Here is a 65,875-nt window from a genome sequence, read left to right on the forward strand (position 1 = left end):
TGAGGTGCCACCTCACACCTATTAGTATGACTACTACCAAAAAACAGAAAACAACAAGTGTCGGCAAGGATGTGGAGAAACTGGGACACTTGTACAGCATTGGTGGGAATGTAAAATAGTATAGCTGCTGGGGAAAAGAGTATGACATTTCCTCAAAAACTTAAAAATAGAATTACCATATGATTCAGCAAATCTACTTTTGGATATATACCCAAAAGAATTGGAGGCAGGGTCTCTAAGAGATATTTGTATACCTATGTTCATAGCAGCCGTATTCACAACATCTAAAACGTGGAAGCAACAACCCAAGTGTCCATCAACAGAAGAAAGGAGAAGCAAAATGTGGTATATACAGACAGTGGAGTATTATTCAGCCTTAAAAAGGAAGGAAATTCTGCATAAATGAGAATTTATCATATACAGTTGACCCTTGAACAACATGGGTTTGAACTGTGTGGGTGTACTTACACGTGGATTCTTTTCAATAATAAACACTGTGGTACTACACGATCTGTGGTTGGTTGACTCTGAGGATATGGAACCATGGATATGGAGGAACCAAACAGACAGAGGACTAACTATAAGGTATCTGCAGATTTTCAACTGTGTGGAGGATCAGCACCTTTAGCCCCTTCATGGTTCAAGGATCAACTGTACTATTCTTTATTTTATATCTGTCCTAAGGTAATAAAGGAATAAAGAAATGACACCTAGACAGATATGTGAAAAAAAAGTTTAAAGTGAGTTTTCAAAAATATTTGTATATAAAAATTTTTCTTTAATGAAAGTTAGCTTTTCTACAATGCTCCCAAATTCCATGTTTGTGAAAAAGCTTGAAAAAATTATCATTTTTTTCTGTGTTGCCAGCAGGATAAAAATCAGTGTAAGCAGTAAAAATTGTTATTGCTCTGATATTTTATAGTTTCACATATTTTACCAAATTTCTCTAATTTAAAATTTCATAAAAGAATCTTCTCCTTCTTGGACATTTATAGGCTCATTTATTTTGAGTTGAAGACAGCTCTACTTACATAAACTTATTGCTTAATAAATTATGTAACCTTACAAATAGAAACATTAGAATTCACGAAATAGAGAAAGCCAAAAAGAGAAACTAATATCCATTTTAGTGAAATACACATAGTAAATTATGGAATAAAGCACCTAGAATAGCAGTTTTTAGAAGCTGGATGTCAGGAAGAAGGCTATTCTCTTCAACAATCCTTAGTGACACAATTTATAAGTTGTCTCCTTGATTTTATGTTATCTTCTTAATTTTTCTTCCTCCAAATGTAAACCTCTCAGCCTATATATAACATTATGGATATTGAAAATATTTATAGCTGTGAATAGCTGCAAATGACATAGGCTACCAGAAAATATATGTAATTTTTGGATCTCTGGAATAATATGTAGAAAATACTTCAGAGTAGTAAAAAAAGCTTACACGACTATTTCCAATTCAAAATACTTTACAGTTTTTAACCTTGTATTCCTTGTATTACGCAGTGTAGAAAAAAATGTGAAGTTCTGAGTGTTGACTTTATTTTTCAGGGCCCAGAAATGAATGTTTATGTGAAACAAGTACATAATAATAATGAATTATGCCATCAAACTGGAAAACCTAACATCAAATTTTAATCAGGTTATACATGGAAACCCTGATGCTGGTGAAAAAAAATTTTTTTTTTCTCTATGTAAGTAAATAATACAACTATTCTTTAAACATTGCCTAAGCGTTTTGGTAAAGATTATTTTTATACTCTTCATGGTATTTTACTTTTTGAAAAAAACTTATGATTTAATTTCTATGTTTTCAGTGGGTTTTTTCTATGTTAAAATGACTATATTTTTAAAAATCCACTATTACTTATTAGCAATATAAATAATTTTGTGCTTTTCGAAGACACCAATGTCGTGTTCCAGCTGCTTCATCTTTTCTTCCAGCTTCTGCTTGCGAATCTTCTTTGATATGGAGTCGATGAAGACCGGGAGGGACTGAAACTCCTTATGTACTTCTTCCCAGTTCTTTTTCAGCCCCTGCAAATGGTAAAGAAAACTGTACATAGCAAAGTAAACTGCAGAAGCAGAGTAAATAGCAAAGAAAATTGCACTGGGAAGGAAAAATGTAAACAGGTAAAGAAAGCTGACAAAAATAACTAAAAAATGATATGTGTTTATCAAGTTCTTGGCCACAGTAACAAAAAATACTGTACAGAGGCCAAACCCTGTCCTTGATTGTGTGCTCAATTCCCACTGGGAATATTTATTTTCTTTGTTTTTAATGTTACTGTACTTGTTTTTACCATCAAATACGTGTATGCAGAGTTATGAGTAGTATGAAACTAAGCTCATAGCAAATGCTATGGTAAAAACAACTTAGAGTTGATGTCCCAAGCAAAAAAAACAATTTTGAACAGGAAATTATTTCTTATAAAAATTTTCATTTTTTCTTTAGAAAAAAAAATATTATCCTCATTCTTCAACAGAGAAATCACATCAAAACACTTGATTCTGACTTACATGGCCATGTTTTCTTATATCTGACTAAATGGAATTGTATAAAATGCCAAAATTCAATTTTTTTTTTTTTTTGCGTTACGTGGGCCTCTCACTGTTGTGGCCTCTCCCGTTGTGGAGCACAGTCTCTGGACGCGCAGGCTCAGCGGCCATGGCTCAGGGGCCTAGCCACTCCGCGGCATGTGGGATCCTCCCGGACCGGGGCACGAACCTGTGTCCCCTGCATCAGCAGGCGGACTCTCAACCACTGTGCCACCAGGGAAGCCCCAAAATTCAATTTAACAAAAGATGATCTTTTATGTGTTTTCAATATTAGAAAGAATTCTTCCTCCATATAGTTAATGGATCTATACTTTCCATTAATTTATTCTAGAAATGACTGAAATATCATTACATGTAACACATATGCTAATTCAATAATGTAAGTTAACGTTTTATGTTCTCAGAAACCAACAAATTCAAAATTAGGAATCTCTTAGGAGCAATAAAGCTTATTTCCATCTCTGCACAGTTATCATTTCTTATCACAAGGCACTAGAGGCTCCACTGACAAAATGGTCTTAAACTAATTGAACTCATGCAATGAAATTTTATAAATTGACACTTTCTGTTATTCACTATGGGTGCACAAATCATTTTATTTACACAAAAATGAAAAGTAAAACTGAAAGTAAAATTTAAAATATTGCCTGGGGCTTCCCTGGTGGCGCAGTGGTTGAGAGTCCACCTGCCGATGCAGGGGACACGGGCTTGTACCCCAGTCTGGGAAGATCCCACATGCCACGGAGTGGCTGGGCCCCGTGAGCCATGGCCGTTGAGCCTGCGCGTCCGGAGCCTTGCTCCACAACGGGAGAGGCCACAGCAGTGAGAGGCCCACATACCGCAAAAAAAATATATTAATAATAAAAAATAAAATAAAATATTGCCTGGAAATTATGATCCCTGACACACAGATGGAAAAACATATCCTATGCAAATGAAGACCAAAAGAAAGCTGGGGTAGCTATACTTATGACAGAAAAAACTGACTTTGAAACAAAGACTGTAATAAGGGACAAAGGGCATGACATAATGATAAAGGGTTTGGTACAACAAGAGGATATAACATTTATAAATATTTACGTACCCAACATAGGAGCATCAAAATATGAATGCAAATATTAACAAATTGAAAGAAAAAACCAGACAGCAATACTATAATAGTAGGGAACTTTAATATTCCACTTACATCAATGGATAGATCATCCAGACAGAAAATCAGTAAGGAAACATCAACTTTAAATGACAGGTTAGATCAGATGGACTTCACAGATATATATAAAATTTTCCATCCAAAAGCAACAAATACACATTCTTCTCAAGTGTACACAGAACATTCTCCAGCACAGATCATATGTTAGGCTACAAATCAAGTCTTAATAAATTTAAGAGGATTGAAATCATATCAAACATATTTTCTGACCACAATGGTATGAAACTTGAAATAGACCATAGTCTATTAAGTATGCAATAGCATTATGTTTAAAAAAACAAATACCTTAATAAAAAAAATACTTTACTGCTAAAAAATGCTAACCATCATCTGGCAGTGCAGGGTTTCCACAAATCTTCAATTTGTAAAAATCTCAGTCTGTGAAGCACAGTAAAATGAAGTGCAATAAAACAAGGTATGCCTGTACCCTAATCAAGTGGGATTTATTCCAGGGAGGCAAGGCTGGTTCAACATTCACAAATCAGTCAATGTGATACACTACATTAATAAAATAAAGGATAAAAATCATATGATCACCTCAACTGATACAAAAAAGCATGATAAAATTCAACCTCCATTTATGATAAAAAAAAAAAAACTTTCAACAAAGTGCATACAGAGGGAACATACCTCAACATAATGAAGGCCAAATACAAGCTCACAGCTAACATCATACTCAATGGTGAAAAGCTAAAAGCTTTTCCTCTAAGATGAGGAACAAGACAAAGATGCCCACTTTTGCCACTTTTATTCAACATAGTATTAGAAGTCCTAGCCAGAGCTCAGGAGTAGCATAATTTAAAATTATTGATTAAAAAAAAAAGAAAGAAGATATGGTCCTTGAAAATCATGGCCATACATTTAGATTTATGAGAGAATTAGAAGTGTCTCATATAACAATACCTTCATAATAAGCCCTCACAGTACAAATTTAATCTTGTAAACTTTTCGGGGAGAAAATGGTTTATTTCCACCCTCAGGTAAAAATGACTACAAGTTTGGACACACTTTATAGAAAAGATTTGTTGAGAAAAAAAGGCCACAATGTTGAACATTTCTTGAGTGAGATTATATCAAGGATTTGGGAAAGGGAAAAGGTAGAAGCGTCTTCCACATTTTAAAAAGAGGGGGATGGGTTAACACAGTTCTTAATAGTGTATGAGAAGTATTCCAATAAGAAGTCCTTGGGCCTCCCTGGTGGCGCAAGTGGTTGAGAGTCCGCCTGCCGATGCAGGGGATACGGGTTCGTGCCCTGGTCTGGGAGGATCCCATATGCCGCGGAGCGGCTGGGCCCGTGAGCCATGGCCGCTGAGCCTGCGCGTCCGGAGCCTGCGCGTCCGGAGCCTGTGCTCCGCAACGGGGGAGGCCACAACAGTGAGAGGCCCGCATACCGCAAAAAAAAAAAAAAAAAAAGAAGTCCTCAAAAGAATTCTGTTTTTCTATAGCCTTTCATTATGAAATGGGAATATGTTTCCATAGTGCTCCGCAGGGTTGCCTATTGCAGAGAAGAAATCTATGTATTTATACACTTTGAAATATCAAAGGTTTTTCATAGCTCCTTGGGTGATCTTTCCCTATTCCTTGTGGTCACAGCAGCTACACGTTTTGCAGTATTTCTTTTTAAAGTATAGTTTTCTTTATCTTCCAGTGTGTACAATAACATTTGGATCAAAGTCCACCTCTAGGGATGGGAACTAAATGTGATTGATATTTCATATTATACCGAAATAGCCTCTTAGCGGTTTTGTGGTTATTTCATCTAAAAAAAATCTTTTATCCACTGCAGCGATACTGATTTCCCCTTATCTTTATTTCTTCATTTTTCTCTCTTCTAGTTTAATACTGAAATAATACTGTTAATTTTGGAAAAATGTCACATAGGGAGAAGCGGTCATAAAATAATAGGAAGTGTGTTCAGGTCCACGCTCCTCTGCTGCCACCCCCATCCATTCTCCACCTCTGGTTCTGCGCTGTGGCTAGGGGCTGGGCGGGGCTGGGGCTGAGGTATTTATTCCTATGGGCTGCTCCTCCCCCAGCGCTGCTCCCTCCAGCCTCTGCCTGAATTCAGCCAAGGAAGGCACCGGTGGGAGGAGAGCGAGCTTGGGGCATTTCTTCCCCCACCCTGGACATCATCTGGATACGACTGGCCCTTGCATCTGTGACTACAGTGCCTGTCGGGGCCCCTCTTCCAGGCTCCAGCTCCCAACCGGCTCTGGTAATGCTGTTTCCTGCCCCTGCCCTTCCAGCCCAGGGTGGTGGTGATTCCCACTGTCCCTAGTCCTCAGTGTTCCCTGTTGGTCCCCTTAGCCCTGCTTCACCTCTGTAAATAGTTCCTTTGTAAATTCTCTTCAGAATCCCAGCCTAGTAGGTCTTCTATCCCCTGCTGGATCCCGGGTGGGAAGAGCTTCCTTCTGTCACCTCTGATGCACGTGCTTATCATGTGGTAGGAAAACACGGGCCTGGGAACTGGTCGATGTGAGTTTTAGTCCCTCTTCAGCTACTTGATAATGTTGTGACCAGGGGCAAATGTAAACCAACCTCCAAGTTCACTGACAGGAAGGACCACGTCTGTTTTGCTCACAACAGTATATCCCCCAGGCTGGGTACAGTGAGTGGAACATGGTAGATTAGATGTTCAGTAGATGAATGAAGGGATGAATGAACAAATGTGCCCACTTAATACTGATATATTTGCATTTTATATGCTCATCTGTGAAATGAGAAGTCTGGAATAATTAGACCAGATGATCCCTTCCTGGATAATGAGACTGTTATTTTATGAAGAATGAGCAGAATGTGCCCTACTCAGGGACATATGACCATACTGTCATAGAACTACATGCAACTCTTTACCAGGGAAGGGAGCAGGGCTCAGGGCTTGTCAGGAACAGAGCTCACGCGGCTTCGTTACCATGGCAGCTACACTACCCAGCTAATAAGGCATCCAAGGGAGGGTCAGCTATTGTCTATCAAAGTGTCTACAAAGAAACTCTGTAGTGACCACATCAGGAAGCTGAGGGCTGCTGACCCACTAAGGACGTGCCCGAGGGAAGAGCCTTTGCCTTCCCAGGGAAGTTCTTCCTTTCTTTTCCTATTTTTCTTAGATATAAAAACCTGGCTTTCACAAAAGCATGTATGTTTTAAGAACGGCAGAATCTGATGGAGGGAGGGAAGGAGGGAGGGAGAGAAGGAGGGAGGGAACCAAAGAGCAGTGCTTTTCCTGAAAATGACGGGCCGAGTTCCACTTCCACGTGGGCCAGCCTTCTTGCCTGTCTGTCTTCCTTCCTTCTCTCCAGCGCACCATTATTAATCACCTGTGTTTACACTGGGCACTAGGTTAGGCATTGCAGAGATTGCTGGCAACAAAGAGACAGGGTCCCTGCCCTCGGGCCACTCCTGCTGTCTGGGATATCCTCTTACTCTGCAGTTTAAGGCACAGCTAAAGACCTACCTACATCCTGCACTGGATGTTCATGCCTGCGAACCTTATAAAACATATGATCTGTACACACACACCTTTCTATATGTACATATATACACAGCACCTCTCATCAATTAAATTACAATATTATCCATAGCAGAAATTTCATTTTATGCCCCTTGGGGCTTAGCATGATACTCTATGCAGAACAGACATTTAATAAATGTTTATTGATGATTGGGATGACAATGATAAAATGCTAAGATTTTATAACAGCATATGAATACATTTTTCAATAGAAATTAATGTTGTAAAAATAGGGTTTTTTTCTGTTTTGAAAAGGTCACTAGAAATGACTTTGTAGAAAGCTTTCAAAGTAACAAAACAAAGAATAAAGTACTATTTTTACCTCTGTAAGAGAACACAACTATAGAACAGTGTCAGTAGGTGCTTAATAAATACTCTCTAAAGATGATGGAGCAACGGTGCTCACATCCCCCAATATTTTAAATGCTTCAGATAGAAGTCTTGCATTAAAAACTCCAGTGTAAGTGTCTTTAAGTCTGTTTTACTCCAAATAAAGAAAACATATGTAAAGCCTAACACCTGGTTATTTTAAAATCTGGACACTTGCTTATAAGAAAAAAAAAGTTGGTCTAGGGACAGTTTCAATTATTCTAGAGCTCCACCTAGTGAAAAATATCTACCTTATGGATATTATTTTTGAAAAATTCAGGGGCATGGGGATGAAAATCAAAATGCTTTTTTACTTTATTTAGGCACGTCCGTTGAAGGAGAAGCTTAGCTTGCTTATGACGCTACTTCAGGAAGAAACAGAAGCTCACCTAGCTGGAAACAAATTATGATTCAACAATCCCTATATCACAACTTTTTGCTCTCCCCAGAGAGCCAGCTTTGTAGCATGCAGTTGTCACTATAAGCAAAAGAGAGTGTTCTGATTTCAAAATCAAAGTGCTGGCCTTAATAATCACTGATGGTGGACCTTGCTTTCAGAGATGTTTTAAAGAGCTACACATGAAGGTAAACTACAGACGCTTACCTGCAGAACTGCCTCCCTTTCTTCATCAGATAGCCTCTTCATAGCTGCTTCCCTGAGGTTTTCCTGGATATAGTTAGAGTCTTCCTGGGCTTTCTTCACTTCTTCATTTCGCTTACGTATATATTCAGGCGTGACACCATAACCCTGGTGAGGATTTTTCAGGAAAAAAAAAATCAACATCCTGAAAGTAATCTTATATATGTGTACATACCAACCAATGATTAGGAGCAAAAGAAAAGTTACAGACTTAAAGCCTTTGCGCAAAACACTGCAAGTTAACAAAAGTCAGTGATTTTTTTTTTTCCTATTTGGAACTAGTTGATTCTGGTCATTTAGAACCATCTGTGCTGTTATCATGGCTGTTTGTTTTCCCTCTTTTGAATGTTCCCGGTGCCTGTTCTTGGCTGATGACTTGGCCCTTACTTTACCCCGAAGAACTGGATTTTCTTTATTTCTTTTAGGTGCTTCAGATTTTACCTTGAACTATCTCAAATATCTTAAGGTCTCTTGTGCATGATCTCGTTAAAAAAAAAAAAAAAGGAAGATAAATGCTTCCAATGCATTTTAAGAACAAACTCTTAAAGATGCTAGGCACATCTGCTTTAAGAAAAAATTGACGTGGGCCCCTAAGGTTGTTTTTGGAGCTACAAAATACAATCTTAGGCTCCTGGGCTGCTTACAAGGACTGACAGTGAAGCAATCAGCTATGATTCTTTCAAGTTAGTGAATGTGTCGATACCACTGTGTAGAGAAACAGAACTACTCCCTGTTCATTCTTCAAATAATTATTTGAGGATGTACTTGGTGCTAGCTACACTAGTGAATAAGAAAGGCAAAGTTTCTGTCCTCATGGAATGTGCATTCTGTAGTGAGAGGAAACTCACCAAAAATAAAGTATAAAATAATATATATTAAGTGCTCCACAGTAAATACAGTAAGAAAAAAGAAAGTCATGAGAGCTATTTGAGATAAATAAAGATGTCAGAGAAGACCAGAGGGCAGACAGCAGAAGCAAGAAGAACTACAATCCTGCAGTCTGTGGAACAAAAACCACATTCACAGAAAGATAGACAAGATGAAAAGGCAGAGAGCTATGTACCAGATGAAGGAACAAGATAAAACCCCAGAAAAACAACTAAATGAAGTGGAGATAGGCAACCTTCCAGGAAAAAGAATTCAGAATAATGATAGTGAAGATGATCCAGGACCTCGGAAAAAGAATGGAGGCAAAGATCAAGAAGATGCAAGAAATGTTTAACAAAGACCTAGAAGAATTAAAGAACAAACAAACAGAGATGAACAATACAATAACTGAAATGAAAAATACACTAGAAGGAATCAGTAGCAGAATAACTGAGGCAGAAGAACGGATAAGTGACCTGGAAGACAGAATAGTGGAATTCACTGCTGTGGAAGAGAATAAAGAAAAAAGAATGAAAAGAAATGAAGACAGCCTAAGAGACCTCTGTGACAACATTAAATGCAACAACATTTGCATTATAGGGGTCCCAGAAGGAGAAGAGAGAGAGAAAGGACCCGAGAAAATATCTGAACAGATTACAGTCGAAAACTTCCCTAACATGGGAAAGGAAATAGCCACCCAAGTCTAGGAAGTGCAGAGAGTCCCAGACAAGATAAACCCAAGGAGAAACATGCCGAGACACATAGTAATCAAATTGACAAAAATTAAAGACAAAGAAAAGTTACTGAAAGCAGCAAAGGAAAAATGACAAATAACATACAAAGGAACTCCCACCAGGTTAACAACTGATTTCTCAGCAGAAACCCTATAAGCCAGAAGGGAGTGGCATGATATATTTAAAGTGATGAAAGGGAAGAACCTACAACCAAGATTAGTCTACCCGGCAAGGATCTCATTCAGATTCGATGGAGAAATCAAAAGCTTTACAGACGAGCAAAAGCTAAGAGAATTCAGCACCACCAAACCAGCCCTACAACAAATGCTAAAGGAACTTTTCTAAGTGGGAAACACAAGAGAAGAAAAGGACCTACAAAAGCAAATGCATCACAGTTAAGAAAATGGTAATAGGAACATACATATGGATAATTACCTTAAACATGAATGGATTAAATCCTCCAACCAAAAGACACAGGCTTGCTGAATGGATACAAAAACAAGACCCATATATATGCTGTCTACAAGAGACCCACTTCAGACCTAGGGACACATAAAGACTGAAAATGAGGGGATGGAAAAAGATATTCCATGCAAATGTAAATCAAAAGAAAGCTGGAGTAACAATACTCATATCAGATAAAATAGACTTTAAAATAAAGAATGTTATAAGAGACAAGGAAGGACACTAAATAATGATCAAAGGATCATTCCAAGAAAAAGATATAACAATTATAAATATATATGCACCCAACATAGGAGCACCTCAATACATAAGGCAACCGCTAACAGCTATAAAAGAGGAAATCGACAGTAACACAATAATAGTGGGAGACTTTAACACCTCACTTACACCAATGGACAGATCATCCAAAGAGAAAATTAATAAGGAAACACAGCTTTAAATGACACAATAGACCAGATAGATTTAATTGATATTTGTAGGACATTCCATCCAAAAACAGAAGATTACACTTTCTTTTCAAGTGCATATAGAACATTCTCCAGGATAGATCACATCCTGGGTCACAAATCAAGCCTCAGTAAAGTTAAGAAAATTGAAATCATATCAAGCATCTTTTCTGACCACAACGCTATGAGATTAGAAATCAATTACAGGGGGCTTCCCTGGTGGTGCAGTGGTTGAGAGTCCGCCTGCCGATGCAGGGGACATGGGTTCGTGCCCCGGTCCAGTAAGATCCCACATGCCGCGGAGCGGCTGAGCCCGTGAGCCATGGCCGCTGAGCCTGCGCGTCCGGAGCCTGTGCTCCGCAACGGGAGAGGCCACAACAGTGAGAGGCCTGCGTATCACCAAAAAAAAAAAAAAAAAAAATCAATTACAGGGAAAAAACTCATAAAAAACACAAACACATGGAGGATAAACAATACATTACTAAATAACCAAGAAATCAAAGAGGAAATTAAAAAATACGTAAAAACAAATGACAATGAAAACACGACGATCCAAAACCTATGGGATGCAGCAAAAGCAGTTCTAAGAGGGAAGTTTACAGCAATACAAGCCTACCTCAAGAAACAAGAAAAATCTCAAATAAACAATCTAACCTTACACCTAAAGGAAATACAGAAAGAAGAACAAACAAAACCCAAAGTTAGTAGAAGGAAAGAAATCATAAAGAGCAGAAATAAATGAAATAGAAACAAAGAAAACAACAGCAAAGGTCAATAAAAATAAAAGCTGGTTCTTTGAGAAGATAAACAAAATCGATAAACCATTGGCCAGACTCATCAAGAAAAAGACGGGGAGGACTCAAATCAATAAAATTAGAAATGAAAAAGGAGAAGTTACAACAGGCACCGCAGAAATACAAAGCATCCTAAGAGACTACTACGAGCAACTCTATGCCAATAAAATGGACAACCTGGAAGAAATGGACAAAGTCTTAGAAAGGTATAACCTTCCAAGACTGAACCAGGAAGAAATAGAAATTATGAACAGACCAATCACAAGTAATGAAATTGAAACTGTGATTAAAAATCTTCCAACAAACAAAAGTCGAGGACCAGTTGGCTTCACAGGTGAATTCTATCAAATATTTAGAGAACAGCTAACACCCATGCTTCTCAAACTCTTCCAAAAAATTGCAGAGGAAGGAACACCCCCAAACTCGTTCTATGAGGCCACCATCACCCTGATACCAAAACCAGACAAAGATACTACAAAAAAGAAAACTACAGACCAATATCACTGATGAATGTAGTCAAGAAAATACTAGCAAACAAAATCCAACAACACATTAAAAGGCTCATACACCATGATCAAGTAGGGTTTATCCAGGGATGCAATGATTCTTCAATATATGCAAATCAATCAATGTGATACACCATATTAACAAATTGAAGAATAAAAACCATATGATCATCTCAATAGATGCAGAAAAAGCTTTTGACAAATTCAACATCCATTTATGATAAAAACTCTCCAGAAAGTAGGCATAGAGGGAACCTACCTCAACACAGTAAAGGCCATATAAGACAAACCCACAGCAAATATCAGTCTCAATGGTGAAAAACTGAAAGCATTTCCTCTAAGATCAGGAACAAGACAAGGATGTCCATTCTCGCCACTATTATTCAACACAGTTTTGGAATTCCTAGCCATGGCAATCAGAGAAGAAAAATAAAAGGAATACAAATTGGAAAAGAAGAAGTAAAACTGTCACTGTTTGCAGATGTCATGACACTATACATAGAGGATCCTAAAGATGCCACCAGAAAACTACTAGAGCTAATCAACCAATTTGGTAAAGTTGTAAATAATTACATAATTAATGCACAGAAATCTCTTGCATTCTTATACACTAATGATGAAAAATCTGAAAGAGAAATTAAGGAAACACTCCCATTTACCACTGTAACAAAAAGAATAAAATACCTAGGAATAAACCTACCAAGGGAGACAAAAGACCTGTATGCAGAAAACTATAAGACACTGATGAAAGAAATTAAAGATGATGCAAACAGATGGAGAGATACACCATGTTCTTGGATTGGAAGAATCAATATTGTGAAAATGACTCTACTACCCAAAGCAATCTACAGATTCAATGCAATCCCTATCAAATTACTAATGGCATTTTTTATGGAACTAGAACAAAAAATCTTAAAATTTGTATGGAGACACAAAAGACCCCGAATAGCCAAAGCAGTCTTGAGGGAAAAAAACAGAGCTGGAGGAATCAGACTCCCTGACTTCGGACTATACTACAAAGCTACAGAAATCAAGACAATATGGTACTGGCACAAAAACAGAAATATAGATCAATGGAACAGGATAGAAAGCCCAGAGATAAAGCCACGCACATATGGTCACCTTATCTTTGATAAAGGAGGCAAGAATATACAGTGGAGAAAAGACAGCCTCTTCAATAAGTGGTGCTGGGAAAACTGCACAGCTACATGTAAAAGAATGAAATTAAAACACTCCCTAACACCATACACAAAAATAAACTCAAAATGGATTAGAGACCTAAATGTAACACTGGACACTATAAAACTCTTAGAGGACATTCTTTGACATAAATCACACCAAGATCTTTTTTTTTTTTTTTTTTTTTTTGCTGTACGCGGGCCTCTCACTGCTGTGGCCTCTCCCGTTGCGGAGCACAGGCTCCGGACACACAGGCCCCGCGGCCATGGCTCGCGGGCCCAGCCGCTCCGCGGCATGTGGGATCCTCCGGGATCGGGGCACGAACCCGCGTCCCCTGCATCGGCAGGCGGACCAAGATCTTTTTTGACCCACCTTCTAGAGTAATGGAAATAAAAACAAAAATACACAAATGGGACCTAATGAAACTTCAAAGCTTTTGCACAGCAAAGGAAACCATAAACAAGACGAAAAGACAACCCTCAGAATGGGAGAAAATATTTGCAAACAAATCAATGGACAAAGGATTAATCTCCAAAATATATAAACAGCTCGTGCAGCTCAATATTAATGAAACAAACAACCCAATCAAAAAATGGGCAGAAGACCTAAATAGACATTTCTCCAAAGAAGACATTCAGATGGCCAAGAAGCACATTAAAAAACTGCTCAACATCACTAATTATTAGAAGAATGCAAATCAAAATTACAATGAGGTATCACCTCACACCAGTTGGAATGAGCATCATCAGAAAATCTGCAAATAACAAATGCTGGAGAGGGTGTGGAGAAAAGGGAACCCTCTTGCACTGTTGGTGGGAATGTAAGTTGATACAGCCACTATGGAGAACAGTATGGAGGTTCCTTAAAAAACTAAAAATAGAATTAACATATGACCCAGCAATCCCACTACTGGCATATACCCAGAGAATACCATAATTCAAAAGGACCAATGCACCCCAATGTTCATTGCAGCACTATTTACAATAGCCAGGACAAGGAAGCAACCTAAATGCCCATTGACAGACAAATGGATAAAGAAGATGTGGTACATATATGCAGTGGAATATTACTCAGCCATAAAAAGGAACGATATTAGGTCATTTGTAGAGACGTGGATGGATCTAGAGACTGTCATACAGAGTGAAGTAAGTCAGAAAGAGAAAAACAAATATCGTATATTTCCATATAGGTGGAACCTAGAAAAATGGTACAGATGAACCAGTTTGCAGGGCAGAAACAGAGACAGAGATGTAGAGAACAAACATATGGACACCAAGGGGGGAAAGTGGCAGGAGGGTGGTGGTGGCGGGATGAACTGGGAGATTGGGATTGACATGTATACACTAATATGTATAAAATGGATGACTAATAAGGACCTGATGTATAAAAAAATAAAATTAAGTTAAAAAAGAAAAAGATGTCAGGGAAGACCTCTCTGAGGAAGTAGCTGTTGCAAGATATGAGTCATTAAAACTATACACAAATATTCTGGTTCTTCTCCTTCTAGGCACTTGGTATGACAATATTTTCCTGCTCCCCTTCAAGTAAGATGCAGCCATGTGACCTGAATTTCCCCGTGTGAGTAGATGAAATGTCCTTTTTGGGTAGAAGGCTCATGAACTAATGGTTGACTTGTCATGTTCTTTTTCTCTCTGGTATGGTGATGGGTGATGTTTTGGGTTGCCTGGGTCCTGGAATGAGGACAAGAAGCAGAGCTCCCAGCAATCCTCAATGGACAGGTAGCACAAGCAAGCAATAAAACTTAGTTGCTTTTAGCTACTAAAATTTGGGGGTTGTTAACCACAGCACAACCTAACCTAATCCTGACAACAAGGGATAGAAATCCTAGCTACAAATGTGTTCTGGAAAGTTGCAAAGCACTATACAAATAGACTCTAAGAGCTCAGTATTCTGGTAAGTTAGTTTCATGGTAACCAGTTCAATCCATTTCAGGAAACACGGAGGGCAACACCTCATTTCAGCTCAGTACAATCACTGAGGTTCCCAATGATGACTGTGTAATCACAAGTGATTAAATTATATTTGGCATACTCTGCTTAGGAAAAAGAACTACCTCACAAATGGGTAAAAGCTGCAGTGATCTGAAATATTCCCATGTGCTGGATCATTGAGGGCTAATGCATACTATTAATATTAATAATTGCATATATTATAATATCTGCTCTTTACTGAACTTCTATTAGGTACCAGGTATTGTGTCAAGTGCTTAGTATATTTCATATCATTTAATCCTCACCATGCTGTGATAAATCTAATAACTTGTTAAAAATCACAGAGTTAAGTAGTGGCAGAGTTAGAATTTGAAATGCTTGTCTTCCTATTATTGCTATGTAACTTAGGCAAACATCCATGCTTCAGTTTGCTTACACAAAATATTCTCATGGCACAAATGGACATGTAATACTTTATTTGGAACTAAAACATGAGGTTCATTCACTTTTAAAAAATGGCCTTGCCTTTAAAAGGACTTACTATCTCACTTACCAATAATAGATTTTAAAGCTTAACTCAGGTAAGTAGAAAGTAAGTTGAGTTAGTCCTTCGTAAGCCCTGACTGGTTAGCCATCGAGAGTACACTAGGAGCAGAGAATTTGCGTGGCTCATTGATGACCTCAGTACAAGCCCCTCTTACATCAATGTTGCAATTTCCTCTTTTTCTCTTCTTTTCTTCCTTATTTCCTTCCCAAGTTATTATTATGCATTATTATTCTTTAGAATTTTGTACTCATATTATACTATGTGTGTTTCCAGCACTTTTGTGCTCTATAAGTATGCAAAGTAAAATAGGTCTTATATAAGGTATTTTTCAAAAGCTTTTTAAATTTTAAAGTTCTATATTTAAACTGCTAAACCCAAGCTTCTATAATTTTCAACAATGAAATTATATGCCTATCTGATAAGCACCTTTTCAGATAGAAATGAAGGTCCTGAAAAGACTAAATATTGTACAGTACTTTCAAGGTCTGCTTTACTCCAAACCAAACACAAATGAGTTCAAACTGAAATAGTACTGTGAATTATTTACAGTACACTGATAGGACGGATGGTTCTAAAGTTGTTTTCCTCTTCATTTCTCTCATTCTGTTAACAAGATAATGTAAACTAATGACTAAATCTTAGGATCTTCTGAAAGGTTATTCCTTCTAGATTTATAGTAACAACTGTGCTTCTAGTGACAATTCCACCTCACCGAAAATGAGTACCTTTTAGAGAATGTTTGCTATAAATGTTAAATATATTAATAATTGAAATTACGAAAAACAATTATAGTTTCCCTCTACTGAACTATTTGTTGTTGTTCATTCCAAATTCTCTGTAATTTCATCACACTAGATTTGGACCAAACACAGACTTCAGAGGAATGAGAACTGGCAATCTAGATAATTTGTCCAGTGAGAGCACTATTTTTTTAATTGAAGTACAGTTGATTTACAATATTATATTAGTTTTAGGTGTACAACGTAGTGGTTCAAAATTTTTATAGATATAAACTCCATTTAAAGTTATTATAAAATGTTAGCTATATTTCCCTTGTATCTTATTTATTTTATCCGTAGTAATCTGTACCTCTTAATCCCCTACCCCTTTCCAAACCCTTCCCCTTTCCCTCTCCCCACTGGTAACCATTAGTTTGTCAGTGAGGGCACTATTAGTGATAATACAGACAATCATTATAATACCATATTTAAATTATCTGACTATCAGATCTTATTAATATATCACAAGGCTACCTTTTTATTGATGTACTTTGGAACTAGTCCTGAAGTTTCAAGGTCATGCTTGTCTCCAGTTCTTTTGTCAACATAGATTGGTTTAGGTTTTTTAGCCACTCCCATAATGACATCGGCTGCATTTGTATTTATAAAATTTTTTTCACTCTGTATTCCCATGACTGGATGGTCCATCCTCAACGGCACAGGAGGCTTTCTGGGCTCATTCCGTTCAAACTTTTTTTCTGTTAAACATAATATTTCCTTGTTAATATTAAACTATAAATGTGGCTACTCAGTACTACTTATAGCATCCAGATATTTTACCACTAGTATATTAGAGTTTTATTAATAATATATGCAAATATTTAAGGTAAAAATCAGTAATCATACATGCAAAAAATTAAACGTGACATAATCAATTAATATGTTGATTATATGTCTCTTGTATATAAAAATCTAAGGAAAGAAAATAAACACCCTAAATCATATGCTAGCTAAAACATTTTTATTAGCTATCATAAAAATATTTTCTTATAAAGATTTCAATGACAAATGTTCAGTATGCCCATTGAAAAAAGTCCAAAGAAACAGTAAAACTTTTTTCTGAGTACCTTCAATATTATGAATAATTGCCTCTTCAGAGGAAAGTTACTGTAAAATCACCAAGTAAATAAATCAAACTTGATGTATCTGATGTATCCAAGAATCTGTGGATGTTTTTCACTAAAACTATTATTATTATAAGGTATAAAAATCATGTAATAGCTATGTACCTAACATGCAGCTTAAGAAATTACAAATGACCAATACTACTGAGGTTTCCTATTCACTCCTCCCTGGTTACAGCTCACCTCCTAAAATAACTGCTATCCAAAGTTACTTATCTCTACCACATTCTCTTCATTAGCAGTAGATGAAACTGGCCATTTTTACACAGTCTCTTTGACTTGACTGTTCCAACTTATCTATTTTGATACAGCCACATCAAAGTGGTTTGTCAAAATGTTAAAATGTAAAAGAATTACACTTTATTTCCAAGAACCGAAGGCAACAACTATCTTGACAAAACCTTACTCAAAGGCTTCCCTGGTGGTGCAGTGGTTAAGAATCTGCCTACCAATGCAGGGGACAAGGGTTCCAGCCCTGGTCCTGGAAGATCCCACATGTCGCAGAGCAACTAAGCCCGTGAGCCACAACTACTGAGCCCACGTGCCACAAGGACTGAAGCCCACCTGCCTAAAGCCCACCTGCCTAGAGCCCATGCTCCGCAATAAGAGAAGCCACCGCAATGAGAAGCCCACGCACCACAACAAAGAGTAGCCCCCGCTCGCCGCAACTAGAGAAAGCCCGCGTGCAGCAACGAAGACCCAATGCAGCCGAAAACAAGTAAATTAAATAAATAAAAAACAACAATAAAAAACCCCACTGTACTCAAATCTTAACCCCATCACAATTACTATGGACTTTGACTTCATTCATTTCTGTACCGTTTTAAATCATTTTATATAACTTTTATTATCAGAAAAAAACAATACTTATTATTAAAAGTTTATGAACTGGATTAATCTCTTATTATAGCTGAATTGTGTCCCCCCCGCCATATTCATACGTTGAAGCCCTAAATGCCAGTACCTCAGAATGGGACTGTAGTTGTACATGCTTTTAAAGAGGGACTTAAGTTAAAATGAGGTCATTAGGGTGAACCCTAATCCAATATGACTGATGTCCTTGTAAAAGGAGGAAATTTGGACACAAACACACACAGAAGGAAGCCATGTGAAGACACAGGGAGAAGACAGTGATCTATAAGTCAAGGAGAGATGTCTCATAAGAAATGAATCTTGGAAACATCCTGATCTTGTTTTTTTGTTCGTTTGTTTTGTTGTGTTATTGGTTTTGTGTTGGGGTTTTTTTGGCCATTCCGTGTGGCATGTGGGATCTTAGTTCCCCAACCAGGGATCAAACCCATACCCCCTGCAGTGGAAGCTCAGGGACCACCAGGGAATTCCCAGTTAGACCCTGATTTTGGACTCTAGCTCTCAGAATTGTCACAAAATAAATTTGTTTAAGCTACCCCATACCTGTTATGGTAGCAGCCCCAGCAAACCAATATACCCCCTGATAATTCTACACCCCCCCCAGGAAACATTATAAAGGAGGTTTTGAATGTTCACTTATTCATTAATTCATGCAATATATTTTTGTTAAGCAATTACTATGTCCCCAGGTAATGCTCTAGGAACTGCGGGTACAGGAGTGAACAGAAGAGACCAAGTCCCCTTTCTCATGGAGTTTACATTATAGTGGGGGATGAAAAAATAAAATATGATATGCAGACTATAATGTATATATTAGCTTGAACTATATGTAAAATTGTTTACTGTTTTTGACCTACAAAAATGGTTACCTTCTTCCTATTTAACATACGACTGAGATGTTGTGAGCATTGTCAGAAATTGAATTAGGGAGTTCTTCCAAAGCCCGGAGCAGAGAATAAGCCTGTTACAACCCAAATAGCTCCCTTCTACCAGATACACCCAAGTCAGGTTGGGTATATCAAGTAAGGTTGACATAATCCGTTTGCCTAAAAAACCAGAGGCATACATCTTACAGATGTTCACATGGGAAACATTTAGATTCCAGATTTAATTATGAGTTGAAAGCGCATGCAAAGGACTCCCGTAACGATAGCTTTAGAAATGCACTTAAGAGGCAAAACTGAATTCTCAGACAATGAGGCAACAGTTTAGAAGGACTGATAATTCGTTCTTAGTTGAGTAAGTATAGTATAAATCCTGGTTGGTTGTGTTTATGCACCGGATGGAGCCTAAAGCCCACACCCATCTTACCCTTATATTATATCTATCAATATCTAAACATCATATTTTTTTCATCCGAGGAGTAGGGGTTGGCAATGTGGGGTGGCTCGGAAAAAGGGGCGAGGATGTCTCTTTACAAACTATTCGGTGGTAATGTTAATAAGTCTGAAAACCAAATGACTGGGTTTCTTTTTAGGCTATAATAAAATGGCAATATCAACACGGTCTGTAGTCATGCAGATGTTCTACTACTTAAATTTAGAGAAATCTTCTTGTACCTGTTAGGTATTTTTCAGTGTGTCTAGCAAACTATTGTGTTCAGAATGGCAGAATATTCACCAAGAGACTGGCAGTAGCCTTGGCCTATACTACCTTTAACTTTGTCTCATTGGACGGGGCTTTTAAAGCTCTTGCAATGCCCTGAATTTCTTAATTATTCTTAAGGCCAATGAAATTTTGTGTTTGTTTTGCCTTATAATGTTTATAAGAAAAGAGACAGAATTCTTCCCTTTCTCCTTATTTGAAACTTAGGATTTATACAGTTAGGTTATGTAATATGCTTAACCTTGGAGAGGATTCATGAGGACCTAAGTAATATCATTGGTTCTAAGGCACTTAAAGTATTAAATTCCATTTTAAGACTTTCCAGTGTTCTCAAGTGCTTTTGGGTCACAAAATAACAAGACTCCACTGAAGGGAGCTACAAGAGAGGCTTCTGAAGACATGAATTTCAGCATGAATGTTGTATTTTCAGACTTGCTTCTTTCACCTTTCCCAATAATGCCCTCATCCTCTGTCACGGCATGAGGGTTATGAGAGAGGGTTGTGCGACACATAATATTGTCATAGGGAGAAGTAGTTTCATTTTTGTCAAAAGGCACACCCTAGTTGGGCTTGAGATATTGCATTATTTCCCTGATGCCAGAAGATGGGAAGAGGCTTTTTTTGGGCTGTTGGGTCTTCAGTGCTGCACGCGTGCGTTCTCTAGGCGCGGCGAGTGGGGGCTACTCTTTGTTGCAGTGTGCAGGCTTCTCATTGTGGTGGCTTCTCTCGTTGCGGAGCTCGGGCTCTAGGCGTGCGGGCTTCAGTAGTTGTGGCACACGGGCTTAGCTGCTCCATGGCATGTGGGATCTTCCCCAACCAGGGCTCAAACCCGTGTCCCTGCATTGGCAGGCAGATTCTTAACCACTGCACCACCATGGAAGTCACCGAGGCTAACTTTTTAAAATAGATAGACTCATTGCCCTCTTCTCTTTATTATCTGAAAACGTCAGGGAAGACATACCCAAGATGGGAAGAAGTTGCTTCCATGAATACCAATAACAATTCCTTTTTCATCCACTCTCCACTTACCTGATGGCCTTTTCCCTTGATATCCATATTCTCTATGACCACAATTGACTACATAATTTGTGAGGCCCAGTACAAAATGAAAATGTGGGGCTCCTTGATAAAAAATTATTAGGCATTTCAAGATGGCAAAAGCAGAGCATTAAACCAAGTGTGGGATCCTCTGAAGCACAGGGCCCTTTGTGCCTGTACAGGTAGCATGCCCAGGAAACTGGCTCTCATTCATGAAGGCTCCTCCATTACATCTAACTCTTTCATTGTCCTAATGGTCTTAGAGATCGGAGAGAGTTAAAGCCCACACTCAAGGCTAAAGTGAGCCTGATAGTTGCTTCGACAACTGACAGTAATGGTTGTAGTTTTCATCTCTTTCAGAAAAGACCAGACAGGGTTTAGATGCTGAGCTATCTTGCCCACTGAGGTTTAGAACTCTTCTTATGATCATTGTTATTGAAGTCATATAGCTAGTTATGAAGATGGTGGGGCATGTGGTGCTGGAGGTGGGGTTTTATCAGATAGTCCAAGATGTAGCTCAAGATGCTTGCACCATCAAAGGAAAGTCTATTTAGGGGGCAACTTGGCATTCTCCACTCTCTTTTTCTACTACATTGTGGGTTTTTTTGAGAACTTTTATTTAAAATATTTTTTCACTGAAGTATAGTTGATGTATAATACTGATATTATATAAGTTACAGGTGTACAATATAGTGATTTTTAAAGGTCATACTCCATTTATAGTTATTATAAAATATTGGCTATATCCCCTGTGTTGTACAATATATCCTTGTATCTTATTTTATACATAACATTGTACCTCTTAACCCCTGCTTCTGTTTTGCTCCCTCCCTCTTCCCTCTCATCACTGATAACCACTGGTTTGTTCTGTGAGTCTGCTTCTTTTCTGTTATATTCACAAGTTTGTTGTATTTTTTAGATTCCACACATACGTGATGTCATACATTTCCCTGGCTGACTTATTTCACTTAGCATAATACCTTCCAAGTCCACCCACGTTGCTGCAAATGGCAGTATTTCATTCTTCGTTATGGTTGAGTAGTATTCCATTGTATACATATACCACATCTTCTTTATCTATTAATCTGCTGATGGGCACTTAGGTTGCTTCTATGTCTTGGCAACTGTAAATAATACTGCTATGAACACTGGGGTGCATCTACTATGTTCTTGACTTCTGCTTTCTCCTAGCCTCACAAATTCTGTTTAATATGAGGTAAAGTTGTTATCACTGTAAACATTTAATATTCACAGACAAAATAATTTTAAATTATCTGCTAACACTTTTAATATTAAAAAGAGTGATAAAACCTACTGGGTGGTAGAGTTTTTTCCTTTGAATGTTTCTTCAGGAAATCCTTTGGAGAAGGTACTTCAAGTTTTGCTGGTCCCATAGTTTTCATTGCAGTTTTAAATTTTTGCTTGTCATCTTTTACAGCTGCCTTAAAAACTGATACATACCTAAAATTAAAAGAAAAAGTTGTAGCATTTACATTTCTAGTAAAAATTATTTAAAGTTTAAAAAAAGGATATACATTTCTAATTTATATATATCTATATTCATTTGGAGATAGCCATAAAGCATAATTACCTGAATTATCTGAGCCCTGTCCATCAGGCTTAAGCAAGCTACATGGAACCTTTGCCCTAAGAAAAACGTACCAGGATAAAGATGGTCATAGTATTTCCTTATTATCCTTTGAATATCTGTAGCATCTACAGTGATGTCCCCTCTCCCATTCCTTATATTGGTAATTTATGTCTTCTCTCTTTTTTTTTTTTTTTGCTGATAAGTCTAGCTAAGGGCTTATTAATTTTATTGATTTCTTAAAAAAACAGCTTTTCATTGATTTTCTTTAATGTTCACGTTTTCCATTTCAATGATTTCTGCACTGATCTTTACTATTTATTTGGAGTTTAATTTGCTTTTTCAATTTTTTTTTTTAGTTTCTTAAGGTACAAGTTTAGATATTTGACTTTAAACCTTTATACTTATCTAATAGAAGCTATAAAATTAAAAAATACCTTTTTAATTCCCTTCTGATATCTTCTTTGGCTTAGGAGTTTGTTTAGATGTGTTTTGCTTAATCTCCAAATATTGGGGGATTTTCCAGATACCTCTTTGATTTCTAATTAATTTCTACTGTGGTTAAAGAATATAATTGTAAAATTTCAATCCTTTAAGATTTTCTGGCACTTGTTTTATGGCACAAAGCATAGTCTATCTTGGTAAATGTTCTACATACACTGGAAAAGAAAGTGCACACTGCTGCTGTTGGCTGGAGTGTTCTATAAATGACAATTAGGTCAAACTGGTTGGAAGTATTTTCAAGTGTTCTAATAATCATTGAAAGAGAGATGAAATCTCTGACTATAATTGTGGATTTGTCTATTTCTTCTTTTAGTTCTATTGGGTTTTGCTTCATGTATTTTGAAGCTCTATTAGTAGGTGCATAGCATTTAGAATACCTTCTTGAAATACTAATCTCTTCAATATTATGAAATAATATTCTATATCCCTTTTAAAATTCTGTACTCTAAAAATCTACCCTGTCTGATATTAATATAACCATTCCACATTCCTTTGATTTATGGTAACAGTATTTTTCCATTCTTTGACTTTTTACTTACTTGTGTCTTTATTTTTAAGGGGATTTTCTTATGGAAAGTGTAGAATTTTTATCCTTTCAAAGGGTTTCATTTCTTTGGTGTATTTAGACCATTCACATTTAATGTGATTTTAAAAATATGTTTGTGTTTAAATTTTCCATCTTGCTATTTGTTTTCTACATACCCCATTGCTGGTTCTTCCTTATTTTATTCTGCCTTATTTTTTGTTTTTGTTTTATTTTGTGGAAGTTCTAAGGTTTAAAATATACATGTTTAACTGATCACAGCCTACCTTCAAGTATTATTATGTCACTTCACATAGGACATGAGAACCTTACAAAAGAATACTTGCATTTACCTCTCCCCCACCTTTATCCTAATGTTATATGCGTGTTATGAAACCCGTAATTCATTGTGATTACTTTCCCTTTAAAAAGCCAAATAAATTAAAAAGAAATTCAGAAATAAATTTAAAAAGAAGAAACTTTAATATTTACCCATATGTTTACTATTTTATGTGTTCTTTATTTCATTGTGTAAATCCAAATTTCCAACTCATACCCTTTTCTTATGCATTATGGACTTTTAAACTTCTGGCTTCCACTGTTTCTGATATTTGCTGACCTTCTTTCTTCCTCTGTATGTAATGTTTCTTTTTTCCTTGGCTGTTTTTAGGATTTTTCTCTTTATTACTGGTTTTAAGAAATTTTATGTTAATGGCCCTTGGTATGGTTTCCTCCCCCTCCTCCTTCTCCTTTTCCTGCTTGGGGTTCATTATGATTCTTGGATTTGTGGATTTAGAGATTTCATTAATTTTGTCAAAATTTCGACCATTATTCAAATATTTCTTCTGTATCTCTCTACTCTCCTTCTGGGATTCTAATTACACTTGTGTTAGGTTGCTTGATGTTGTCCATAGCTCACTGATTCTGTTTTCCTTTTCAGTTTTTTTTCCTCTCATTTCCATTTTGTATTGTTCTAGTATTACTATGTCTTCAAATTCAACAATATTTTCTTCTTCAGTGTCTTAGCTGCTGTTATTCCCATTAAGTATACTATTTTCATTTTAGACATGGTATTACTTATGTCTTCAAGTTAGATTTGGGGTTTTATTTACCCTTCAATTTCTCTCCATATCTTGCTCATGTTTTCCTCTGCCTTTTTGAACACATGGAGAATATTTAAAATAGTGGTTTTAATCTCCTTGTCTACTAATTCTCTCATTGATGTCATTTCTTTGTCTGTTTGTATTGACTGATTTTTCTCTTGGTTATACATTGTATTTCTGGGTCCAGGAGCTTTTAGTCTATTTCTGATTTGGCCCTACTACTAAGGCAATATATTTCTGAGGGCACTACTCAATCCCTTGCATCTTAGGAGGAGTTTCCACTCTGGTTGGTGGGAATATAAACTTTATCTGGCTCTGCTGCCTTCTGTTGGTTATTTCCCTGGCCTTGGTAGTTTCAACATATGAAAGTACTGTCAACCAAAGACTTCAGGGAAATTCACCTGCATACTTCTATAGTTCTCTATATATGTAGTTCTTTCCTCTCTAGCACTCTTGTGCTGTGAACGCTACCTGCCTTGACCACCTCAAACTCTGAACTCTGTTTCTTTAACTCAAGGAAACTGCTGGATTTTGTTTTAATTTCTCTTTCCTGGACTTTTGTCTGGAGATTCTCTCCATAGAGTATGTTGGGACAATTGTAGGGCTTGTTTCCTTTCTCTTAGGGATGACTGCTCTGCGTTGCTTGTCCAGTGCCTGAAAAGCCATTGTTTTACATATATTTTTCTGGTGTTTTAGTTGTTTAAGGTGAGAGGGTAAATTCCACTCTTGATTGGAAGCAGAAGTTCAGCTATACCACTTTTAATACTTTGTATTCTCATCTTACTATGTAGGTAAGTTTGGGTGGAGAAACATTAAATTGTTTCTTGCTTTTAGAAGACTTTCCTTAATCATAAACTAAATGGCTGGGAATTAATTATGGTCCAAACTGAATGAGCTCACTAGATACCATCAGGAAATAATGTTCAATCCAAATCTGTGCCTTGAAATTCCCATGGAAGTTAGAAATGGCAGATATGATCCCTTAATAAAATAACTTCCTCTGCAGTAAAAAGGAGTGCGTATACTCTCACCTTTTTAAAATTTGCAATCTTGTGATTCATTACACTATTTTGTGTGAGTTGAAAGCTTACCATCCGTTATAGAAAACAAGATATTCTATTCTATATGAATAATAATTTTTTAATTTTTCCAAATTACAAAAATTTTTTTAAATGATGAAACTAATGTAATGGTATATGTCAATTATACCTCAACAACAGCAAAAAGGAATAAAGATCTAGGTTCCCTCCATCTCCTCAACTCATTTTCCAGAAAAAATTATGTTTTCTATATCTCTATTTATGTATGAATTGTAACTTGATTTTTAAAACCTAATATAGGGGCTTCCCTGGTGGCTCAGTGGTTAAAAATCCGCCTGCCAATGCAGCGGACACGCGTTCAAGCCCTGGTCTGGGAAGATCCCACATGCCACGGAGCAACTAAGCCCGTGTGCCACAACTACTGAGCCTCTGCTCTATAGCCCGCGAGCCACAACTACTGAGCCCGTGTGCCACAACTACTGAAGCCCGTGCACCACAACGAAGAGTAGTCCCTGCCCACTACAACTAGAGAAAGCCCACGCACAGCAACGAAGACCCAACACAGCCAAAAATAAATAAATAAATTTATTTTTAAAAATACTTAATATAATGTGATACCTTTCCATGTTAGTACACATAAAGTTTACTTTCTTTTCTTTTTTTTATTGCATGAAAGAGTCTTTAAATTCTATAGCATTTTACAATTTTCAAAAGTTTCACCCACATTGTTTCATATAATCCCATAATAATCCTTTTTTCCCCCCACCCTCTATATTACCCCTCCCCCCTTCCCTCTCCCCACTGGTAACCACTAGTTTGTTCTCTATATCTGTGAGTCTGCTTCTTTTTTGTTTTATTCACTAATTTGTTGTATTTTTTAGACTCCACATATGAGTGATATCATACAATATTTGTCCTTCTCTGTCAGACTTATTACACTTAGTGTAATGCCCTCCAAGTCCATGCATGTTGCTGCAAATGGCAAAATTTCATTCTTTTTTTTATGGTGGAGCAGTATTCCATTGTATATATATACCACATCCTCTTTATCCATCCATTTATTGATGGACACTTAGCTTGCTTCCATTATACTTTCTTTTCAATAGCTGCATTTTATACTATTTTCTGGATAGTGTGGTTTTATTATAAAGATCCAGAGGGTGACTTTATTAGACAACTGGCCTTACTTTCTACTTTTTATTAGATGTGGGCTATAGATTAATTATTCTAAAGTTAAAGTTATCTTTAATAGACGTATCATACTTGCACTTACTTTCTTGCCAAGAGTCACCACATAGTCATATTAAATCTGTAGATACACAGTTCTAAAGCAGTTTATCTTAAAGAGCACACAGAGAAATACAGACCAAGAGTTGGTACAGTCTGATAATGCTTGTTTGAGATTTTTTTATCCTAATGGGTTAGATGAACATCTGGTTAACTACTGTTTTTTGTTTTGTTTTGTTTATTTATTTATTTATTTTTTGCGGTACATGGTCCTCTCACTGTTGTGGCCTCTCCCATCGCGGAGCACAGGCTCCGGACGCGCAGGCTCAGTGGCCATGGCTCATGGGCCCAGCCGCTCTGCAGCATGTGGGATCTTCCTGGACCGGGGCACGAACCTGCATCCCCTGCATCAGCAGGCAGACTCTCAACCACTGCGCCACCAGGGAAGCCCCTGTTTGTTTTGTTTTAAATGTCAGGCCAATATTATTGCAGCACTGGTCAATTGTGTAGAATTTTGGGACCTAGACTGCTCATAGCTCATTGTTCAACTGGAAGAGGGTGCCCTTCATCCCACTTTGATTACGTATATCCATTTTCTAAATTCTCATTTAGCATCTGCATCTCTCATTAGGGTTTTCAACAATATATGGTTTTATTGTTAACCAACATTTTAATGTTTATCTTTCAGTTCCCCAAGGAGCCTGTAACCTCTGAGGTAAGGGAGATCACAGTGCTGTCAATTGTTGGTTTCCCCAAGGAATCCACCTCTTTGTGAAAGCTGGACGATCATCTTGCCAGTCTTGCAAAGAGCTGCAGTGAGCTTTACTGAAGCTGGGTTTATAACTCAGTGATGCAAACAAGGCTCACAGCTTAATATATTTCTTTCTTAGCATGAATTTGTACTGCAGTAAGGGGATTGGGTAAGGGCAAGTTTGTGTTACTGTGGTGAGAAAGAATTGGTTAAATGTTTTATTATGCTTTGTTTTTTATAAATTAGTGTTTTGCATGCATGACATCTTGTCAAATTAAAAACTCATGGTTGGGGCTTCCCTGGTGGCGCAGTGGTTGAGAGTCCGCCTGCTGATGCAGGGGACATGGGTTCATGCCCCGGTCCGGGGAGATCCCACATGCCACGGAGTGGCTGGGCCCATGAGCCATGGCCGCTGAGCCTGCGCGTCCGGAGCCTGTGCTCCGCAACGGGAGAGGCCACAACAGTAAGAGGCCCGCGTACCGCAAAAAAATAAATTAAATAAACAAACAAACAAATAAATAAATAAATAAAAACTCATGGTTGTGCTGACAGTGTAGGCTAACTTCACCCTAATGCAATGAGTTCTTTGCCATCACATTTGGATGCCTTCTATTCCTTTCACCGTAGGTTAGTTTTTTCTCCTTACTCCTTCAGAGTAAACCAAGGAGTTTGTGCTGTCACTCCAACATTGCCCAAGGGCAATGTTATACACTAATAGGGGTTCAGTAAGTGCTTGCCAAATGAAAAAGATTTTTCGTATAAGATTTCTTGAAAAAGTCACCTAGATGCAGTAAAGCTTTTAAGTTTACGAAAAAACAAAACACCTATTTAGTAAACTATCTTAACATTCAAATACAGTATTCAATGGAAAATATAACCTGCCAGTGAGTTATACAGAGAAGCTTTATCTTGTACAATATACAGGAATTTTCGACCAGAAGTCCATTCAGCAATAGTTAATTTGAACACTTCTTATAAACTCTGCAACTGTACCATATCTTACTTTGAATTCCTATTTCTAATTTCTACTAGATTTTGAGACGCTAATGGAAAACAAAATAGGTATTGGTTCGGTTAAAAACAGATACTCAGGCTTAAAAATGGAAGAATCTGCCCTCTTGTTGAAGATGTTATGCACTCCAAGTAATTACTAGTAAAGATAATTGATAATTAGATGTGAAAGACCTTAAAGATTATCTAGTTCATTTAGTTTGTTTTACAGATCAGAAAACAAATGAAAATGTATTCATGATCACAAAACCAATTAGTTGCAGAGCCTGTTCTTTTTGTTTGTTTTTAGCCCAGTGCTCTTGCAATGCGGTTTTGACTTGGATCAGGAAAAAGAGAAAGGTAAAAGCTGCAAAAATCCTAGGAGGAATGAGATTTTCTCTATCAGTTACCTTCTTTTCTCCTCATAGATTTAACTAAGTGCTAAGTCCCAGGAGACTAACTGGGATATTTACTGTGTGGTTACCTTTTCAAAATTTCGGGAATTAAAGAGGGTCCTAAGACCTACATGAAAGTCTTAACTCAATTACGTATTCTTGGGTCTCTATCAATCCACTCTTCCTTCCATCAACTATCAGATCAAGAAAAGACCTTAGAGGGACTTCCCTGGTGGCACAGTGGTTAAGAATCCACCTGCCAATGCAGGGGACACGGGTTCAAGCCTGGTCCAGGAAGATTCCACACGCTGTGGAGCAACTAAGCCCGTGTGCCACAACTACTGAGTCTGCGCTCTAGAGCCCGCGAGCCACAACTACTGAAGCCCGTGTGCTACAACTACTGAAGCCCACGCGCCTAGAGCCTGTGCTCCGCAACAAGAGAAGCCACCGCAGTGAGAAGCCTGCGCACAGCAACAAAGAGTAGCCCCCACTCGCCGCAACTAGAGAAACCCTGCATGCAGTAATGAAGACCCAATGAACCAAAAATAATAAATAATTTTTTTAAAAAATAAAGAAAATGACAACTTGGTTTTTTAAAAAAAACCTTAGAAACGATCTCATGCATTTATTTTGTTTCACCAATCAAAAAACTGAGGCTCAGAAACAAACAGGAATTTATATTTGACAATACTCTTGGGGAAAAAAAATAAGTATTATCCCTTTATAGAGGGAGCAGCAGTGTAGTCAGGAACAAAACAACGAACTCCTGAAACCAAGTTTCAAGTATCCTAACACAGGATAATAAAATTGTGATTTTCTCTTTTCAACCATAAGAAATTTCAGGCTATGTTGTATGCCACATCATACACGAACAATTAAATTACAAACAATCACACACGTATTAAAAGGAGGCTAACATAAGAAAACGGCCCTCTCACAGCACCAGGCCGCCCTCTCTGTGAATTGTGAGATGCTAAATACTTATATTTTGCAAACTCTTCTTTAAGAAGTTGTCATCCAAGGCTACTTCATTGAGACAAAAACACGTTATCTCGTTTTGAAAGTGATATGATGCTTATTTAATCCTGAAATGGAACAGTAATTCCCCACTCTTGTTTCAAGCGGTAATCTTTGCTTACCCACGTACCTAGGAGGCCGGGGAGGTTTCTTCCAGTCACTGGGTATGAGGTTATAAATGCTCTCAGAAGAACACATTGGATCCATGGCCACCAAATGAGTACTTAAAACTACTCAGCTTTTTTCTCATTATACCAATATCTCCATCCCTTTCTTCATCGCTTCCCCTTTCCTCTCCTAATCTCTTGCCTTCTCAAGGAACTAAGGCTTCTCTTTCACACAATTCCCCTTTGACGTCTACTTAGCTGTCCTCTCTTGGGAAGAAAATAAAATATCTCTTCTATTACTCTTGGGATCACTTAGCATTGTTGACGGCGCGACTGCCCTGGAAACAGTTACTAGGCAACGGGGAGGTGGAAGGTGGCCCTGCAAACTACCTTTCCTCTCTTCCCTCTCTCTGCAGCTCCTTTTCTCTCAGAGAAGTTCAACCTAAAAACCACTGTTTATATGTACCTTTGGGAGTAAAGGGGTGAAGAGTGGCGTCCCCTTAAAAATGTTGCTCTTTCTTGTTTCTGTATATTTGGAGAAAAAGATAAACTCTAGCAGAGACACGTGCTGCATCGAAGCTGGCGTGCCGGCGTCGCACAATAACATTCTTGTGCGCAGGTGCCAACCCGGTGGGGGCGGGGCGAGCGGCTGAGGGCACGCTGACGCACGTCCGACGTCGGGAGCGGGACGAGGGAGGGAGGAGCCCTAGGAGAGGAGCCGGCTCAGGTGGGTGGAGCGCGGGACGAGTCACTTACCCAGTGCTGGGCTGCTGCGGCCGTGGGCGTGGCACGAGGACGCGGAGGCCGACCTCGGCGCAGGCGCAAAGGCCGCTGTGCAGGAGCCGAGTGGGCCTAGCGAGGCCTGGGCTCAAAGCTGTGGGCCGTCCTGGGCGGGCGCCTGAGGTGTGGGGTTGCGGCCCGAGGCGGCACTGGCGGCTCCCGGACGCTCCTTCCCATTTCCTTTCCTTTCCCCCGTCTTCTCAGTGTGATTTTCTTGGTGAGTTATTTGAGGAGAAAGGGAAACTGTAGAAACCAGTCCGTTCCCATCGCATGCCTTTCCCGCTCCGTGCCTTCCCCTTTGCGCTGCTCGGCGGTGATCCCAGCGCTCTGTCCGCGCCCGCCTTCTCGGCTGCTTACGTCCCGGGCTCAGCCCTGCCGCCACCTGCGCGGGCGCGCCCGCGCCCTGCCGTCCTCCCGGTTCACCTGTCACGGCCCGTCCTCCCCTGGGCCACCTGCCTCCCTTTCTCCTGCACCTCGCCCCTTCTCCGCCAGTTTACCTCTTGATCGGGCCCCTTCTCTTAGGTCTTTGTTTTTTAAACGAGAAGCCTAAACCTGACGGAGAAGCCTTTTAAACGGGCCCTTGAGTTGTTGCCTTTTTTTTTTTTTTTTGGTGTCCCTTTTTGAAAACGATCTTAGAAGAGGTTTTATTCCGTTTGAACCATCTGGTCTTCCGTGAACCTACTTATTCGCATATGACTGCTGAAGGAAACTCACCATCCCGAGGCTTTGAAAGACATTTTGGCAATATGGTTTTGAACCAACCTTATAGAGGCCACTCTGCCCGAAGGGACTAAGGATGCTCCAAGATAAGAGAAGGCCAGTTTTGGTCATCTCACTGCCAGGGTGCTCGGTGGAGGGATTAAAACAGCCTGGTGGGGCTTCCCTGGTGGCGCAGTGGTTGAGAGTCCGCCTGCCGATGCAGGGGACGCGGGTTCGTGCCCCGGTCCGGGAGGATCCCACATGCCGCGGAGCGGCTGGGCCCGTGAGCCATGGCCGCTGAGCCTGCGCGTCCGGAGCCTGTGCTCCGCAACGGGAGAGGCCACAACAGTGAGAGGCCCGCGTACCGCAAAAAACAAACAAACAAAAACAGCCTGGTGGCTTGGTTACCTTAAAAAGGTTTGCTGAATGTGTGGGTCCTTATCATCTTGGGCTCTTAGTGAATTTCATTAGCCAAGAATAAATTTAGTTTTTTCTTATCCAGTTGGTCAGGTTTTTATTTTTTATCCCAGGCGTTTGACAAAGATTTTACTTCAGATGATCGGCAGCTTGTGGGTGATGCTCCTGTTCTTCACATCGGATTTTCTGTTTTGAAACAAAACAGTTTATATGTATATGCCACTTTGACCTTTTCCTTTCCACTTTTGAGTATTTTACGTTTTGGGGTTTTTTGCTTAGCATGTATAGAGAAGAATAATGTTCTCTATATATGCTAAGATTTGAACTAAGGACTCAGAATGATAATACCGTTAAGCCAAGTGGACAGTCATTGGCCAAAGTTTATAAATTTTCTAACTAGAAGGAACGCTTTGGGACTGTTTATGTGAATCAGTTCCTAAAAGAGCCAATAAAGGCAAAGCATGATTTCTCCAGTTAGTGAGCACCCACTGGCTTTAGCTAGTCTTGACTTTCTGCTGTTACTGAATACAGTAATTTCACTGATGTCAGTATATTTATTATGGTTTTAAAAATACTAAACAGAATTTAAGGTCTCAATGTAGTGTATTCAGTGCACCGTCTTAATGAATTTGTTAAATCAGTTGGAAAGGAACTTTTTTTCCTTTAGATACTTGGTCTGTAATTCTTCTTGCATTTTGAAAGTATGTTTACAAAGAATGCATTTCTAATTTTTATAATTCCCTCAAAATGGCAGTCCTGTTCAAGGAAATGCCTATGTTCAGTATGTCCACAGAGAATTAGTATTGGTGTACCATCAGAGGTTGTGAACTTTTTCTGTAAAGGGCTAGATAATAAATATTTTAGGCCTTTGCAGCCCAGATGGATCCTTTCGAAACTACTCAGCTCTACCATTATAGCTCAAAAGCAGCCAAAGACAATACTTAACAAATGAAAAAAAATGAATGAGCAAAGTTTTGTTCCCATGAAACTTAATTTACAAAAATAGGGGTGGGCCAAATTTGGCCTGTGGGTTGTAGTTTGCACAGACCCCTTATATGAATGAATGGTTGTACATACAAATTAGGTTTTTTCTCTAAGTATTATTTTAATCTACTTAAATGAATAAAATGGGCAGAGGTGGGAATATAAATAGGACAATTGGGAGGAAAATAAACCCTTTCTAAAGACATATTCTTTACAATATTTTTCTAAGTTATAGAATTGCAAAGGGTACTTAAAGAGGCTTTTGAATTAGATACGCAAGACCTTAAAAGATATCTAAAAGCGTAAGACTACCAACAGGAAAGCCTTAGTCATCTTGATTCTAAGATAAAGGCAAAGATGAGTGGTGAACTTGGAAAATGCTTTGATTGTAAGACCCCTGTGATTACCACATGGCACTGAAGTGTGGTCCTTCCTCCTTGCTGTTTCAGTCAGCTGACTGACTGAAGGCTTGTTAAGAGGATTTTTACTTAGTAGTCAGAAGCAGCAAAGCTTCTAACCTTCTGCTGGTTAGTTTATATCCTAATATATTTGCATTTTTTCGTATTATGGGAAAACAATTTATTGTAAAAATGCAGGAATTTTTAAGGAATTTTTAAAAAACCTTAGAATGTCTTTCTTCATAAAATAGTGGACTAGATTTAGTCATCCTTAGAAATGTAAATAGAGATTGTATTAAAACAGGATGACAAGTATAATCATGGCATAAATATTTTCAAAAGTTCATTGAACTGTAGCCAGTTCTCATCATGAAATAATTTTTGAAGTGCTATGTCTTATGTTTTATTTTGGGAGAGTAATAGCAAATATTTTAAATTGGTAACAAATGCTAAATCATTTTCACTAAATAGATTTTGACAATTTCCCAGAAGTATTCTAGGTAATTTTATAATGGAATTGAAATTTTCTGGACTATTTTGGAAGTAAAAATTGATAATGGGTTTAATATGATTTTGGCTGATTATCAATCATCTAGTGGTAAATGTAGAAAAATATCACTGTAAATAGTTTCCTGAAAATTAATATGTATTTCTGTTTTAAAAGTATATAACTTTGTTATCATTCTTAGGAAATAATTTAAAAACCTTTTAAAAAGTGGTTTCTGTACTTTTTTTCCTTGAATTCTTCAGTTTTGATCAGCTTGCCACAGTAAAATTGTTAAATTTCATACTTCGAGGTCACACAGTACTTAAATTAATATGTGCATATGGACATTCTGTTTTTGTTTTTTAAAGTTCTTGCTGTGATACTGACACATCACTGCCTTTCCATTTATCTATTTGAATGGCAAGTGTCTTTCATGTCAAAAAAGTGTCCATTGGAACTAGTGGATCAAAAAACTCCACTGTAAGTGATAAAACCTATTTAAAAATTACTAATGTATAATGGAGTGGTATATATCTTCTATCCCCTGAGAAATTAGAGAGTTTACTAAAATATTTTTGTGTAGAACTTGGCTCTACAAAAAATATTTGAGAACATCAATGATTCAGTAAAACCTGAGTACTTAATGATCAAGAGATTTAGTCTTTAAGTACTGTATGTGTTTCTTGACCCTTATGTGATTGACTTGCATTTAATTTGAAATAGTTTTGTTCTTGGGCTGAAGAAAAATTGCCTATTCATAACCCCTGTACTGAAAAACGTATTAAAATATAAGTAAATGAAAAAGTCTAATAGCATGGCTTTGAATCATAAAGGAAAATGATATGCAGTTGGTCCTCACTTTTCACAAGTTCTATATTTGTGAATTCTGCTAGCTAAAATTTATTTATAACCCAAAATTAATACTTGTAGCACTTTTGCAATCATTAATGATCACGTGCACAGTGGTGAAAAATTTGAGTCATTAGATATACATTCCAAGCTGGAGTTAAACAAGGTGAGGCTCTGCCTTCTTGTTTCAGCTCCTACTATAAACAAGTGTCTTTTTTGAATTCTATTTAAGTGCCACATTTTTTGCATTTTTGTGCTTCTAGCTGGTGATTTTGCTGGTTAAAATGGCCCCCAAGCAGAGCGCTGAAGTGCTGCTCGTGTTCCTAAGGCACTAAGGCCATGATGTCCCTTACAGAGAAAATGTGTGTGTTAGATAAGTTTCCTTCAGGTGTGTGTTAAAGGCTGAGTTCAATGGTAATCACTATGTATATATATTAAATAAGATGTCTTTAAGCAGAAACACACATAAAACATTACGTATTGATCGGTTGTCAAAAATGTTGTGACCAGAGGCTCACAGGAACCTAACCCTGTACTTCCCCTAGGAGCAATGGTTCAGTATTCACTAATTCATATTCATGGGGACGTGATAGAACATAACTACCATGAATAATGAAAATTGACTATATTACCTCTTAAGTAAAAATGCAGTTTCCAGATAAAAGTTACATGCTGTGGGCATTATTCCATCTTCTCTTGTCTTTCGGTTTGCTTACAGTGGATGTTGAAACCCTAAAATGAGTTAGTGGCTAAATGTTACAAAATTTAGTATGTAGCTTCTTTAATTTTCTTTAAAACTGATAATGTTAGAGCACTTAATACCTGCCTTCTGCTAGTTTCAGGAAGATTTTTATGGTGAAGTAATATTGATACAGAATTAATAAGTTGAACTGTCACAATTTTCTACTTTGAATTCATATAAAACAAAGGAAGAATAAGGTTACGAAAGATAAGGTGAAAGATAAGGTGAAGTTAACATGCATAATTTTTGTGTTATAGTCTTCTGCTTTTAATGGAGTTGATGTTAAGCATTGTAGCAACCAACATAAAGTGGAAAAGATCAGATAAAAGATTTAATGTCCATTAAAACAAACCAGCTACTCAGGTAATACACAATTATTACCAATATAGACCTCAGAAAGTTATGCATTGGGAACTGAAAAAGAAGACACTCTGTGATGTTATAAGCAAAAGCCACCTGAATAGGAGGTTAATCAGGCTGTTGTATACAGTGTCCTCAAAATCATGTGTTAAAGAAGAGTTCCAGAATAAAAGTAGTTTAATACAAGAAATTGCTGATAGGGTTCAAGTGTACAGTTCTCTGATCCTTGGTTTGTTTCAGGGAAAGGATTAGACTGTGCTTGACAAAACAGTTCTTGATTCACGGATGAGTACCCCTGTTTTCTCTGAAGGTTTATAAACAAACCAAACCATTAAAAAAATGCCTAGCTTTGTGCCTAGATATTTTGATTCAATTTATATATTTTTAGTCTATTGTCATTGAGTGACAGTGGTTAATATTACTATATAAATGGTCTTATGTGCCAGCCACCATGCTATGTGCTTTGAATTTATTATAAAATCATTTAAATAGCCAAGAGGTACCCATGTGTGGCAGACACTTTGCACTTTTTACAGGAGATATTATTGCATCTAAATCATGTAGTGATTCAGATGGATAAAACAACCTAAAAGAGTAATTCAGATACTCATTTCATAGCTTCAGTCCACTGATCACTAAACATACAGTTAAATCATTGAAAGTTTTAGGTGTCATGTGAAAGATTTATATTTATCATTTGGTTATGTTGTCTTATATATTGCTTTGTGGCAGAAATTCAGTACTGTCTAGTAAAACTTTTTTTTTTATTAAAATTATTTTTTATCATAAGATGCACATATTGGAAAAAAAGACAGTATTTTAGTCTTTTAATAATAGTTTTAGGGAACCATGAAAAGGGTCAGTTTATTATTTTTCTGTACTTAAAAAATTTCAGATGGACATTTTAACAATAGACTGTGTGGAATTTTATGATACTGTTATGATTAACTTGAAATTTTTTCCCTTATAGATTCCACTTTTTGCAAAGATGGCTTTGCCTCAGCATCCACAAACTCTTCACCTAAGATTGGTCCCTGTGTGTCATATGTTTACAAGTCAGTGGGAGTTTAGCACATACAAGCTGAAAAGCCAAATAAGGAAATGTATTCCTTCTCTTAAAAGTTCTAATTTAAGTTAAATTCAGTGTTAGCTTAAAATAGTTTAAATGTTTTATTAGAGAACAGTTTGAGTAGCATAGATGATCAGAGTGGTAAATGATTGAAAGTTTTCAGAACGTGTCTAAACGTACGATCTGACATTTAATGTGGCTTAGTTGCATATTGATTCTACCACAGAACACGTGAAAAGCTCCACTACATGTCTGTAAAGTTACTTTAGTCAATTTAAATAAACATTGCAGCAGTTATTAAATGGTACTTTACATATGACTAAAACTTTGACTTGTCTTGCATACATTTGTGTTTTAATGGTGAGTATATTTCCAAAGACAGGGATTTGACCAGTATGGGGAATTACAGAGCTTCTCTGGATGCCAGAATAGTTTGTCCTTTTATCATTGGAAACATTCCTGAGTTTCTTTGCTATCACTCTGGAGTCTGGAATTTGAGTTAAGTCTCTCCATTGATGATGTTTATAGGACAGAAATTAAAGTGATGGTCCCATGCAGAGAAGGTTATAGATATGGAGCCTTTGACTTTGCTGCTGATTATCAATCTTTCTTAAGTATTTGCATAATGTTATATCTTTCACTGGCTTTTTTTAAGGCCTTCAACATGAAAAATAATGTAAGAATGATTCTTAACAGTGTGCATGTAAAAGGCATGTAAGAAAGAAAATGTCATACCTTTGCCCTATAGTTTGGAAAATTATTTAAGCATCTGATTTATTTATTTTATAAGCAAATATTTTATTCTGGCTTCTTGTGAATTCTTTGACTAAGAAATTTATGAGTAACATGATAATCTATCAATATTTTCATATAACTAAAGAGAAATTAAATATAAAGAGTATTGTTCAGCTTTTTGAATTGCAAGTAAATAGCATTCCAACTCCAAATAATCCTTATTTACATGGGTTATAAACCATGAGACAATTTTCATTATAGGAAAATACTAATTTGATTTAGTATCTTTTTGAAAAAGCATCTATGATACGGCACTTTCTGAATAAAGTGTTGTTCATAGTTACAAATTGTTAAAGTTTTTTTTTTTTTTTTTTTCTTTTTGCGGTATGTGGGCCTCTCACTGTTGTGGCCTCTCCCGTTGCGGAGCACAGGCTCCGGATGCGCAGGCCCAGCGGCCATGGCTCATGGGCCCAGCCGCTCCGCGGCATATGGGATCCTCCCAGACCGGGGCACGAACCCGTATCCCCTGCATCGGCAGGCGGACTCTTAACCACTTGCGCCACCAGGGAGGCCCCAAATTGTTAAAGTTTTGATTACTCAATGTCTTGAGACTTGAAAAGATTGTTAAAAGGATCATATGAAATAAATGAGAATTTGGGTTCGAATACTTTTTTAAATATCCCATAAATTTGGAAGAATTTTAAACAGTGTATGTACTGTGGGCATGGTTATACTTAATGCTATTGGGATAGTCTTTTGAAATTAGTAACCAAATGTCTTTTTTGTTGTTTTTATGTTTGAAAGGGCCAAAGCCAGTTTTTAGGTTGGCTTGCGCAGAAAAGTGAAAAGAGAATGCTCCACTTTAACCGATGTCAGCATCTGAAACAAATAACTCAGAAATGCTTTTCTAGTACACATGTGAAAACGGATAAACATGCACAGCTATTTCTTTCAAGAACCTTTGCACTTGCAGAAATAAGGAAGTCATGGCACTCAATCTACTCTCTTGTTGGAGACAAAAATATTATCCTGATGGGACCACCCGGTGCTGGGAAAACAACAGTAGGCAGAATAATAGGTCAGAAACTAGGTTGTTGTGTCATAGATGTGGATGATGATATCCTTGAAAAAACCTGGAATATGAGTGTGTCTGAAAAATTGCAGGATGTTGGTAATGAGCAATTTTTAGAAGAGGAAGGAAAAGCTGTGTTAAACTTCTCTGCATCTGGAAGTGTGATTTCCCTTACTGGGTCCAACCCAATGCATGATGCTAGCATGTGGCATCTGAAGAAAAATGGAATAATTGTTTATCTGGATGTACCGCCAATAGATATAGTTAGTCGTCTAAAATTAATGAAAATAGATAGGATTGTAGGCCAGAGTTCTGGAACATCTCTGAAAGACTTACTTAAGTTTAGAAGACAGTATTATAAGAAGTGGTACGATGCTCGTGTTTTATGTGAAAATGGGGCTTCCCCGGAGGAGGTAGCTGACAAAGTGCTGAATGCAGTTAAAAGATACCAAGATGTGGACTCAGAAACATTCATTTCCACAAGACATATTTGGCCTAAAGACTGTGAACAGAAGGTCCCAACAAAATTCTTCAGTGAAGCTGTGACTGAGGGGTTAGCTCCTGATGGTGGACTTTTTGTTCCTGAGAAGGAGTTTCCAAAATTAAACTGTGGGGAGTGGAAAAGCCTCGTAGGAGCAACGTACATAGAAAGAGCACAAATACTCTTGGAAAAATGTATACATCCTGCTGACATACCTGCTTCCAGGTTGGGAGAAATGATTGAAACTGCTTATGGGGAAAACTTTGCCTGCTCAAAAATTGCCCCTGTCAGGCACCTGTCAGGTAACCAGTTCATCCTGGAGTTGTTCCATGGACCAACGGGATCATTTAAAGATTTGTCTTTACAGCTCATGCCCCATCTTTTTGCACACTGTATTCCACCAAGTTGTAATTACATGATACTTGTAGCCACCTCAGGAGACACCGGGAGTGCAGTCTTAAATGGCTTTAGTCGTCTTAGTAAGAATGACAAGCAAAGAATAGCTGTGGCCACATTTTTTCCTGAGGATGGAGTAAGTGATTTTCAAAAAGCGCAAATAATTGGCAGTCAGAACGAAAATGGATGGGCAGTAGGTGTCAAGTCAGATTTTGATTTTTGCCAGACATCTATAAAAAGGATTTTTCAAGATTCTGATTTTACTGGCTTTCTTACTGTGGAATATGGAACAGTCTTAAGTTCAGCTAATTCCATAAACTGGGGCCGACTGCTTCCCCAAGTAGTTTATCATGCTTCTGCATACCTTGATCTCGTTAGCCAAGGATTTATTTCTTTTGGAAGCCCAGTCGATGTGTGTATTCCCACAGGAAACTTTGGTAACATTTTAGCAGCAGTGTATGCCAAAACCATGGGAATCCCTATTCGAAAATTTATTTGTGCTTCTAATCAGAACCATGTTTTGACTGATTTTATAAAAACAGGACATTATGATCTAAGGGAAAGAAAATTAGCACATACCTTTTCACCAGCAATTGATATTCTCAAATCTTCAAACCTGGAGCGACATTTACACTTGATGGCTAATAAAGATGGACAATTAATGACAAGATTATTTAATCAATTAGAAGAGCAGCATCACTTCCAGATAGAAAAGACTCTAGTTGAGAAAGTTCAGCAGGATTTTGTAGCTGACTGGTGCTCTGAGGGAGAGTGCCTAGCAGCTATTCACTCTACCTACAACACTTCCGGGTATATTTTGGATCCACACACTGCTGTTGCAAAAGTAGTTGCAGACAGAATGCAAGATAAAACCTGCCCAGTGATCGTCTCATCTACAGCTCATTACTCAAAGTTTGCACCTGCTATCATGCAGGCTTTAAAGATCAAAGAAATCAGTCAGACTTCATCAAGTCAGGTTTATTTACTGAGTTCATACAATGCATTACCTCCACCTCATAAGGCTTTATTAGAGAGAACAAAACAGCAAGAGAAGATGGAGTGCCAGGTCTGTGCAGCTGATGTGAATGTCCTGAAGAGTCACGTGGAAAAACTAGCACAAAATCACTTCATATAGAAGTTTTCTGAGTAAAAAAAAATGTTCTGGTGATAAGCATACAATAATAGATCACAAAAGTTGATTTGGAATACAAATAACATTTTGTTTTTTATGTAAATATGTATGTCTATATGTAGATCTGTTATCTTTCGGAATTTCAATAGCCTAATCTCTAGATCTGAACATTATACCTACACATGCTCCTTGGATCCTTAATCTGGAAGTGACAGAAAGGTAGCATAGTGCACAGACCCTTGTGCTGTGCTTTGCACTCATGAGGGATATATCAGTTTCTACTCCCTCACCCCCACTTTTAAGCAGACCAAAATGTCTGGTATTCAATCTGGCAATTAAAATATTTAAGCATAGTTGTTATGTAGTACATCTGTAACCATTACCAGTTCTCTATTGAATAGAAAGATAATTTACCACTCTAATGGTTAACTTCTGTGGAGGAAGTAGTAAGCTCATCTATTAAGAAAGGGCTAGTAGTGTTTTTGACTCTCCATTTCGGACTTGTAATTAATTATGTGTATTCTACGCCACCCAGATTAGATAAGTGCTCTGGCCTTCACTCCCTTTGGATATGTATAGTTAAGGTGATGTAGTTTGAAAACCAAGGCACAAGATTTAAATCCACGATGTAATAATCAACAGAACTACTTAGTAGTGGATACGGAAATAAAATTATGTATTTCAAGAGAAAAGCTTTCCAACATTCAGAGTATTTGAATAGTCTTCATGGAAGTATGTTTCTAGTTCTACCAGTTTTCCTGTATTATTTGGACTCCATTCCTATATAATTTGTCTATTGTCTCTCTTTTCAATGAACATTGTCTTTTTTGATAACTAAAATCACATACAGTTGATGCATATATTTAGTTTTTCCTTGTTTGTAGTAACAATACATTATAAACGTGATTTACATTTGTGAATTTCCTGGATGTTTTATTTCTGAATTAAAGATTATCAGTGAAAGGACCTGTTAGTGTAATGGACTACTCTCAACCACAAGATGGCATTCCTAACATAATTTGTCTTTGCTGATAACATTCTGCTTCATTTTCTGGGAGAACTACCTCCATAAAGAAACATATTACAAGTTGTCAAGAAAAAAATGTAATCGTTCAATGAGCAGAAACAATCTGTTTAAAAAATTAAACTAATTATGTTAACTTTGGATCTATGGCTTCTAAAATGTATATTTTAAAACCAAAACTTGAAAACCAAGAGCCGTTACAAGAAAATAATGGAAGATTCAAAGTTTACTTATTCACATAGGTCTTAGTTATTTTATCATTTGCTTTTAAGGATATTTGTTTCAGTAAATGATATGTTTAGAAAACGCATGTAAATTTTCCTGTGTGTATGAGAATGCACTATTTTTCTGAAAGTGGGAGGGACAGTGTTTAAAAAAAATGACATGGGGCTTCCCTGGTGGTGCAGTGGTTAAGAATCCACCCACCAATGCAGGGGACATGGGTTCGAGCCCTGTTCTGGGAAGATCCCACATGCTGCGAAGCAACTAAGCCCATATGCCACAACTACTGAGCCTGCGTTCTAGAGCCCACGAGCCACAACTACTGAGCCCGCGAGCCACAACTGCTGAAGCCCGTGGGCCTAGAACCCGTGATCCACAAGAGAAGCCACTGCAATGAAAAGCCTGTGCACCGCAACGAAGAGTAGCCTCCACTCGCCGCAACTAGAGAGAGCCCGCGCAACAAAGACCTAACGCAGCCAAAAATAAATAAATAAAATAAACTTATTTTAAAAAATGACATGATTTTTGCCCACAAGAACTGTAATTAAGGAGACAACATGTAAAATTAAATCATGTATTGATACAACACAGAAGAGTTATTGCAAGATAGGTCATGAATAAGTGAAAAATGATACAGTCAAGAGCTGTAGGATTACCATGGACCAGTCAGAAAAGGCTTCACAGAGGACATAGAAACAGAGGTAAGTCCTGAAGGATGGCAAGGTTTTCTAGGTGAAAAGGAAGGGGAAATACATTTTAGGCAGACAAAGGAAATAGGTATGGTGAGTTGTTCAAGAGGGCACCTGCCTTTATCTGTGGTTGGTTTGTTCTCTGTCCAAAACTTATTTCATGCCTTCACTTTTTCTTAAAACCAACGCTAGCTCTTCCCTCTCAGCTAAAAACCTTGCCTCAGTCAAGAAGAACAAGCCAGCAGTGAAGACATGGTTTCCCACCACCAAATGTCTGAATCTGCTGTACCTGTTTCTCTCCTCGCCTGCCTCCCGCTGGGTTGAATTGGGTGGTATTCCTTCAGGTGTGTCTTGGCTTCTGTTCCCGTCAGGGCACTCACATCACTTGCTTCATCAGTTCTCTCCTCTGCTGTTTCTTCAACCTCTCCCCTCTGATGGAACCTTTCTTTCTATGCCATTCAGATGCTCTATTTTCATATAAAGCATAAGAGCAAAACAAAACTCTAAACATCCACATTTCCCCCCATCTACTCTTTTATTTCTTTACGTTCCATTCAAGACCAAGCCTCTTCAAAGAGTTGTCTGCATATATGGTCTCCACTTTCTTACCTCTCATTTTCTCCAGAGTATGTAAAGTACACTTACAGTTTAAGGAGGAATAATAAACAACCATGTGCCCCACACCTTGCTTTATGAAGAGACCATTCCTCATCTCTGACACCCACTGTGGCTCCTCTTTGATTATATTTACTTCTCTCCCTCAGAGGTAACCACTATCCTAAATTTTCTCTTCATCATTCCCTATCACAATTTTGCACTGTTTAGTTTTGCCTCTTTTTAAATTTATGTAAATGGAATCATACTATATATATTCTTCCATGACCTTTTATTTAAAAACTTTAAAATTCATCCATGCAGATGAGTGAAACCATAGTTCATTAATTTTTATTACTGTATAATATTCTATAGTATGAATACCATAATCTATCCATTTGCCAGTTAGTGGACATTTAGATTGTCTAATATTTATATGTTCTTGTATCCAATAGGTATACTGTTTTGTAAAATTGTGTTGAAGGCTAGTGAAAATGGACTTCCAAACATTTGTGATTCTTTCTAATGACGTAAAAATAGATTTCATATCTTGGCTGTATTAAAATAAAAATGTATGGTCTGTTTATGATATGAAAAATTATTATCAGTTCTTAGGCTCTGGTTATAATTTCTACCTTATCTTTGAAATTATTTTACCACGTCAAAAACATAGTGAACTTGTAAGATTTTTGAGAAAAAAGGAGATTTTTAAATTACATATTAATGAAAATTGTAAAATATTTTTTCATCAAAATAGAGTTTAGAAGGTAATAAATTGTTCTCTTTTAAGTTTTTGTTAGATTTTAATAGTAACTCACTTTCAAAAACAATCACGGCAAATACTGTTTCTCTCAATCCATTAAAAATTGCCATTTTTCAAAATGGAAACTTTAAGATAGATATTCCAGAGCTCATAAGAAATGCTAAAATAAGAAAAAAACGCTAGGAATCATTTTGAACAGAAGTTAAAAACATTTTTAAACAACAACAAAAACTCTTCTTGGCACTCTTTAAGGCACAAATATCAATGCACGTTGATGTTTAAATCACTCAATTTTATTTCAGATTAAACTAGGCTTGCTTGTATTCATGGCAACATTAAACTTTAATTTATAACTATATGCCCAGCAATAGGTTTTCTTTTGAAGCCACATAAAAAAATACTGTTTGGGGGCTTCCCTGGTGGCGCAGTGGTTGAGAATCTGCCTGCTAATGCAGGGGACACGGGTTCAAGCCCTGGTCTGGGAGGATCCCACATGCCACAGAGCAACTAGGCTTGTGAGTCACAACTACTGAGCCTGCGCATCTGGAGCCTGTGCTCCACAACAAGAGAGGCCACAATAGTGAGAGGCCTGCGCACGGCGATGAAGAGTGGCCCCCGCTCACCGCAACTAGAGAAAGCCCTCGCACAGAAACGAAGACCCAACACAGCCAAAAAAAAAAAAATACTGTTTGGGGTATACTTGACAGCACACGCCCCAGATTTGCAATCCATGTTGTAGTATATCATTTTCTTTAAAATTAGAGAACTTCTAGGTTTTCAATATTTTTTTAAAATATTTATTTATTTATTTAGGCTGTGCCAGCTCTTAGTTGCAGCACGTGGGACCTAGTTCCCCAACCAGGTATCCAACCCAGGCCCCCTGCACTGGGAGCGCGAAGTCTCACCCACTGGCATGCCAGTGAAGTCCCTCAATATGTTTTGTTTGCAGCACTTACTATCTCATGTTCTCACTGAGTCATTCACTTGCTTTCTGTGCTGCTGCTGGTCTTTTCATCTGACATTTTTGTCCATTTATGCCTTACTTTTTAAATGACTTTCCTGCCATTTTAGTGGTCCCCAAAAGCAATTCAATGATGTGACCTGGGTACTGTTTCTGGTGCCAACCTCTAAAGTTGATTCTCTGGTTTTCTGGAGATTCTTTGGTCCATTTATTATCTTTTAATAAATTTTTTTAAATTTAAGCTTAAACTTGTTCGGAGTAACTTCTGTTATTTGCAGTTAACCACCCTGCTTAATACAGTTCTAAGTGATGATTACAGGTAAAATTAGTGAGATTGGCACCAAGTGATATAGAGTAGTTAAACATTTTGAGCTGGGCAAAAATAACTTAAAGCATTCGGTGGAAATTGACTGGTTATATACAGTTACAGGAAAGAGTATTGTATATTTTATTATTATTTGTAATTTTTGTGTTCTACATTGTTTAATCAATAAAAGTCTTAATAAACTTATGTATACACACACACACTTTTTTCAGAGAGCCATTTATTACTACCACACTGAATATATGGCAAACACATGACATTACCTTTCTAAAATCTTAAAATTTTGGAATTGCAAAACATTTAACCCATGGGTTTTGCATAATGGATTGTTAACTTGTTCATTTTAGCACAACACAGTTTCCTAATCTAACAGAAAAGATATTCAAGAAAATAGCATTTCTACTGGATCAAGTGGCCTGGTTAAAATGATTTGACATCCTGGTTTGACAAGATTGGAGATTATTCATATTTGTTTTGAATTTTACAAGGTTCAAATCAAATAGCAGAAGTTTTTAGAAAATAATTTTACTTGCCCTTGATATTACCTTTTTTTTCTGGGACTCTCTCTCCAATCTGTTTGAGATTTTAAATATAATTGGCTGACATAATATTTAAACAACTGCCAAATCAACATGGGTCATTACCAGAAAAAACATCATTTCTTGTAAATTCCACATCTGTTTAGGGTTCTTCTCTATTAAAGTCATGTAACTTAATCCTAAAAGATCTGAAAAGCTTATTTATTCACAGTATTCTGTATACTTTCCAGAAAAAGAGTCAAGTCAAAAGGTACCCCCTTTTCCCTTCAGTGTTGTAGCCTACTATGAAGAAACAGAACATCTTTCTCTTGAGAAGTGTTGAGTATAATAATATTTTACTGGCAAAAGAAAGAAGGAAAATATTAGTTTAAATTGGGTCAAAAGCATAAAATGTCTACTGGCCAAAAGTCATACCGAAATGAAATTTTAAGGAGAAAACAATCAAAGCTAAAATATCCTTTGAAATATGCAGGTCATTCTTATCAAAGAGGAAAAAAATACATGTAGGAGCTTTATAACTTTGAAAATGATTACACATAAATTATTTGATTTTCCCAAGACCTCAGAAAGGGACATAGTGCCTTAATGCAGTCACCAGAGTGAGAAGTGCAGAAATTAAATTTTGTTCAGGTACACAAAGTTTATCAGATTTAGAGATTTTTATCTTCCGCTAATCACACTTATAGAAGAATTAACATAAACTAAAATGTACATTTATTGATTTATAATGGTTAATATATCTTTCCAGTGACCACATATTTGGTTTTCTCCATCTAAGACTCTCCATCCCTTTTAAGAAGATACCCTGGAAATAGTAGTTTATTTGGTAAATATGAAGTCAAACCAAAGAGAGAAGGATAGTTTTCAGGGATGTTTCACTCACAATTAACTGTAGTTATCCCACAATATAGAATACCTCTTGAGTGAACAGAATATTCTTACCCGTTTGACTCAAGGTCATTCTTCTCTGGACGGTGCTAAATATACACTGCTAACTCTTGATCTTTGTATCATCATCCTTCCAGATCACACACTTTGAGTGAACATGTACCTTTTTCAGATTTGTAACAAAACAAAAAATCATAGTCTCAGTCCTTGGGAAGCTTATGGAGAACTTAGGCAAGTAATTCAACTTATTACAAGATCATATGATATATATTATAATCAGAACCAGCCAGAAACATGGTGTACCCTGAGAAAGCTAGTTAGATATTTGGTTCCTCTTCAAACTGATGTTCTTTTAAGCATTTGTTCCACTTTCCTTTTGGGGAGAGACCACAGTTTTTGCACAGACCCCCCCCCCCCACCACCACAAGCACAGTGCAGGGAAGGACAGAGAAGGACACCTATTGGCAGAGGTTCCCTCTCCTGGGCTGTCCTAAGCAGCTCAGCTTGGACTCCTAACTTGCATACCTTACTAGCAAAACAAAAACATGGAAACTAACCAAACTCACCCTCTTTGAAAGGCAGTTTAGAAATCCTTTATTGTTATTCAAGCATATTCTTGGGTCTTCTCACCTTCTGATTCCTAGAGCCTTGTTGAAGTAGTCCTTCTAAGCACCAGTGGTATTGATAAACACTACATCCTCTCTCTGCAATGTTCCTAACGACCTGTAAATCTTTTGAAGACTGGTGCCCTGGACAACTGCCTGGCTGGCTCTTGCCTAGTCTGCTTCAGGCCATGATCATGTTTTAGACCTGGGGCTATGGATGGGAGAGAGTCATCAGACTGAGGGATTAAAGAAGGCATTCTAGAAGAGATGATCACGTGGGAGTCAAAGTTTAAAAGTCAAGTGACAGTTATGTAGGTGGATTGGTGAGCAGAGGAAACAACATGGTGGCAAGTAGGGACGTATCACTCAGCTTGCCTGGAACAAAACATGTATGTATGGGGTTGTGAAGATGAAGCTAGAAAATCAGGCAGGATCCATGAGTTCACACGTTTCTGAAAGCTATGAGATATCATTGAGGAATTTTAAGTAGAATACCATAATTAACTCTTTATTTTAGAAAGATCATGCTAGCAAATGGGTGGGGTGGGGGGGATTAGACTCACAGACCTGAGACCCATTAAGAGGCCAGAGTATAAGCTGCAGTAGTGGAACCAGAAGGATTATTTTCAAGAAATACTTAGGACGTCACTTTATAGGATTTGATGACAGATTAAATGAGAAGGGCATGGAGAAAGATTCAAGTTTGTAAGCTAGAAGGATGGTTTTACCATTCACAGAGATCAAGAATATAGTAGGATGAGCAGACTTGGTGATGAATAGAATGGAGAGGAAATGGGGATGGTTTTGCATGCCTAACTCACTAGACACTTAATTTTCACTCTAATTTTCTATCACATCTTGAAATAAATAGTCTGCAAACCCTCTTCAAAGAAGAGAAAGTGACTCACTTACTAATGAAAGCATGTGGGGATTTGGAGAACTTTCACCTCCAATCAAATGCATCTCTGTTTCTCCCCTAACACACACCCAAACCTGTCTTGCTCTTCTTTCCTCCTGTCTTTCCTTATCATGTTCTACTAAAAATGCTTCCTAAATCCTGCCCATCTATTTGTCAACATTTTCAAGTTGCAAATCAGAATTCACTTCATTTAAATTATTCCCTGAGCAACCACCATTCCTGTTCATTTTAGCTTTAGCATTTATATGCTCTTCCGTAGTTAACTTGCTAAAATCCTGGCTTTCTTTCTTATAAATATGTATCATTTAAAAAATTTATTATAAAATTCTTTACAAGTTCAAATTCTTTGATATCAGCCAAAGTACCAGTGTATTATTGTCTAAAGGATAAAGTCTTAGTTAATTGACTTCTTGGTACACTTCATTCTGATAACTGACAATAAAACAGATAACAATAAATTATTGAATTTTAAGCTTGTTGGGCAGCCTTCTTTATGTAATGGAACATTTTGACTTGCAGTCACTTTCTAAGGTACAGAGTATTATAGGATATTTCAGATTATTTGTGGGTACCTTTTTTTTTTTAATCGTTAATTTTTTTTTTTTTTTTTGGCTGCGCCTCTCAGCATGTGGGATCTTAGTTCCCCAACCAGGGATCAACCTGTGCCCCCTACAGTGGAAGCACCAGGTCTTAACCACTGGACCGCCAGGGAAGTCCCTGTGGGTACCGTTGTTGTTCAATATCTACTCACAATTTTTTGGTTTGTTTTCTAGGGTAAGGTGTCACAGGAAATGGTTTCCCTTTAAAAGGAGTTTTACTTTTTTGGTTATCAGGAAAGATGATAGAAGTCTGATAGCTGTCTGAAGGTTTCCCATGAAATTTACACTTTAAACAGACATGGAACAGTGCTGTGGCCCCACTTCCCCATGTTATAGTGCTGCTAGCACATGTTGGATCTCCACTTTTAACAGTAAGGGAATTAGGCATTAGACATTTGTTTAACTCTTAAGGAACTTAGGTTTACATTTAAAAGATACTCTTATTACAGTATCAGTGAGTACCTTTCTGATCTGTACAGGCCTCTGTTTTTTCATCTGTTTCTTAATCTTAATCTCTTAATCTTAAAATTGGTATATACTTGTTATGGGGATCTGGTAAATTGATGTATGTGAGAAGATTTTTAAGTAATACATCATATTATTCTTAGGGTGCCGTAAAAAAAAAAAAAAAAAAAAGTACATTGAAAAACAGGGACTTCCCTGATGGTCCGGTGATTAGGACTCTGCACTTTCACTGCCATGGGCCTGGGTTCAACCCCTTGTCGGGGAATGAAGATTCCACAAGCCACAAGTGGTGTGGCAAAAAAAAACAAAAAAGATATTCTTAGGGTGCCATTATGAATACTGCCTTAAAATTTTGAGAGAACTGAGAAGCACATTGATTTTTTTTTTATTTTTTATTTTTTTAGTAGTAGTTTTCTTTTCTGAGAACGATTTAATGCATTCAAGAAAAATCCCTGCAATCCTATTAGGTTGATTTCTGAAATGAATGCCAGTTTTTGACACTGGAATAGAATGGGACAATATGATCTTAAATGCACACTTTTGTTTCAAACTGTTTTTTTTTCTTTCAGTAGTTCATGAATGGTATCTGTTTCTCATAATGTCAGTGATGTGGAATGACCTGGACATTATTTCCAGAAATTGTTTAAATCAGTCTTTGGTTTGATTTAGCACTGATGAAAGCTTTGCTCATCTTCTCAGCATCCTTTTTTATCAAGAGTAAAAGGATAAAAAAAAAAAACTGCAAGAGGATGTGGAGCAGTGCTTAACCAATGCTATGGAGGGGTGTTTATTAATTATTAGGATTCAATCTGGCTGTTTTCTCTTCTTCACAGGGGAAATGAGAAATCTCCTGGTGGTACAATCAAAATGATACTAGAAGCCATATCTTTGCAAAGCCAAAATGATCTATTTAAAACTTAGATACATTGTATCAAGTCCAGAATTAATCTCACTGACACAAAAGAGGAATTCACCATCAATAGTATCATGGGCTTTTTTTTTTTTTTAATAGATCTTCATTGGAGCATAACTGCTTCACAATACTGTGTTAGTTCCCATTGCACAACAAAGCAAAACAGCCATATGCATACACATGTCCCCATATCCCCTCCCTCTTGAGCCTCCCTCCCACCCTCCCTATCCCACCCCTCTAGGTCATCGCAAAGCACCTAGCTGATCTCCCTGTGCTACGCTGCTGCTTCCCACCAGCCAACTAGTTTACATTTGGTAGTGTATGTATGTATCATGGACTTTTGATGAGAGTGTTATTTCAATCATTAGAACTACCACCTCCATTTTCTTGTGTGGGTGGTAAGCTCTAATTCCATAATTTAAAGGTTTTCTTGCATCTTACCATCTTTATAATATCCCAGAGGTGAAAAACTTTTCCCGTATGCATTATAGAGGCAGTTCTGAAGCTGGATCACCTGTATCCAGGCCCTGGTTCCAAAACCAGTTTTAAGACCCTGGGAAAGTTACTAAATCTTCCTGTGCCTCGGCTGCTCATCTAGAACATATGGATAAAAATACCTGCCTGGTTGGGTTGTGAGAACAACATGAGATAGTACATATGAAGCACCACAATCCTTTGCTTTCTCCAAAAACATGACCCTTCCAAAGGCTGAGCCTAAAATAATTTTGTTCCGTAAAATACTGAAATACCTTTCCTTAAACAGATTGACTTTTTTTTTAACCAAATTGCTGTGTCGTATTCCAGCCAAAACATTTATTTACTGAAGTGCCCAAAGGTCTTTAAATTAAGTCATGTATGTTAGTTTCAATATCCTAGAAATTCACAGTGTTTCAGTAGAAGCTATTTTATTTAGGTGGAGAAAAAAATGACAATTTGTCATTTTCAAGTTTCAGCCAAATCAGTAGACTCTCACTTTGCTTTCTGCCAACTAAAATTAGTTTTTGGCAACAAGATTCAGGGTTATTAACTCTGAAGCTACTGGCGGTTTAAGTTTTTATCTATCCAAATTCTTATAGTTCAGGGAACAGAAAAACCCAATTTTTCCTCTTATAAATTTAATCCAACGTGAACACAAATTTTCAAGTTTCGTTCAGGGATGCCAATTCTTTTCGTGTTCAGTTTTTCCATGACGAAGCTCCTCTTGGATGCTAGTGAACAGGATTAAAGCTCAGGAGCATGTGAGGCCACCTGAAAGTGCTGCATTGTCTTGTAGTCTTTCTGGGTCACTCAGTATTTGATTATCCAGACTAATTGTGGGCAAGGAAAGCATGAATAATCAAATTGTACAGATAAGCTCTTGTATCTTATTTTGGCTGACGGCTTCATCCTTCTTCTCAAACCTTTTTTCCAGAAGAGCTAACAAGGAAAGTAGAAGCTTTGTTTCCTGTCTTTGCTTGACTTCCTCTGTCCTTTCAAAGAAATATTTACAAATGACATGATGTCTTCCTCCTAAGTGTCCCCTTCCCAACCGTAAAGAAGTGGCATCAACAATATGCCTAGGTAGTAATTCCCTGAAAAGGTGGACTTGCGTGTTCTAGAACTTTCTGGTTTAAAAAGGAAGACAGAACTTAAGCCTGAACTTGGCTTCTGGCTTTTTCTTTTCTTGATCATTTTCCAACAGTCTTAAAGACTATTTTCTTCTTTCTTCCCATTACAGGATTTTTGGCACCTCAGAAGTAATAATGGAAATAAACATTTAACAGATGGTCCCAGCAGTTTCCCTGACATACACGCATAGTACAAAAGGAAAGCATGTATAATGGAGTTGATTAGATCTTATTTTAATTTATTTTATTTCTCACAGAATATTTTCCTGGTCACATTTTTCATTTTTTTGTTTATGCTTTTTATTTCCGTGGTCCCTTACACACAGTTTCTGAATCATTTCTCGAGGTCAAGACCCTGTTCCTCCCTTTGCCCCCTCTCTGCACCACAGAGAAAGTGTATCATAGTATCAGCACAAATGGCTTTGCCACAGCAGCTCTGCAGAGGTTAGGGAGTGTTCCCACATCTGCCTCTGGTTCTCTCGTGAAACCAGAGGTCATAGGGTGGAAGTAAGCCAAGGAAATATTAGCAACAGCGGGAAGAAAGGAAAGAATTGAGAGAATATACTAAGGGGTTTTCACTGATAAGTGGGAAAAAAAAAATCCTAGGGTAAAAATGTCAGCCCCAGGTAAGAGGGACAACAAATACTCCTGGGTGAAGCAGTCTGTGTGTTCATATTCCCACAGAACTCTGTTGGGTCCCTTCCTAAAAGTTTGAGAGAGGTCACTAAGCTGTTGAAGCGAACAGGGCAGAAGCAGGGGTCTTGAGGGGCTGAGGACAAATCCAGCTCACCTTTCTGCATTAAGACCTATCCTGGTGATCCTCTGAAATGAGACTGTAATTCGCCATTGTGACACCTAGTGGCTGGCAGCTGTATCTGCATCAGCAATGTACACATTTATAAAATAATGTTTTTTGTTTTTTTGGTTTTTTGCGGTATGCGGGCCTCTCACTGTTGTGCCCTTTCCTGTTGCGGAGCACAGGCTCCAGACGCGCAGGCTCAGCGGCCATGGCTCACGGGCCCAGCCGCTCTGCGGCATGTGGGATCCTCCCGGACCGGGGCACGAACCCGTGTCCCCTGCATTGGCAGGTGGACTCTCAACCACTGCGCCACCAGGGAAACCCTAATGTTATTTTTGATTTATAAAAATGGAAAAAACTTACCTTAAGCTGCAAGATCACAGTGTAATCACCCAGAACAGAGCCGAAAGCCAGTTGTCTTTAATCACTGATTTGAAAGCTACATTTCTTAGAATTCTTAGATAGAATGTGCAGAAGCAGGTGGACAGAAATGTCAAGTCCTTGGCAAGGTCCATTACTATTTAATATCTGTCGTAGAGGCTAATGAAATAAGTGAGAAAACGTTCCCTTAGTTTAACAACTTGATAAGAGGAAGGAGACAAAAAGTCAACCTCAATCAAGCCTTCTCACCTGGAAAGTAACGCAGCAAGTATGCTAATAAAGGCTAACTTTTGTAGGTCCTAATAGCAGGTGGCCTCGCTTGAGCCTTTCAAACTTTTCCTTCTTCATATCTCCTTGTTTAAGTATTAAATATTCTTATATGTGTGGGATGATGCACAATACTGACTGAACATTTCTAAATCCTCAGGAATACTCACCTAAGTGGATACATTTAGACTGATAATGGGCTTAATAAAGTACTGGAGAAAATGAAGTGGGAGGAATCAAATTTTCAATTAGGTGCCAATTTTCTGTCATCTTCCACTCTCAGTGGTAGAGGCAGTGGCTAGCTCAGTGAAACGAGGTGACTTAAGGTTCACAGGACAGTCATAATAATATTAACAATATTATCTTCCTTTTTTTTTACTGTGCCAAAATTTAACCAATTTTCTATTGTTGGACAGTTTAAAATATTTTGATTGTTGCAAATTAATAAGCATCCTTGCACATAATGCTTTGTACCCAGCACTGATACTTTGTTTTAAAAATTATAATGAAATATTTAAAACACATACAATACAGAAATCATTAAAAAAAACACTTGCGTACCCAGGACTCTACTTGAGAATTTTTTAAAAACTCTAATGGCTTTTTAAAAAATTATTTATTTAATTTATTTATTTTGCTTATATTTTTTGGCTGCGTCAGGTCTTAGTTGTGGCACATGAGATCTTTTTCATTACGGCCCGTGGTCTACTCGGGCTTCTCTCTAGTTGTGGCATGCCGGTTTTCTCTCTCTAGTTGTGGCGTATGGGCTCCAGAGCGAGTGGGCTCTGTAGTTTGTGGCACACAGGCTCTCTAGTTGAGGCATGTAAGCTCAATAGTTGTGGCATGCAGGCTTAGTTGCCCCGTGGCACATGGGATCTTAGTTCCCTGACCAGGGATTGAACCCTCATCCCCTGCATTGGAAGGCGTATTCTTTACCTCTGGACCACCAGGGGAGTCCCTACTTAAGAATTTGACCTCTACCACTGCAGTTGGAGCCTTCACGCATTCTTCTCCATCCCATCTCCTTTCTTATCCCAATGGTAACTTTATCCTGAAGTCAGTGTGTAACATTCTCCCACATTCCTTTATACTTTCACTACATGGTGTGTATCTCTAAGCCACACATATATTAACTGGTTAATGTAACTTTCTTGATTGCAAATGTAATGCATGCTCATTGTGGAAAGGTTGGCAAGATAATGAGGTACAAACAGAAGTATAAATAAAAATACAAACAGAATTGTTGCCCCAAACACATTATGAAATAGTAACCATCGTTAGTATTTTTATCTATTTTGCTCCTCTTATTACACACTTTACAAAATCAATTGGGTTTAAAACAATTGCTTTAAAATGAATGGGGCTGGGACTTCACTGGTGGCGCAGTGGTTAAGTATCTGCCTGCCAAAGCAGGGGACACAGGTTCAATCCCTCGTCGGGGAAGGTCCCACATGCCGCAGAGCAACTAAGCCCGTGCACCACAACTACTGAGCCTGCACTCTAGAGTCCGTGAGCCACAACTACTGAGCCCACGTGCCACAACTACTGAAGCCAACGCGCCTAGAGCCCATGCTCTGCAACAAGAGAACCCACCGCAATGAGAAGCCCGCGCACCGCAACAAAGAGTAGCCCCCGCTCGCCTCATCTAGAGAAAGCGCACACAGCAACGAAGACCCAACAGAGCTAAAAATAAATAAGTAAATTTTAAAAAAAATGAATGGGGCTGTTGCATTTACAAGGTGCTGCTTTTGTTTCCTACCTCACTCAGTTCCCCCGCATCCCTGTGAAGTCGGTGATGTACTTTTATATCCATTTTAGAGATGAGGAACAGAGGTCCTGAGAAATGAGTCAATATCTGAAGTTCTCTCAGCTCTCTCAAGTGAAGGAACCAGAACTCACATCTGGATCTTTGGATTCGGAGTCCGGTGGTTTTTCTGTTATCCTAGTATCACCACCATTCTCCCTCACTGAGATCCCTAAGAATCAGTGATGGCCCTTCCTTCTCACTCTGTCTCCCTGCCCTCTCGTGACCTCTTTTTAGTTTAAGTGCCATCTTTATTTTAAATCAATTTTGCCTGTGTTCAAAAGTTGAGTGGGGAGAAGAAATACAGTGTAATTTACCTTAGAGGCCACATCTCAAAGAAATGGTCCTGGTTTTCAACTGTTACTGCTGTTACCCAGCTTTCTTCCCAGCTTGCATTCCAAGTAGAGGCACAGCTTTTACACGATGTTATCAGAAAGGCCCACGCTTCCAAAATATGCTTCAATTACTCCTATGTAGTAGAATCTCTCTCCGTGGACATGAGCTCCAGGGAGCAAATAAATTGGCAAAAAAAAAAAAAAAAAGTGGGGGGGATTTCCATTAAGATGGCTCTAGATTTGGTCTAAGTTGGAATGTTAACAAACAGAAGATTCCACAGAAATACTGATGATCAAAAAGTTATCTTTTTTTTTGCAGGGGGGGAGATTTTATTATATTTCTTTTTGCCTGGTTGATAAAAGGACACGTGGTTGATAAAAGGCTCTTCTATGTATCTTTTCAGCTGCTCTTTTTTTACTTTCATTGAAGACATCTCCAAACATTATGATTCATCTGTCTATTCCTGCAGCACTGCCAACCTTCTTTTCTATTAGAGAAATTCCAGTCACCAACTAAAGCATCTTTAGCATGGCAGGTGTGAGAAAGACTCTGGAAATTCTTACGGAATAGTTGTTTTCTGGTGGCGTCAGTTTTATTATATTGCTCATACACAGAAGTTGAGGATGTTACATCTTTATCCACCATCATCATTATAACACGTGTCAGACAGTACAGCATAACCACCACATTCCTGGTACTGTCTTTAGACTCCTTTGAGGTAATTGTTATCTCCATTTTTCAGTTGAGGAAACTGAGGCTCAGGGTGGTTAATCAACTAGTCTGAGTTCACCTTGTTAGTAACAGTCAGAGTCAGAATTTGAATGCAGGTCTGTCTGCAAAGAGTGGTCCATTTGTGAAGCGCTTCTGTCACGTGCCATGTACTATAAGCTGACATTTTTTGTGTGTGTGGGGTACGTGGGCCTCTCACTTCTGTGGCCTCTCCCGTTGCGGAGCACAGGCTCTGGATGCACAGGCTCAGCGGCCATGGCTCACGGGCCCAGCCGCTCCGCAGCATGTGGGATCCTCCCGGACCAGGGCACGAACCCGTGTCCCTGAATCGGCAGGCAGACTCTCAACCACCGCACCACCAGGGAAGCCCTCATGTACTATAAGCTATACAGAGGTGACAACACCTGCCGTTACCCCAGGAGATCCCAGTTCAATGGGAAGAAAAAGACACATAGAGAAACAATGGCAGTGCAGACCCAGTGTGTGAATTGTTTTAAAGAAGGACTAGAAACATACCGTGTGAGCCCAGGGGAAGATTAACTCATATTTGGGGGAGGGTTAACCCATTTGGGGAAAATTAGGGATTGGAGGAGGGCCTTGAAAAGATCAAACTTCATCAGGTATCACTATGGAGTAGTTCCCATAAAGAGAACATTATAAATGTAAGTCTGGAGTTGGGAGAGTACGTCGTTGGTATTTAGATAATTGTAAGTGGCTACTGCCAGCCCCTCTGCCTGTCCTCTGTCATTCAAGTTTTTAAAAATTTGTTTTTTAAATTAATTTTTATTGGAGTATAGCTGCTTTACAATGTTGCATTAGTTTCTGCTGCACAGCAAAGTGAATCAGCTGTATGTATACATATATCCCCTCTTTTTTGGATTTCCTTCCCATTTAGGTCACCACAGAGCACTGAGTACAGTTCCCCGTGCTATACAGTAGGGTCTCATTAGTTATCTATTTTATACATAGTAGTGTATATATCTATCATCCAGTTTTAAATAAAGCAGGGATTGGTTCTCACCTTTGACCTAATTCCACCCTGATTAGAAATGACAGAGCCGACCAATGACATCGAAGGCAGGCGGCAGGGAAGAAAGCTGTGGCCGGCAGATTGGGGGAGGGGGGCAGGTGGCAGTGACCACTAAGGCTCAGAGACCAACCAGCTGCTCTGAGAAGCCCCTGCCCACTCCCTCCCCACGGCCCAGGCTTCCATTGCCAGTTTCCCCTTTGTAACTTATTTTTCTATTTAAAAGGACACTTGATTGATGTTCATTTTGTCCTTGTGTCTGTACAAAGTATAAAGAAAAATGTGTATAGCAAATATCATGGCAGCTTTCAACCCCTCCATGAGGGAGGAGCCTTGTCTGTTCTGTTCACTGCCACACCTCCAGGGCCTAGATCAGAGCCTGGCACACACTGCTTGGCCAAATGAATGTGAACACACACTTACCGTATGAAGCTCTGTCTGGTGGGAATGGAAGAATGTGCTGGCTAGTGTTGACATAAGGAGAGATGGGAAAAAAGTCCTGGATGAACTGGACATGTTTCACCATTTTGCCTAGGGCAGTCTGGTGCGAGTTTTGTAGGGCTGGAGGTGATAAAACCCTGTTACCAAAACCTGGCTGTCCCAGGTGAGTGGGCATCTAATATATGCAACCCTTTCATCTGCCCAGGCCTCTCTGCTTCCTGAAAGGAGAAGCCAAGGTACTAGAATGCTGCTGAGTTTAATGCAAAGTGATGCCAAGAAGAGGGCTCCCCTGGTGGCGCAGTGGTTGAGAGTCCGCCTGCCGATGCAGGGGACACGGGTTCGTGCCCCGGTCTGGGAAGATCCCACGTGCCGCGGAGCGCCTGGGCCCGTGAGCCATGGCCGCTGAGCCTGCACGTCCGGAGCCTGTGCTCCGCAACGGGAGAGGCCACAACAGTGAGAGGCCCGCGTACCGCAAAAAAACAAAACAAAACAAACAAAAAAAAGTGATACCAAGAAGAGAATGCAAGGTGACTCGGAGTCTAAAACTGTATTGTGCAAACAGACAGGGTGCCAGTCTCCTGGGTAAGAAAGACTCCAGAGGAGGAACACTGGTCTCTGCTCTCAACATGCTCTCCAACAAAAGGCCAAAGCAAACCTCCACCAGAATTCAGTCCAGGCGGCCCTGATTTCTCAGATAGATCACCAGCAGAAACACAGCGCTCACGGTCAGCAAGTAAGGCCTACTGAGGACAAAGCACTTGCAAGCTTCTTAGCACTGAATGAGCTGAAGAAGCCATTAGCCCCGCCCACGTGCTCCCCAACCAAGTACACAGACTCAGCACACCAAAGCCACGGCGCCCTTTTCCCAGGAGGAACGTCTCCAACTTCTGTGGTCTTAAGTCACAAAGCTTGAGTGGTGGTTGAACTTGAACCGAATGGTAGGCAGTTCACTGTGTTGGCAAAGTAGACAGCACCCCAGGGGTGTGAGGATGTAATGCAATGATTCTGTCAACCTTTCATGTTTCTTTTAATGAGACAAGAGGTCTCTCAGGTCCCCTAATGGGCTGGCTGCCTAGATGCAAGATCTTCGAGAATGTCAGTCTTTGCTGGGGAGCCACCTCCAGGCACCTGCTCTGTCTTCATGCTCCATGGCAACTGAGCACAACGGGAAGCTCCCAGGCGCCTGGCCTGTCTGTGGCTGCCAAACGCGCCCAGCTGACGAAGAGAAACCTCATCCCAGGCGCGGCGCTGAGAGCGACGTCAGGGCGCCCCACCCGCCAGCCACCTTCCCTGCTGGGGGCGGCCCCCCCTCCGTACCCGGGCTCTGGGAGGAGAAGCAACAGGGCAGCAGGCGGCAAGGCAGACGCTCCCAGCAGGAGCGAGCTCTCTTCTGTTCCTGTCAGGCCAGTCTCATGTTCCCCACGCATTTCCAGTTTCACCGAGAAGAGGAACTAGCCTCAGCGAGCTACGAGCTTTGGGCGAGCTCTCCTTCGGCCTTTTTGCTTTTTCCTCACATTCCTGCTGAGGGGACAGGAGAGGTAACTCAGCCTGATTTTTTCATAGCTGTTCTGGAACGTTTGAGGAAAACCTTGGGCTTTGCACAGCCGCTCCCTGTCTGGGAAGTCTCTTGCACTTTTTTTCCTTCTATTTTTCCTCTTTGTGTTCCCCACCCCACCCCACCCAGTATGCTGTCCTGTTTTCTGAGGCAGGAATCTGTCTGCAGGCAAGGAGGCAAGGTCAGGGAGTTGATCGCACCTCTGGCAGCTGATGACGCAGCGGGCCTGGCCTCATCGGTTAGTAATTGTCGACACTTGGTCCAGAGGAATGCGTTAGGAATCGTGCCCACCTCCATCAGGTCGCTCTCAGGCCTGGTCAGAGAAGGCAGGCCGTGACTCACATCATGGCGGGAGAGACCCAGCCACCTGGGCTGCAGGCAAACGACAGGAAAGGAAGGGCCCGGAGAGGAGGGCGTCTCTCTCCGCATCCCCCCGCCTCCTGCCCCACCTCAGTCTATTCCATAGCCCGCATCCCGCCAGGCACTCTGTGCTGAAGCCAGGCCCCTACTCGGCGTCCTCATAGGCTCCGCCCATGGGGGGATGTGTCTTCCTCTATATGTACCTCCCTCCTCACGCCTCTGTGCTTTTGCATGCCATTTCCTCTGCCTCCAGTGCTCTTCCTTCAAGTCTACGTTGGTTTGGTCTTGTGCTTCAAAGCGCAATTCAAAAGTTTTCTCTCTTTGGAAACTTTCCTCTGTTCCCCTTTGCAACCGGGAAGCCCCTTGGGCAAATCCACGTTCTGTAAGGCAATTATTAGATTGTCACAGCTTTTGTATCACAATTTCAGCAGATTTGGATTACCTGAGGGCAGGGACTGCTCCTGGTTCATCTTCGGATCCACTTTACCAACCAGGGGCTGGCACATAGCAGACACTCACTAAGTGTCCATGGGCTGATTGTGGATCGAAGCAGACATACTGTGCCAGGGACACAGGACGCTGGCTTAATAGGTGGATGATTTGAGTCCAAAGTCTGAAACTCTAAAGAGTTTGCCATCCTCAGGCCCCTATAAATCTGTTCACTCTTCCCAGAAAGATCCTCGCACATATGTGGTGGTAGGAGGGGTCCTCTCACGGGTCTCCAAGCGCAGGGACTGCCAGTTGCAGGGTACAGCATTAACGGATTTCCTTGGCCATCATGTCTGCGCCATGTCAATAAGAATTTATAAACGACCAACTCAGTGCTCAGCTTTACAATAAATGAAGTGGAGGATCCAAAAGAGGTAAAAGATATAATCTCTACTCCTATTGACCATAAGGACAGTGTGGCTGAAATGAGAACATATCAGTCAACATTGGCCCACCCATGGTTGCTCGGGAGAATCACTAAATGTTTTTAAATAAAGAAAATCCTGCTTCTAATTTCCCTGGATCTTCCTATATGCTCACGTTAGAAACAGCTGGACTGAAAATCAGCGCTTGCATTTACGAGCACCTGCTCTTGAATTTGAGCTCAATGTGTTGATTCACCAGGCAAGGTGGAATCACAGGATGGAAATTCTGGTTTTGGCAGGAGGGAGGGATGAAATGGAGTCAGAGAATTGTCAAGAGATTCTTGGAGTAGTTCCCGCAGGAGATCACCAAGGCTAGAGGAGGCTGCCACGAAGAGAATAAAATAGAAGTGGGGGACAACACGGCTTTTGTCAACCTCTCCTAAGACTACACACAGCTCTTGAAGAGGAGGGAGACTGGAATTGTGCCGGGATAAAGAGAGGGTAGCACAGAAATGGAACCCCAAGCAAAACAGGGATTCTTCTATCGCTGAAGGCTGACGTTACATTTTAAAGTATACGTGCTCAGGTTGTGTTTAGACTCTATTTGGCAATATTCAGTTTGTTGGATGCTCATTTGCTTTGATGTATTGCCTATGCTTCCTGGCATTGGTGATTAGCTCCAAGCATCCAAAGAAACCAAGAGCCACTATTTCCCAGAATTACTTCATCATTAATATTAATTTGTATTAATTAGTTCATATTTATTATCATTAATTTAATTATCATGTCTGATCTTGAGTTATCCTACTGGGCCTGCATCCAACAACAACGATGGGTTGTATTTCTAAATAAGAACTTGCATTTTAAAATATTGTTATTGGGACTTCCCTGGTGGCGCAATGGTTAAGAATCCGCCTGCCAAGGCAGGGGACATGGGTTCCAGCCCTGGTTCAGGAAGATCCCACATGCTGCGGAGCAACTAAGCCAGGGCACCACAACTACTGAGCCTGTGCTCTAGAGCCTGCGAGCCACAACTACTGAGCCCACGTACTGCAACTACTGAAGCCTGCGTGCCTAGAGCCCATGCTCCGCAACAAGAGAAGCCGCCACAATGAGAAGCCCACGCACTGCAAGGAAGAGCAGCCCCTGCTTGCCGCAACTAGAGAAAGCCCGCGTGTAGCAACAATGACCCAATGCAGCCAAAAATAAATAAATTTATTTTTTTTAAAAAAGTACATTAGGGGCTTCCATGGTGGCGCAGTGGTTGAGAGTCTGCCTGCCGATGCAGGGGACACGGGTTCGTGCCTCAGTACGGGAAGATCCCACATGCCGCAGGGCAGCTGAGCCCATGAGCCATGGCCGCTGAGCCTGGGCGTCCAGAGCCTGTGCTCCACAACGGGAGAGGCCACAACAGAGAGAGGCCCGCATACCGCAAAAAAAAAAAAAGTACATTAAAAAATATTGTTGTTGCTTTTAAAAAATATCAAATTGTTGCAGAAAACACAGGCAATCCATATAAAGATATGTATAAATACATGTACCAGAATTACTTATAAGCTCATAACCCCAAAGTAATTACTATTAACATTTTATTGTCCCCTTCTGGTGTTGTCTTAATGTTTGTGTGTATGTTTTACTTATTTATTCTTGGCATATGCATTCTTTTTTTCTTCAAATAAGAATCTTTCTACCCTCTCTTTTTGCCTGGGACTGGGAGTATATGTAGGAGGGGGTGAGGAGGAAACAAATTCCACCAGAAAACTGAACTTTGACCCCCTAGGACTAGACCTCTAGCCCTCAAGTACTCCTAATTGCTCACCTCTGTCTTCTTAGTCCTGGAGGAAGTTTGATTCCTAGGCTTGCTTTTCCTGCCCCTGGTCCCATCCCCCAGTCCCCACTCTGTGGGCCTAAGGGAGTTGGGAGGAATAGACTTGGTAGGTAGGGGCTACTGACCTCATGAATGTTAGAACTGATCCTGATGGAGACCTAAACCTCAGACGACCTTTGACCTGCACGTGGGGAGATGAATTCTCCGTGACTCCTGAAGATCCTTCAGCATCTCCTTCCTTGGGGTCATACGGGTGTGTTGGAGCTCAGGGTGGACCAACCCAAAACATGCCACAACGGCATATTGACTATCTTGAAATGAAGTCGCTTGAGAAGTAGCCGATGCAAGAAGGAGAACTGACCTTCCTCTGTCCCTCTGAAAGCAGGATATCAATCTCTCATGAGAAAGGTGCCCTCACTGCATCTGGAAGTAGAAGGACACCCTTCCTGTCGGAGACAGGGAAAATCAGTGGAGAAGCCGATACAGACAAATGTGGTTACTTTTTTTTTAAAGGGAACTTTATTTTTATTTATTTATTTATTATTTTGGGGGGCTGCGTTGGGTCTTCGTTGCTGCACGCAGGGTTTCTCTAGTTGCGGCGAGCGGGGGCTACTCTTCATTGCGGTGTGTGGGCTTCTCATTGCTGTGGATTCTCTTGCTACAGAGCAGGGGCTCTAGGCACGTGGGCTCCAGTAGTTGTGGCACGAGGGCTCATTAGTTGTGGCTCGTGGGCTCTAGAGCGCAGGCTCAGTAGTTGTGGCGCACAGGCTTATTAGTTGCTCCATGGCATGTGGGAACTTCCCGGACCAGGGCTCAAACCCTTGTCTCCTGCACTGGCAGGCGGATTCTTAACCACTGCACCACCAGGGAAGCCCAAACGTGGTTACTTTTTAAATTGACTACCCCAAGCCCAAACTCTGTTTAGATTTTTCACTAATCGGGCAGCCAAAACCCGAGTTTCTTTGTCCTGTGAATTCCTCACAAACTTATTGTTCCTTTGTCTAAAAAGTACAAAAACTGTCTGCTTTGGCCACTTCTAAGGTCCTGTTTCTATGAGACAGCCATGTACATGAATTAACATTTGTTTCTTTTTCCCTGTTAGTCTGTCTTTGACGTGTCAGTTTCATTATTAGTCCAGACACAAGAACTCAAGAGGAGTAGAGGGGGGAACTCCCTCCTCCCCAACAGGTAGTTCAAATGGAGGCTCAGAGGCTCTTAGGGGTTGAAAGGCCTATGTGTAAGGCGTCTTGCCCAATCTGCCATCCAGTATAGGAATCCCCTCTCTAGCATCCTTGCCAGCCAAACATTACCAAGAATAAGGAAATCAGCGTTGTTTATGCCACCACCGGACACTCCAAAGACCAGACAATTCTGTTGTTATTTTGAGCTAAATTTGATTTGAAATGAGATGAAATTATAGAAAAGGTATTTACTTTATTGTGATTTTTTTTTTTTTTTTTTTTGGCTGTGCCACATGGCATGTGGGATCTTAGTTCCCCGACCAGGGATTGAACCCGTGCCCCCTGCAGTGGAAGCGCAGAGTCTTAACTACTGGATCGCCAGGGAAGTCTCTTTACCGTGACATATTTGCTGTCCCAAGATATTTCTATCTTAGGCTGCACTGAAAGATACATAGTTTTTTAGGGAAGGGGAAGGTCCATGTTCCTCCTGAAATTATATACAAAACCATGTATGTGCCTATGTGGTCTTTCATTGTTTTTCTGGGAATGGGGGCCAGAGCTTTCATGGGATTCTCTCAGCCCAAGGGTCCCACAGGGCTCTGTGCCATCTCTGAAGTGCTGTGTTACGTTGATTTTGTCACATGTAAAAGAAAGACAGATGGGATCTTGCTCAGATCTCACTCAGAGGAAGACATACTGACACCCCTGCCTGGCCTGCTTGTTGCAGGGGTGCCAGAGCTTCGTCTGTTTTTAGCCCAGAATAAGCTCCCCTTCCCCAAGCAGAGCCCAGAGACCGTGCCTCTCTCTCAAGGCCAGCCACGTGGAGACATGATGCCATCGAAGCCTTGGTTTCAGATCCTGCTCTCAATTCTCAGATGTGTCAGCCTGTCTGCCTTGACTTCACGTCTGTACTTTGGAGCTACGGGGAAGGCGTGAGGGATAATGGTCGTGTTTGTAGAGCCCAAGTGTGTCACGAGGGTTTTCAGACAAAGGGGTACAGAGGCTCACGCATTCCTAAGTCATCCGCACACCCGGTCAGGAAAAGGAAATGACTAGGCCACATCACTCAGAGCATGTCTCTGCTCGTCGTCCAACACACACACACACACACACAAAGGGACACTTTTCTCTCCTGTCTTTAGTAGCAAGCCCTATCTAAGGGCTACGTCGTCTCTATGTCGATTTAGTTTGAAATATTTTGGTATAATCTACATCCTGCAAGTAGTGAGGAAGCATCTGAAGTGTCTGAATCAGGCACCGACATTCCAAAGGTGGTTAGTTAGCATCTGAAATGCCCTAATTAGGGATCGACACTTCAGAGGGGGGTGACTTAGCACTTCAAATGTTATTACTGAAATCTACACCACAAAGGGTATGTTCATAAGCATAATGGATGTTAGGAGTAAACTTTTCATTGGTGGAATGGATGGTATTCAAGTCATGCAAACTGGCAGCACCTGGTCGCAAATAAAATAAAGGTAAACAAACTAAAGCCTCCATATGTAAATATACTCTTTTTTTTCCTGTCCTGTGTGGGATCCTTCAAGAGGTTTCATAGCTATGGGATTAAATGCAAAATACTTAACTTAGCAACTCTGCAAGGCTTGGCTACAGCCCGTCTACGCATGTCAGCGACCCTCACTTCTGCACATACTGGTTTTGCTTCAGATGCACAGTCCCACCTGTGTGGCTCACACAGGCAGTCTACTTCCCTTCTTAAGACCTCCTCATGTGCTGTTTTCTTGGCGGGAGGCTCTCTCCTAGATAGAGCTCCGCTACTTGCTGTGTGAACTTGCTTAAGGCACTGACATTTCTAAGCCTCCACTTTCTCATCTATAAAATGGACGGGGAGGAAATCACTCTCTACAGTATTGCTAAGGATTAATGAGATTATGTCTATAACAGGTTTAGCTCAGTGCCTGGCGTATGTTAAACGGGATCATTGTGGTTTTTTATTAATCACCTAGCTAACTCCAAGTTGATCATCAAAACTCATCTCAAGTGTCTTTTTTCCTAGGGGGTTTCTCTAGTCACCCGCCCCCAAACCAAGATAATGTGTCCGTGCTCTAGGCTTTCACAAAGTCTGGCCAACCTCTGTGGAAGTACATAACATACGGCATAGTAAATTTATTTTTATGCGTTTATCTCTACCTAAAACC

The 65,875-nt window shown here is 39.3% G+C and overlaps 2 protein-coding genes across 4 annotated transcripts; one reads left to right on the forward strand and one right to left on the reverse strand.

Annotated features, from left to right (window-relative positions):
- Positions 1 to 1,090: 1,090 nt before the first annotated feature.
- ENKUR (enkurin, TRPC channel interacting protein) lies at positions 1,091 to 31,503 on the reverse strand. Of its 3 annotated transcripts, none has more exons than XM_060095466.1 (5): positions 31,197 to 31,503; positions 22,511 to 22,656; positions 17,033 to 17,256; positions 8,254 to 8,397; positions 1,091 to 2,040 (listed from the first exon to the last, which is right to left on the reverse strand). In XM_060095466.1, the coding sequence occupies exons 2-5, from the start codon at positions 22,596 to 22,598 to the stop codon at positions 1,867 to 1,869; spliced, it is 630 nt and encodes a 209-aa protein (XP_059951449.1). In that variant the 5' UTR covers positions 22,599 to 22,656; positions 31,197 to 31,503; the 3' UTR covers positions 1,091 to 1,866. The 3 variants fall into 3 exon arrangements, with proteins under 3 accessions (XP_059951449.1, XP_059951448.1, XP_059951447.1); XM_060095465.1 differs by lacking the exon at positions 31,197 to 31,503 and adding an exon at positions 30,907 to 31,024; XM_060095464.1 differs by lacking the exon at positions 31,197 to 31,503 and adding an exon at positions 30,464 to 30,897.
- On the forward strand, positions 31,272 to 41,834 carry THNSL1 (threonine synthase like 1). Its single transcript, XM_060095463.1, has 2 exons — positions 31,272 to 31,437; positions 38,765 to 41,834. The coding sequence occupies exon 2, from the start codon at positions 38,813 to 38,815 to the stop codon at positions 41,042 to 41,044; it is 2,232 nt and encodes a 743-aa protein (XP_059951446.1). The 5' UTR covers positions 31,272 to 31,437; positions 38,765 to 38,812; the 3' UTR covers positions 41,045 to 41,834.
- Positions 41,835 to 65,875: the final 24,041 nt, after the last annotated feature.

The sequence above is a fragment of the Mesoplodon densirostris genome, chromosome 4, assembly GCF_025265405.1.
Source record: "Mesoplodon densirostris isolate mMesDen1 chromosome 4, mMesDen1 primary haplotype, whole genome shotgun sequence".
Taxonomy (NCBI): Eukaryota; Metazoa; Chordata; class Mammalia; order Artiodactyla; family Ziphiidae; genus Mesoplodon; species Mesoplodon densirostris.

Coding starts and splice junctions, on each gene's coding strand:
- ENKUR (XM_060095464.1), bottom strand. CDS start 30,540: ATGGATCCAATGTGTTCTTCTGAGAGCATTTATAACCTCATACCCAGT. Junction 22,657..30,463: donor AAACCTCCCCGGCCTCCTAG/GTACGTGGGTAA, acceptor TTTTAATTTTAG/GTATGTATCAGTTTTTAAGG. Junction 2,041..8,253: donor AAAGGGAGGCAGTTCTGCAG/GTAAGCGTCTGT, acceptor TACCATTTGCAG/GGGCTGAAAAAGAACTGGGA.
- THNSL1 (XM_060095463.1), top strand. CDS start 38,813: ATGCTCCACTTTAACCGATGTCAGCATCTGAAACAAATAACTCAGAAA.